This window comes from Psammomys obesus, unplaced genomic scaffold, assembly GCF_907164565.1.
Source record: "Psammomys obesus unplaced genomic scaffold, mPsaObe1.curated_primary_1811, whole genome shotgun sequence".
Taxonomy (NCBI): Eukaryota; Metazoa; Chordata; class Mammalia; order Rodentia; family Muridae; genus Psammomys; species Psammomys obesus.
Genome location: NW_026590859.1, coordinates 3040755 through 3110722, shown reverse-complemented (window position 1 = coordinate 3110722; position 69968 = coordinate 3040755). Strand labels below are relative to the sequence as shown.

Sequence of the window (69968 nt, the reverse complement as noted above, 5' to 3'; positions counted from 1 at the left end):
TAATGAAGCCAAAGATTTGAGATAAGTGAGTCATTTCAAGCAGGGTAGATCTTCATCCTCTAGTCTTCATCCTCTACTTACATGATATGCCAAATTTCTTCAACTGTAAAAAAATTTTACATTAAAGAAATGTTATGTTATTGTAGTGTGTTAAGAGTTCTCTAAGCCAGGGGTGACGCACGCCTTTAATCCCCGTTCTCAGGAAGCAGAGGTGGGTGGATCTTAGTTGGAGATCAGCCTGGTCTACAGAGAGAGTTCCAACAGAGCCGGAGAGCCAGGGCTACACAGAGAAACCCTGCCTTAAAAAGGAAAGGGAGGGAAAAAAACAGAAAAGAGTTGATCATGGATGCAAAAAAAGGCCCAAAGTCTTGTGGGATGCAATCTGAGACCCAGGAACGCTAGTAGAGTAGTTCCAGTCCAAGTCCAAAGGCTGACTGACCACAGGAGCCAGTGTTATAGGTCCTAATCCAAGCCTGAACCGCCACCCTACCCCCGCTACCAGGGGACAGATAGTGTAAGCAAGCCCTGGTACCAGTATGGAGGCCTGAGAACCAGCTGTGTAGTTGTGATCTGAGTCTGAAGCTTGAGAAGCCTCAGAAAAGTAACCACCTATAGTAGAGAAGCAGAGTCATAGCCAGTAAAGCTATGTCACTGCAGTACGTAAAGCTGTGTCACTGCCATGTGACGGCAGCTCTAGACATCACACACTTTGCAGGAGATGGTAATCTGTTTGGTGAGTGTGTGTGAAAACTGGAAATGAGCTGGGTCCTCCACTTGTCTCTCCTGGGGGCTACAGTATTTTCCACGTGAGATAGGGGTGAGATTTTAAGGTCTCGTTGTATGCCCTGAGTAGGCTAGGCTTTGCTTTGTAGACCTGGCTAGCCTTGAACTCACAGATGCCCTCCTGAGTGCCAAGCTTTTCCACTTTTTAGAGTTCCTTTAAGGTCTAACAGAGTGTCATTGCTATTCAGGTTTTTCTTTGTACTTTGAGGCATGGTCTCACTATGTAGCCCTTGCTGGCTGGTAGACCAGGCTGGCCTCTAACTCGGAGACCACCTGCCTCTGCCTCCCTTGTGCTGGATGTGCAGCACTATACCTGGCAGTACTCAATGTTTTTGTTGTTAACACATAATAATGGTTTTCACTGTGACATTTGAATGCATATATATAATAGATTTTGATCCTGTTCCCCTTATGATACCCTCTCTTTCTTGTTCCCACTGATTCTCCTTCCTCTCATATCTTCATTTTTATTTAATTTTGTGTGTGAGTGATCTAATTAGGGTTGGTTACAGAGCATGGTGTAAGGGCTTGTTTATAGGAACAGAGGAACCTCACCAGAGGCTACAGCACTGAAAACATGCCTCTCTCTTTCCTATCAGCCAGTGACTGTATATAAATCCTCAAAAAGAGTGCAGCCTCATGAGCTTAATTTGGATTTATTGAAAATATTATGCCTGAATTTTAAAAAGTTTAGGCTTCTGTTTTAGTTATTGACTGAGCTCTCATTGATGATCACTGTTTAATCTGAGCCAGCATGGACACAGGGCCTTTAATCCCAACATTGGGAGATAGAGGCAGGAGTTCAAGGCCAGTCTGAGCAAACAGCTATCAGGTAAGATACTCTCAAAAAATGAAGATTTACTTGTTTTATGCATACGAGTTTTTTGACTGCACATATATATTTGTACCTTGTGTGTGCCTGGTGCCTATGGAAGTCAGAAGAGACATTCTAGAACTAAAGTTATGGATGACTGAGCTACCAGGTCTTTTGTCAAAAATCCTTAACTTATCCTCAAAAATTGAGGAAAAACTATAAAGTATATATGTCAGAAAAGAATGTGTAAAATAAAATATCAGAAAAGACAGTTGTCTGCGTGTGACACTCAAAGTTTTTCCCTGATGTATTAATGTCAGTTCAATTCAACAGGTCTATATTTTGACACTGCACTGTATTTTATGTTGTGCACACAAAGGTGAGTTCAACATAATTGGAAAAAGGAAAGAGACACACAAGAAAATAAATAGGCTATGAACCAGTAAGCATAATCGCAGACTGTATAAAGGAAGTGGGAAGTGGTATAAGAGAGCCACATCCTTATTCTCTTTCTTTCTCTTCCCCACCACCCCCTGAAACAGGGGTTCTTTTGTAGCCTTGGCTATCCTCGCTCACTTTGTAGAGGCCTCAAACTCACAGAGATCTGCCTGCCTCTGCCTCCCTGAGTACTGGTATTAAAGGTGTGCACCACCATACCTGGCCAAATTCTTATTCTCAGTGGAAGCAGGGTAATCTGGGAATGAGTTTTCACACATTTAGAAATTATATGGAAGTGACAATGAAAGAAATGGTTGGAAGAGGTTGTTTCTAGGAGCAGGATCTAAGGAGGGAAGGTAGAGGGGTTTTTGTTGTTGTTATTGTCTAATTTACAGTTGCTTTAACTTTCTAAAACTAAGCCCACATTACAGATATTTTTAAGCTCTGGACCTTACCCTTCTAGACAGTACTCTAGTGGTAACTTTTCCATATCCTTTGCCATGAGCACACATTCATTCCCTCATTTACATTCAGCCGGTGGTTCTTCAAAGTCAAATGCTTACGTAGTTGTCTTGCTTGCTTTTCTCATCCCTCACCTATATAATTAGCTTCATAAAGTCAGGAGGGACTGTTTATCTCGGAATCTCTCTCCACAATTAGTTTCTTCCATGTAGTTGACATAACTGAATTGAGGGTGAGTCGTGTGGTTTGTTGGCTCATGTCTTGGAATCTTAATGGCTTAAAAATTCAAATTACGAACTCGGATGTAGAGAGTGCCATCTGCTAAGCTGAGCATTATTTTATATCTTTTTTAAAGTGTAATTTCATGTAGTGTTCTTAGATAGGATTTTGTGGATTTGTAGAAAATATTTTAAGTACATTCTAGATTACAGATAATAAGAATTTTTATTACTTAAAAAATGACCTTTCTCATTTGAATAGCCAGCTATTGGAATTGTAAAGGCTTGTATCTGGTAGGTCTGTTTATTTTCTTAAATCTCCCAAGAACTGCTCTTATTTTGCTTCAGAGAGACCTGGTTTTCAGTACGTTTGGCCCCTTACTGTATTAGAGAATTACTCGTGCAATATTTTCATCCCATGATAACCTTACAACCAGAGTGAAGTAGACTGCTCTTGAGAGTGAGCATTTGGTCTGCCCTCCTGGCTGTGTTCTAGTCAAGAGAATGTCCAAGAAACTCTGGGCAGATGGTAGGATAAAGTGTGGGTCCAAATACTGCCCTGCTCTCCATGCTAATCCCCATTTAAAGTGACAGAGATAATTCAACAACCACACTGTTCTTTCAAGAATTTATTAAATTTACACTGTCTAATTTAGTCTTATTTTTAATGTTAGCTTTCTTCCTCATAAGGATATAAAGACTACTTAAATTAATCTTCTATAATGCAGCACATACTGCAAATATTAGCTGGTGTGATTCAATAATTTTTTTCTCTTTCCCAAGAGGTACCTATTCTGTGATAATCATTTAACACATGGCGGTCATAGAACAGAGACCACTGTGATTTGTGCTTGGTCTGAAAGGACAATGGGTAAAGTCTAGACAGAGAGGTGAAAAGCTAATGATGGGCGTCTTGTGAAATAGTGACTGAACAAGCAGGACTGTGAAATAGAGCACACATACAGCAAGCATTAAGTAGTCTATAACACAAAGGGAAGTTGTAAGAAATAAAGTTGTAAAGTTGAAATAAGAAAGTGGTGCACCCAGAGCTGCTTGGACATTCTCATGGCTAAAACACAGCCAGGAGGGCAGACCAAAGCTCCTCTCAAGAGCATCTGCTTCTTTACTCTTGTTGTTATGTTACCATGGGACGAAAATACTAAGTTACTTTGTTGCTCTGATAAATAAAACATTCTGGCCAGAAGCATTTTGGGAGGAAAGGGTGTTTTCCACCTTTCACTTTCAGGTCATGTTCCATCATGGATGGAGGGCAGGGCAGGAACCTGACGCAGAACTGCTTGCTATTCCGTACAGCATTACCTCAACCAGGATCTGAACCCATAGCCATGGAAGCTGCTTGCTAGCTGGCTCACTCCCTGGATCAATACTCAGCTGGCTTTCTTAGATATGCCAGGCCCACCTGCCTTAGGGATGACACTGCCCTCCCTGGGCAACCTTCTCCCCATAGCATCAGTCATCAGTCAGACAATCCTTTACAGACATGCCTACAGGCCAGTCTGAGCTAGGCAGTTTCTGGTTGACTTTCCTTCTTCCCAGGTGACACTATGTTGTGTCAGGCTGACAATAAAAACTAAACTGCACATATACCTTAAAAGACAGGCCAAATATTTATATTTCTAAGTAATGAAAAGCCCAACAGAGTTGTCTTCTAGTAATCAGGAAAATGGCTCACATAACTGACATCCATCCATCATAGGACAAGTTCTGTGATGTAGTTAACCTACTGGCTCAGGCTTCCTATGTCAGTGCTACCCTCCTCCATGAAACCTCCTTGGTCTCATCCTTCCCAGCGGGTGGCCCAGAATTCCAAGAGCTCATACTTCGATGAAAGATAAAGACAAGTAAGAACGTAGCTTTTATTTTTCCAATAAGCTCTCTTACGCTTTCCTGAAGCCATAATAAATAATTCCCATTACCATCTCCTAGGTCCTGGCTTGAGCTCACCACACCTGAAAGAGTAATGTCTGAAAACAGACTTTCTAGGGCTACTTTTTAAACTCTTCTTTAAGTTTCTTACTGCCTCTTTCTCCGAGTTCCACCCTTATCCCTTCCAACACCCCAAAACCCAGTAGAAAGGAAAGGTTAGTGGAGAGAGGGGGCGCGGTTCTTTCTCAGCTGCTTCTTGCTGGTTAGGGTCATAAAGTTCCTTGGGACAAGTCCAATCTTCATTTCAGGAGCTCTCCAACTTCTTCTCATCCAGCTGTATCAGCACTAACCAGGAGCAGCAGGGGGAAGCACCAGCATTCTTCTTCCTTGGAGCCCCTCTTTACACTCACTGTGGAGCCCAGGCTGCCCTAGGAGCTGGTGTTTATTTCCTCTCCAGAGTCCTCAGAATTAAACTATCTGCAGCTGGCAAAGAGCCCCTCTCAGAGCCTGCACGAGGCAAATAGCCTGCTGCTGTGGACCCTCTGAATCAGTCCCATGTTCCACACGTGGGACCAAAACAAAAACATGTTTACGTATCATAAATCAAAACGTCCACAGCCAGACTCCTGTAGCTTCGTAATGGGAGGATACTAGGACTGTAATTGGATGAGTAGTAGCATATTTGCAACATTTGCTTTGAGTGGCTTTTTTTTTTTTTTTTAAGCTAGAAATCCTTTTCTATTATACTAAATTTTGAGGCTGAACAAGGTAGAAATAGTATATTTTAGAAGTCAGTTTTTAGAGGTGAAAAGGTGATGTAAATGTTTGGATGCTACTGTGTGGGAGAAGTGAACATTTTAAAAAGCACTGCTATTGCTGCAGAAGCATGTCAAAGAAATATTACGTTATTGAAAGCCTCCGACGTGTATAGCAGCTTTCACTTAAAAGTAAAACCCAATTCTTTAGTTTTAATTTTTTGTATTGAGGCATTTACAAAGACAAAGTTAATGGACATTTTAAGGGCATTTAAATTAGATGGAAGAAAAAGAAACATGACTGAATTACCTGTGCCCAGAACTGTGTTGGCTAAGAATTACAGAACTTTATTCGGCTTGGAATCTGCCACATTCACACAGATCTGCGGCTCCCCCGTTGCCGCTTCTCCCTTAGGGATTCCTCCCCATGCTGCGGCTAGTCATGTCTTCCTGGGTCTGCATAGGCTTGCCGCTCTGCATTTGTTCGCTGTGTTCAGCTAAAGGAGAGAGGCGTTCCCATGTTCTTGGAGGAGAGCACCTGCTTATTCTCACTCCTTAGCACCATCTGCTGATTACTTTTACATTCTGTCCAGAACTTACCACTGAACCATGCTGCCATCATAAAAATAAATATCAAAGCCAGAGGGAAGTTCACGGCTGCATGCTAGACTTTAAGCCTGCTTTTCTCTGAAGTGTTCTGTGTTCACGTCTCTGGCGTTTTACCTTTATTTCTTGGTGCCGCCATGGTTGCAGTGCAGAGACCACAGTCAGGATCATCTGTATTATTCTGAATGTTTTTAATTAACGTTAAAATGAAAGCACAAGATTGCTAAACACTCCAAAGACTCAGGATGGATCTCCAAGAACTGATACAGGCTCATTGGGAAGTACTGCTGACCACAGAGTATGACTGTGCAGGCTACGCTCAGCTGGGCCTCACTGTGTCGCCCAGGCTGCCGTGGAACTAGAGCTAACCCTCCTGCCTCAGTTTCTAGAGTGCTGGGATTACAGGCGTCAGTCGCCAAAATCTGCCGTGAGCCTTTTGGTGTCTATTTTCTACTTTAACAGTCTCTGTTTGGGGCTGAGGCTGTAACTCAGGAGTAGGAGTGATGATTCCCATAAAAACAGGAGGAGCCTGCAGAGATGGCTCATCAGCTAAGAACACTTGTTTTTGCAGAGGACCCAGGTTTGACACCCAGCATTCATATGGCAGCTTACAGCTATTTCCAGAGCTCCCAATGCCATCCTTTGATCTCTCTAGGCACACACATAGTACACAGACATAGTTTTATCAAAACTCTCATACACATAAAATAAATCTTTTAAAAAACAAAACAAACCTTCCCTGTTCACAAAGCCAGTATTCTAATATACTTAGTGAAAAGCCATCAGTTTGGGCAATTGTGTCTGGTTTTCATTTTCTTATAAAGCAGTCTTGCCAAGGAACATTCTTTGCCTAGCATTTAAGTCACTTTGTGTGTATGATTCATTAATAAAGCTAAGTTAGGTTCTGAGTGGTTTTGACTTCTGAATTAAAGCAGATCCTTTTATCTTTCTGACTCTTACTAGGATTTTCCCAATCGGAGACGTGCCCTTGGAGACAGAGGACCTCACCAGCTGGCTCTACCAGCGCTTTATTGAAAAGGAGGACCTCCTGTCCCATTTTTATAAGACAGGTACACAGCATCTCCCTTACACGCGCTTCTGAAGTCATCAGAGATTCTGAGCACATGCTTTAGAGGAGATAAACATTTTTCAATTATTTACCTTTATTTTTAAAAGATTTGATTTTATTATTTTTAATTATGTGTGGGTGGGTGTGTCTGTGCGTAGGTGTGCATACATGAGTTAAGGTCTCAGAGGAGGCCAGAGGCTTCGGAATCTGTGGAGCTAGAGTTAGAGATGGTTGTGAGCCACCTAATGTGGGTGCTGGGAACAGAGCTCGGGTCCTCTGAGGAACAGCAGGTGCTCTTTAGCCTCTGGACTACCTCTCCTCACCCTCTTTCAGTTATTTAGACTAGAAATCAAAGTCATTCTGTATTTAAGAACTTCAACTTATAATTTATGGAAAGAAGATTCAGGTTCTTCCTTCATCATCCCTGTACAAAATGGAGTGATGAGCATGTCACACAGTGATGTGGCTCAAGCACACCAGGCAGACAACCGCAGACCAATGTGTAGCCGTTGGAAGGGGATGGAATAATCGTCATCATTTGAGGTCATTTTAAACTGCATTTTTACATGCTTTTTCCTCCCTTTCATGGAGAGATTTATTCTGTTGCATGGTTTTAGTTCAGTTACGTGGCCCCATTGCTTTGGGCCTGTGTCAAAGCAGAAAGGGGTGTCAGCAAATGTCCTCTCAACAGGAAGCAGAAGAGTCAGGATTACTTCTGTTTACAAGAAAAGATCTAGTTTGCTATTTTCAATAGTTGAAAAATTATTTTCAATAATTGTCAAATAACTAACAAAGTTAGTTATTTCTCCTTGGGAAGGAAAGGAAATCTATCCTTAGTTCCTTTATAGTCTCAGTATTGTATACACTCTGTAAGAACTACAGGTCCTGGTACTACAGGTCTAGAGATTGAGGCAGGAGTATTCCAAGTTCTAAGCCTTCCTTGTTAACTTCCTGAGGCCTGTCTTACTAAGAATTACAACTCAGGCTGGAAGTGTGGCTCAGTGGTAGAGTGCTTGCCTCATCCATTAAGGCTCTGCATTGAGTCCTGAGCACCAAAATGCAAAAGCAATAATGTAAGGAGAAAAACATGAGAAGGAAGAAGAAAGGACGATGGAAAGAAGAAAACTAGCAACCAACATGCTTTAACACATTGCTTTTATAGGCCTTTTTTTTTTTTCAGTGCCTAAACAATGATCAGGAAATAGGAAGTCTTTTTTTTTGTTTGTTTGGTTTTTTGAGACAGGGTTTCTCTGTGTAGCCTTGCTGACTTAGCACTCGCTCTGTAGAGCAGGCTGGCCTCAAACTCACAGAGATCCATCTGCCTGTGCCTCCCAAGTGCTGGGATTAAAGGTGAGGGCCGCCACTGCCTGAAGTCTCAGCTCCCACCCTCATTGCCTTCTGATATTTGGCTTAAATTGCAGCAATAGTGCTGAGCCTCTTGACAAAGGCCCCTGCATACCAGACCTTGAGACTGGACAGTTCAATTTGGCCTGGGAATTGCTTGTGAGCAGCAAATCCCCTTATGAGCCAGCTTACCCTGGGGATTATCAGCCAGGACAAAGATGAGTGCTGAAAGTGGCAGGATGATCTTGGGAAACTGCACCAAAGCCGTGTAGGTTTTCTTTCCAGAAGGAAAAAAAAAAAAAAAAGACATGTTTACTCTGTATCCTCTTTCTTATTGTGAAGATAAATTTTGCAAAGCTTGCTGTATTTTGAGAATGTCAGTTGCAGAACCACTTTTCAGCAAAAAAGAAAAAGTGCTATTTGAGAAATGATCTGATGTCAGTTTCATAGACCCTGTGTGTGACCACTGTGGAGGTCTAGCTGTCCAGAGGGAAGCAAGGCAACCAAAATGTCTGTCCTCACAGATGGGCCCCAGTGGAGACGGGCAGCAAGCACACCTACAGAAAGAACGCAGATAGGACCGCTGACAATTGGAAGACAGAGAACAAAGCTAGAGCGTGCTGGGCCAGTGGAGACGGGCAGCAAGCACACCTACAGAAAGAACGCAGATAGGACCTCTGACAATTGGAAGACAGAGAACAAAGCTAGAGGGTGCTGGGCCTTGCTGCAGGTCAGGGATATAGGCTCATGACGAGTCATTCGCCCAGTGGGTACAAGAGTGTTTGGCAAAGGTTGGCTTGCTGCTCAGGCTTGGCAGCTTAACAGTTGTGTGTTAGAGGGGAGCTCCGCAAAGTAAGGCAATTTGCAGACACACCTAACTGGGTGGACTGACTCAGCTTTACTTCCGACCTGTACTGCGGGAGCACATTACTGTTTCTGTCTTGTCTTCCAGGAGCCTTTCCTCCTACCCAGGGCCAGAAGGAAGCTGTTTCCAGGGAAATGAACCTCAGCAACATGTGGATATTCCTCATTCAGTCCTTTGCATTTTTGTCAGGCTACCTGTGGTACAGCATCTTTCAGTATTTTTACAGTTGTCTGTTTTAGGAACTGACTTGGACTTGCTACATAGGAGTTCAGACTTCATACATGTGCATTATTTTACATGTACAAATCAAAATATACAAATCAAAATATATAAAAGGCAAAGGAAATTCAATGGATGGATTGATGTCTATCCCCCTTTGGGATATTTTAAAACCCTACTGCAATGAGGATCAGTAATACAATGATGTGCTAATATATTTTAAGAACTTTTCATGTTTTAAAGAGATACACTCTACCATACATTTAATGCAGGCATCACATTGGGAGAAGAGGAAATCATAAAATCATCCTAGAAGACTCGGAAAGAAATTGTCGCCACCGGATGCACTTGGTCATGCCCCTGTGACTAGCTTGTGAGCTTTAGTTAAGGTTCAGAAGCTATGCGCCTCTTTCCTAGGGCAGAGCTCTACAACATTACTGTGTCCACCCTTCATGCTGAGGTACTGGTAGCCTGGAGAGCGGGTGGGCACGTTCCTAAGGAGTGGCCTCCTTATCTAGTAACCCTGGCTAAGGTGAAGCGTTGTCGTTCTCTGTGGGGAGCGGTGTCCACTGTATCCCTGACATCCCGTGAAAGGCTAGCTCAGCCAGCCCAGCACCATGTTTACATGTGCTAGTGCTTTCCCTTCTGTCAGGAGAGGGGGCACCTACTTTCTCTTTCTGTACAGAAGGCATATCATAGAGTGATAAATGTATTTTACCAAATGCACTTTTATCAGATGCAAATATAGAAAGGATAGTAGCATAGCCTGAAACAAAGGGAAGCCTCGTCCGTGAGCAGGCTCCCGGGAGGCTTTCCTGTCTGCGTGCTTGCCCGTGATGCACTCTAGCACCACCTTCATTGGTCACCTTCCTGACCCCATTTCCCTATTGGTAGCTGGATCCCCCCCCCCCCAATTTTGACATTGCAGCACCACTGGGGGCGGTTTAAGCAAGTTAATGTAAAACTTCACATGACCAGTTTCAGGGAAATAGGAAATAAGAGGTAGAACCAGACCTTGGCTGGCAATATTGACAAGGCTCCTGTGTCCCCAAGAGTCTGTGCAGACATCAGTGTGTTCTGTTATTGTGTCAAGCAGCTACTCCTCTCAGGGTGGCAGGACCAGGAGGCAGCAGCTCAGAAACACTTCGCATTCTCTCCAGTTGTTTTCAAAGAGGGCAAAGTCAAGCAGATTTCTGTTCATTCTAGAAACCTTTTGTAAAACTTGTCATTCTGTTCTGTGATTTACCTCATAGGAGAACCAATGCTGGCAAAAAGTGCAGGCACACTGCATCAGTGCTGAGACGGGTTTGGCCAGGGGGTAGTAAACTCCTCAGCTTGAAGAATAGGAAGCCAGCAGTCGTCGTCTGTGGTGTGAACGTTGGAGAGCCCCTGTTGTTACTAGCAACAACTGACAGTTCTGAGAAATAGGCTGTAAAACAACAACAAAAAGACTCATGTTTTCTGCTTTCAAATAAACCAAAACAAGAAAGGAAAAGACATGAATTCTCCCCAGCTGTGCAGGAAGGTTGACCAACACCAAATAAAAGCCCATAGCAGCTTCACCTGTAGCAAACCAGAGCGTGTAGGAGAGAATGACACGCTACAAGATACCTCAGTGCCACCACAGCACTGCTGCCAGACTGCAGAAGACGTTTGGTTTGTTCTCAGGGTTATAAAGCCTAACTGGAAAAACAAACAGACAACAAACAAAACATAACTGTTTTGAAACCTAAGCATTTTACTCTGGTTTACACTGACCGTAAAACCAGTCTCAATGTAGAGATGAGAGAAGCTGTTCAGTGCCTCTTTTTGAGGCCCAGGAAAGACTATTAAGTTTAAGGAAGAACTGGATTGAGACATTAGTTGGTGGTCTGGGGAAGAAATTGCTCACTCTCAAGTATAGATAGCGTGCAGTCCGAGTCAGCAGGCCATTTTCTCACTGCACAGCAAGCCACAGACGACACTGGGCAGTCCTATACAGAAATGTGACTCTGGCCCACTTTCCCACTGCTGTGCTCCAAAGGAACATGACCTTTAAGTATACTATACATGTTAAGTTCACTCTCCTAAGATGTGTTTCTTCAACTGCAGTTCCATTTCCACAGTCTCTAGAGTGACAGTGACTATAGATTTGTGAGCTAACTTTTAGTAATAGAGATGAGCTGTAAATAGATGTGTCTTTGATCTGTCCTACACCTCTTCCGTTCTTTCAACACGTCTTGTGTGTGAAAAACATGTTTGGGTGATTTGATAGTGCTTCCTTGTCAGTCACTGGAGCCCACCTACTTGTACTGGGAAATGTGAAGAGAAAATAGGTGCTAGGTGCTCTTTATGGCGATCTGGGGAATCCACAGTATGCCACTCTATAGAGCTCAGTACAACTCCCGTTTGTACTTGGTGTGTAAAGTGGATGAGAGGTTAATGTGTTGAGTCGGGGAGGTAAGCAAAGCCATGTCAGTTTACCCTGGTGTTCTTGGCATTTGCCCTCGGCTAGATTGCCTGGTTTCCCACCACAGGCTGGGTGACTCACTGCTGGAGTCCTTGGCACAGGTGGGACCACGCAGCAGCTCACCTCACCCTTGGTCTCAGAAGTGGCTGATGATAGGACAGAGACGCCTGTAAGCAGAGGAGTGAAACTTGATGGATAAACAAGTTAGGTGAGAATTTTATAGGAAGTTTGAAAATATAGCTGTGGGTTCAGATCTGTCATGCTGTTAGTTTTGATATTACAACTCCTAATCTCCTCCAGCAAAAAGAAACCTAGGGAATGCTAACAAACTAGTCAATTACAGGGTAGTTAATCCAGTGTTAAGTCATAGGAAGCCAAAAGCTAAATTTTTTTGTAGGAATTTCTGATTTTTACTCTCATCAAACTTTTTTTTTTTTTTCCTTCTAGGGATACTTACTACTTTAAAAGTTGAGTTTAGTTTTTTCCGCTGACTAATTTTTGTCTGTATTTATGGCTGTGTTAATGAGTAGTGAAATAACAGGAAAGCAAGACAACTAGCAGGAAGAGAAAGCACCGAAGCTGGCATAACCTGTGGGCTGGGAAAGGCGGTCTTAAGTCACCCGCTGTGGCCCTCGGCTGTAATGCTGCTGTCTGGATCAGCACTGAGAGGCCATGTGGCTCCTCCTCATTCATTTGTCTTAGTGATGTGTCTTGACAATCGGTACCCTAAAGACTCAACCAACTAGTTATTCCTTCCTGGGTATAAGCTCAGAAAATAGTCTTTGATCATAGTCTTTTGTTTATGTTTAAAAACAAATATTTTGTTTGCACTACTGAATAGGAAGGTTTAACTGATCTTTTTTTGTGGTTTTTCATCTTCTTCTCTGAAGTCACTACATACTAGTGAACACAGGATTTCTCGCAAAGTCATCATTACAAGAAGTGTATTCAGCCAGGATGGTGATAATGGTGTCTTGTATGGGGTTTTGCCCTACAAGTGCTGTGAGCCTTCCGTCTATCAGCAGGCCGGAGAGAGTGCTGGGCCACAGGTGTGCCAGTGCATGTGACAGGGGCACAGACTAATGTGTTTGGGACCAAAGCCATCTAAGTTGGAAATGTGTGGATCACAAGAGAGCCTGGCATGCTGTGGAGCAGTCACTGGTGCGTGCTCTCTGGTGGTCACTTTCATCAGCGCTGGGTGACTGCAAGGTACTGAGGATATACTACAGGTTCCAAACTGTCAGGGACAATGTCATACTCACTCTGGGGTTTCCTGCAGAGTCTCCACCTGAGGGGTTTTACATTTAATATTTTTTTAAAACAGTGTAAAGAGAAAAAAAATGTATGTGTATTCTAGTTGCAAAGTATGCAGAAACTTTGAATGACTTTATTTTTGTGTAAAACTGTTGAACACAACTGTTGTGCACAAATTCTTTACATGTAAGGAGTCTATGCATTTTACAGTAACATATCTTATGATTGGGTAATAAGACAGTTACACATCCAACTGCCATTATTTTTATTAAGTGCTTTCACTTTCTTTACAGTTATTACAAAGTTATATTTATTTTCTACAGATGGGTTTTTGTTTTCATGATTCTGTAATGTTTACTTCAGCTGGTTGAGCTTTCTTTGTGATCTGCATGTCACAGTGTGTTTTAAGAATGACTCTAAAGGCCGTGGCAACTGTAACTCACTTTTGTAAAGGGCTGGTCATATGTGGATCTGGTGTCTGGATACATCGGGGATGAGCTTACCAGATCATCTTTTCAGAAATTTAGATGTTATGAACACCAAACAAAGCGTTTTCTCAGCAAAAATTAATAGCTGGTTCTATTTTTTTTTTAATGTAGAGAAAATAAAGTAAATTTTTTTTTTCAAAAATAATGCTTTTAATTCTTAGTGGGGGTGGGTGTCTGTGCTCTCCCAGCTCCCCAGCACTGAGTGCTGCAGCCTGTGCCTGGAGCTCACGCTCAGTGGCCGGTGAGAAAACTACCAGATTCCTCCTTGGACTTAACAAGGTCTGCACCTTCCGGTCCTCTCAGTGGGTGTGTGCTGGTGAATGGTTAGCAGTCCTCTCTCTCGGAAAAAAAAATTATGTATGTATGCGTATATACGTGTGTAATAAATTTTGTTGGTAACAGATTCTTAGTGCAATTAGCAAATAATAAAATATAAATATAATATAATTGTCATTGGTGAACCCACAGAGCCAACTTGTGACAATATCAACCATGATTTGATTGATGGCATTATGTCCTGCTACACTAACCATCTCCAGATAAACTCCTTCAGTCTAGTCTAGTATACGACTTATATTAAATTCTTACCCTTGTACAGAATGTCTTTTTAGTTTTAGAATTAATTAGAAGTTTAGATAATTTATTTTTAATTATATTAAACCCTAAATTTAGGGACTGAAGAGATGGCTTACCGGCTAAGAGCACTGAATACTCTTCCTGAGGAACTGAGTTCAATTCCAAGCACCCACTTAGCAGCTCACAACTGTCTGTAATTCTAAGATCTGACACAAATATATACATGTAGGCAAAACACCAGTGTACATAAATATGTTATTTAAAAAAAAAAAAAAACTAAATGATCAGCTCTTAGAGACAAGTTAGAGCTACCTTCATCACACCACTGTCCTGGTCTTTTTGTTTTTAATGTTTTAATTACTAGGGTTGAATAAAATTCACAGAATTTATTTACTCACTAATCCAAGAAAAATCCTATCATTGGCCCTTGCAGGTTTTAAAGTGTGTGAAAAGCACTGACATCAGTGGGAGCAAGGGAGCTTCCGGTTCTGGAGAGCCTGAGAAAGCAGGCTTCTCAAGGAGAACAGGGCTGGCACGCTGCGTTCTCAAAGCTGAGTAAATGTGCCCCTGTCACTAGGATGGCTGTTTTTACATTAAAAACATTGCTGGTTTAGTCACTTGTTTGTGGAATGTTTGACCCCATTGAAAATGTTTAATGTATTAAAATATCTTGCACAATCCTACCAAATAAGTTAAAGGGTTACAGTTGCGTCTACCTCTTCTTTTCCTGGCTGGATTTAAGACGCTGGTTGGCTGAGGCTGAAGTTTTATTTTCCCTCTGAAGTACTGTATGTGGAAGACAACAGACTGGGGACCGAGGCCTGAAAGCAGATTTGAGGCTCTTTGAGATCTGTTACTGACCAGCCCTATTGCCTGTGAACTGGGGGAAAGCCATTGTTTTTAATGCCCACTTAATATGAAAATGTTTGTTTAAAAAAAAAAATGTTTCTTGCTGGTGAAAAATGTATTTTTAAAAGGCAAAACCAAATCCTCTTTTGGTCTGAGAAGTCAGCTGTATGAGCAGGTGTGACCGTATCATAATATGCTGATGTCATAGAAATCAATAAATTTTTACCTCTCAGGGGTTGGGTGACCTTGTTCTTGACTCTGAGAAGCTAGAAACACAGACTAGATGTGCCTGCAGTTCAGGATGCACAGAAAAACGCAGGTGCAGCATGGGGTGCGGAGGGCTGACTGACCAGAGCCCAGTGCACCCCTTTCATGGTCAGAGAAAGACAATACAGTGGGTACATCTGAGCCAGGGCACAAGGAAGAGACTGAAACACTTGTTCTCTCTGAGGAATGAAGGTACAGGACTCCATCGCATGCACTGGAGACTCACTCTGGAGGCAGGGACAGGTGTTCTTTGTCCATGTGTGTGTCTGCATGTCGTCTTCATGGCCAGTGGCCCCTCAGGGCAGCAGGAGGCCATCGGGTCCTCAGGGACTGGAGTTACAAACAGTTGTAAGCTGCCATGTAGGTACTGGGAATTGAACCTGAGTCCTCTGGAAGAGAAGGCAGTACTTTTTGGTTTTCAACACAGGGTTTCCTTGTGTAGCCCTGGCTGTCCTGAAACTCACTCTGTAGACCAGGCTGGTCTTGAACTTGGAGATCCGCCCTCCCAAGTGCTACTCGAGAAGCCAGTACTCGTAGCTACTGAAGCCACCTCTCCAGCCCTGCTGCTGTTCCTGAGAAAAGTGAGAAACCATGAAGATACCAAATACCAATTACTGATGTGTGCTTCTCTGTTTCACTTTGGGTTAAAAAAAAAAAAAAAAAAAGTCTTAACTGCAGTTTTCTATCAGTTGATAATGTCTTCAGGACCAGATCAGGGTAAAGAAGACAGGAACCCAAAAAGGGAGTAGAACTGGGGTACTTAGAAGAGTAGCCCCAGTTATTTGGGGTAATATAGGGAAGGCACAGCAGGTGTGCATATTCCAGACACAGACTCTGCAATGAAAATAGGTACTAGAAAGTCAGCTTCTGTACTGCCTCTGTCCTGAAGGCTGCCATTCATGTCTGCTTACCTCCCCGTTCAGCTGACTGTCCCCTGAACAGGAGAAAGGCATACATAAGTCATCAAGAATAAGTGGACAGTGCACAGTGCTGATGACTGGAGCCCTTCCAACAACCAAAGCACCCACAATCCACAATCAAGCTTTTTGTCTACCGTGGTGTGTACTTATTCCATTAAGGACAAGGGACCAGTGTTTGGATTTGTCTTGGATACCTTAAATGCTGATGCGGTACAGTGGCAACTCAGGGCTTCCAAAAACACTAGTAGTAGCCAACAAGACCTTGTAGGATACAGCCAGGAGCAGCATCGCTTTCACCAGTGTATTCTTTGGTTAGTTAGTGTAGGGTCAGTGTGGGAAGGTTGGCTTTTAGACCCTCCCATGCTAAACCTGTGCCAGAAGGAGTCAAATCATCTTCGAAAATGAGCTCTACAGTACATCCCTCTGCTATTTGAATATGGAACTTTAGTTAGGTCTGTAAGAGTTATCATACTGGGCAAATTTTCCAGCAATATCAGTTGGAAATGCTTTGAGTTCCCAAGTGCTTAAAGGGTGGGTAAATCTGTTGTCACTCGTTCATGTAAGTCACATTAATCAACACCTAACTAAAAAGGTTTTGGCTCATGCCTGGTATGCACATGGTCCTGGGTCTAATCCTCAGGCCTGCAGAAACAAAAAGATTGCTTTGCCAAACATCATGGGGCATACTGTAATCCCTACACTCAGTGGCAGAAGCAGCAGGATAGATAGTGCCAGGCTTGTTTGGACTGCGTGGTGGCGAGCTGGTGACCAACCTAGGCCACAGAGGAAGAGTTAGTGAGCAGTCTGTGTGTACGTTGCGGCACTGATCAGCACGTGGCTCATTGGCCTTTGGGATTTCAGAGCTAGTGGGAACTTTGGCATTTCCTTTTCTGGGGTGGTCGATTTCCTTGTGCAGTTGGCCCAATCGCCAGTAGAGTCAGACAGCTGCTTAGAGAGTGGAGGACTTAACTGGCTTTCAGTCCCTAGATCAGCAGGTGGCTTCTGTGAGTATCTCTGTTTTCAGTAAACAGTTGGCAGAGCTGGAGAGATGGCTCAGCACTTAAGAGCACATACTGGTTTTGCAGAAGACCCAAGTTCGAGTCCCAGCACCCTTGTTGAGTGGCTCACAACCACCTGTATCTCCAGGGCAACAGGATCCTATACCCTCTTCTGACCTCAGTAGTAGCTACCCTCACACAGACACACACACACACACAAGTTTAAATAGTCTGTTTTATAAAGAATGCCAAGAATGAAGTATACATGGTTGTGTTTGTTTTACATTTTTAGTTTTTTGAGGCAGGATTTCTCTGTAGCCCTGGCTGTCCTGGAAGTAGCACTGTAGACCAGGCTGCCCTCAAACTCACAGAGATCCGCCTGCCTCTGCCTCCCGAGTGCTGGGATTAAAGCAGTGGTAGATTTTAAAGTTCTGCACTTTCATTCTTCTCGATTTGGAAGTAAATGTAATAGTCCTAAGCCCTGAAGGATGGTTTCTTAGAATGTCCCCCTGAGCTCTGGCAGAGACACCATTAACCAGTAAAAACCTTGAGTTCTGTGGTTGTTATCTTTTCTCATGTGATGGTGGGATGGGAGAGGGAAAGAGACTCCAATGCCATAATACTTTCTGTTCTTTCTGAATTGTAGGTCTGAGATTGGCAGAGGGCCCACAGATGAGAACCAGGATCTGGGACTCTACCCAGGAGTTGAACCCCAACTCTGCCCACTGAGAAATGGTTTTTTGTTTGTTTGTTTGTTTTTGTTTTTTGGTGTGTGTGTGTGTGTGTGTGTGTGTGTGTGTGTGTGTGTTTCATTCACTCCTTGTGTGTCAAATGAGAAACTGTCAAGGAGTGATCTTCGGCATTAAATGAGTGATCCTCAGTGTTAAAGAGATACCGCACATGGGGCACGGACGGTGGGTGTGCTCCTCGTTGAAGGCTGAAGAATGTCTCTCTGCCCGAGCCCAGCTCAACAGAGGAAGTCTTTCTGTCTTAGTGGATCTTCACTCCAGTTGTCACATCTTGTGCACAAAGACTGTCATTGCCCCAGGGGCTGTTGAGAGCCACTGCACCATCCAGAGCTTCGGGGTCTTTGAGTCTGACCAACCTAGAGTGCGGCTGTGCTGCTGACCCCACACACACTGTATCTTATGCTCCCAGACAGCAGGTGAGGTCACAGAAGCTGTTAGCAAGGCGAGGACACTAGAGCAGAAACACATTACATGCTCTAATAGAGACCTATCTTCGCTTCTCAGATGGGATGTCACCATGGTGTGGACCTTGAACTAATGGTCAGAAGGGAGAAGAGCATAGTTGGTGTTTGGGAGCCTTCCCCAGCTGAGGTCCTCTGTGTAGTTCTTGTGACGGTGAGCCTGGCACTGAAAAGCCCTAAACTTTAGGGAGGTTAGTGTAGTGCTGAAGAGCTTTCTCCTGGCCAGTTCCACCGGTCCCTGAGGCTGCCTGGAAATTAGATGCTTTCCATCATTGAGCGCTCTGCTGGGTGCTCAGTTCCAAAGACCTGGGGAACCGCAGGGTGTAGGTGGGGCTTGGTGGGAACTTGGTGATACTTTCTGGGGTATCAGTGTGGACTACAAAAGGAGCTGGAGGGAAGATGGGGGCCTGAAGAGCTGCCATTTCTTACTGCTCTCACAAGTTGGTGTAGAGTACCATGTTTGGCTGAGCCTGCTTCCTCCAGAGTGATTCTGGGGTAAACAGCACATGGTTCTTGAAGTTTCTGTGCCTGTTCCTTGCCTGGCACCTTTCACAGCCAGTTCGGCCCTCTTCCCGCCTGTGACAGATGCCGTCTGGCTGTTTGAGACAGTTGTCAGTGCCTGTGTTTGGTTTGCAGTTTCTTCGTGTCTTTCCTGGGGCAGTTGTGGAGAGAGGCTCTGGGGCCCACCTTGGTTCTTCCTTCATTAAATAGATGTCTACACACATGAAAAATCCACTTTGGCCGGGTATGGTGCACACCTGCCTTTAATCTCAGCACTCTGGCGGCAGAGGCAGGTCGATCTGTGTGAGTTTTGAGGCCAGGGTCTACAAAGCAAGTTCCCGGACAGCCAGGACAACATAGCCTTGAAGCTCTGCCTTGAAAAACAAAACAAAACAAATAATCGCTTTGGCTGCTGCTGGCTTAGGACTGTCACCAAAGTGGAGTACACGTGAGAGAGAGGCGCCCGCTGCCCATGGCTTGGTGGTGAGAAGACATGAATAAGGGAAGCTAAGCGAAGGCCAGTTGAGGAGAGCAGCCCGGGGCTGCCACGGAAGGCTGCTCTGGCAGGTGCTATGGTTTCCTCAGAGAATACCCACCATGCTGTGTAGAGGAGGGAGCACAGGGAGGTCACTTGAGCCTTGGAGGGACTTGGGGAGCCTCAGAACTCCTCACAAGAGTGGAGTCCACGAGGACAGGCACTCTCTTGTTACTGGAAGAGCTCACACAGAGGCTGGGCTGGTCGGTGCCAGGCTGAGCCTGGCTGGCAGGGTGAGCATGGCTGGGAGACTCCAGCCGGAGGCTGGGAAGAGCTGGTCCTGTTCCTATCCCTCCTCCAGCCCTGTGCACCCTCCTGACATCACCACATCACGGGGTGCCTGATCAAAGCCTCTACTGTCCGGCTTTTCTGCTGCTCGGGAAGGAGGAGCAGTGAGCTCAGCCTAACCCCAGCACAGCCCCGCCACTCCCTTCTCTTAGCGGCCTCTCCCAGCTTAACTCACCAGGAGCAACTGTCATCAGTGTGACCCAGCACAGAGTAAAATTGCCAAGCTCTTTCTTCAAAGCATGAAGAGTTATGACAATGTTCAGAACACAAAAATGGGGAGGCCACACTCTCAAAATGTCAGCCTTCGGGGCACCAGCACTGACACGTAAAGGGGACCCGGCGACCATCCCTAGCCCAGAAGCTGTTTGCAGTTGCCGCCTGCTAGCAAAGGGAAAGCTAGTCTTCTCCAGCGGCATGCCTTTGGGTATATCAGCCACACTCCAGGGCAGTCCCAAGAAACCAAAAAAAACCAAAAAACTCTGTGGGTTTTTTTTTTTTTCTTGGGGGGGAGGGTGACTTTTTGTTTCATTTTGGCTTTTTTCTTTTCTGTTACTGGGTTTTTGATTATTTGAGAATGAGAACATGAAGTTAGGTAGTAGGGAGATAGAAAGGATCTGGGAAAAGTCGAAGGTCAGGGAAGCATAATCAAAATATATTGTATAAAAATTTAATTGAGGGGAGATGGCTCAGCAGTTAAGAGCACTGACTACTCTTTCAGAGGAGGAAATGAAGCCAGAGAAGCCAGGTCTCTGGGGCAGGAATGAGGTCCCTGCCTCGGGAACCCAAGCTCCCAGGAGGCGCGAGGAGGGTGGGGATCAGCCGAGGGGGCCACAGTGCGTGCTTTCCGGTGCACCCCCCAGGCCCTGCACAAGGTGCCCCTGGCCAGCCGAGAGGAATGGAGTGGACGGCTGCAGCAGGAGCCGCCCCAGCCAACTTCTTACTGCCCCTCCGGCGGGCACAAAAGGTCCCGGCACCCACGTCTGAGGTGGGAAGCTGCCCTTGGGTGTGCCTTAGGACCACACCTGTTGTCACACCGGGAACTGAGAGTGAGGGAGTGTGGTGGCAGCAAGACACATGTGCCAGGGCCTCTGGGCAGCGGGCGTGTAGCCTCCCAACAATGTGGGCAGATACAGCAAGACCTGTGGCTCCTCTTTCCCCTCCCCTGCATGACGAGGACCCACACAGAAGCAGAGCTATGGAGCAGGGTGTGGGCCAGTGAGCTGTTTACTGGAGTGTGTGCTGAGAAGACACAGAAAAGGGGGCAGGCTGTGTCACCATTACAGCTGCTGTGGACAGCTCAGATGACATGGCTGCCATCCAGGGGTCTCCCAGGGCTCGTTTCCCCTGCCAATTAAAGAATCAAAGGCAGGAAAAGCCTCATACACCACAAGTAGCAGCACCAGATGACCACCGGTAAAGAAGCTTGCACACCACACAGACACACAGCAAAGCACACGCACACAAAGCAAAGCAAAGCACATATGCACAGAACATGCACATCCACACAGGGCAAAGGACACACACAGAGCACACACACAGAGCACACGCACAGCACACACACACACACACACACACACACACAGAGCAAAGCGCACACGCAGACACTCCCCAGAGCAGAGCGAGGATAAGACCCTCGTTAAGGACTGCAGGTGTTTGGAGTGGCTTGGGATGGTCCCCTTTTCCTAATTTGGGGTCAGTCAGCTTAAGCAGAGGAAGCGAAGCTGATGCACCTACAGCTCAATGTAAGCGTGTTGAGGACTAGCCTTGAACATACTTAGCCAGCCTGGTTCCATCAGCTGGAATGGGGCCTGCTGGTGGGAGAAAAAGCCTTCCAGGCCTTTGTCTCAGGTCAGGAAGAAAAGCAAAAGCCAGAAATTTGCCTTTTTTTATTTTTTTCCCTTGGATGTCCTGGAACTCGAACCACTACTGCCCAGCACCATCTTTTTTCCTATCTGCCTCCAGGAATCTGTGTAACCGGGTTGATGGGCTGGGGGAGGGCCACTTTCAGCGGCCTCCTAGAGGGGGAGAGGAACTGCCGGGAAGGATGGCCTCCTCGCAGAAGATGGCCTCCTCGCTGGCAGCAGATCCCCTCAGTCTCCTTCAGCTGCTGGCCTGAGGCAGCCTGCCTGCCCACACAGCAAGTGCCAGGCTCTTTTCTCCTTTGGCTACGTTTCCTAGAAAACACTTCCTACAGCCTGGTTGCCTCTGGCACTGTCCTGAGGAATGGCTGGCAGCTTGTGGCCAGAGCTGAGCAGCCAGCAGAGAGAGGAGCAGGCCTGCAAGCCTCCTTACCTGTGAGGGAGGGGCCAGGGCTAAGGAAGCAGGAACTCTTACATGAGGCCCCGAGCCTGCAGCTTCCACATCTGCGGGCAGGGTGAGTCTGCCAGGCTTACCTCTTAGCGAAGCCCGTCTTAGTGGTGCCCGTCTCACAGGCACCACAGCTAAGTGAGCATGCGTGCACACACACACACACACACACACACACACACAAGCTTTGCTGCCTTTGCTCTCCTGACACACCCACACTTCGTTTCTTGGAACTTGTCAGATTGGCAAATTGTCTGGAATCTGAACTGCTGGAACAGGCGAGTCAGAGTGGTGGGGACACATGATTTCAAGTCACAGCCAGAAATTCTTCTCCTCTTCCCCCCTCCCCCAGTCTAGGAGCTCTGGGTCTGGGGCAGAGGCTGAGATTTTCTGAACTTGTGACTTATCTGGCAGAAGGGGTTATTCTGGCTGCTGGGTTCCCAGGGAAATGAGCTTGTGTATACACGAGGTGGGTCTGGTGGTCACAGGCAACAGAACATCCCCAGTGGGAACATAAGCGTTCTCGCTGGCTGGGCTTGGCACCGGCTACCCAGCCACTGGGCCTGGTAGAGGTTGGATCAGTGAAATGTTCCTTAGGCTATCCCAGAGTCAGAATGCTTATCCAGGTGCCTCGGGAGGGAGGGACCCCAGAGTCTGCGGGCCAGAGTGCGTGGAGCAAGAGTGCAGACAGGAGCGCCTGTGGGCAATTAGGGAGGTGCTGCCCCTGAAAGCAGTAGTGCTGAGTCGGGACCAGTCACCGCAGGGGCAGGTTCTGAGCTGTGGAGGAGTCCCACACCCCCAGCTCTCTTCCAGGAATCTGATGGGAACCCGGCTCCTCTGACCAGTCTGCCACCTCCAAGACCAGCTCTCAGCCTCTCACTCCCGCTTCCAGGCACCTGGTCCCTGTCCCAGCTGGGTTACTTCTCTAAAAGAGTTTTGCTGTTGAGGAGACCAGAGCTGAGGCTGCTCCAGGAGACAGTAGACTTTCAGGGCTTGCTGTGACCTTCTTAGACAGACTGTGGAAGACGAGGCAGGAGCAAGTACGGTAACACTCGAGGTAGCCATGCCCAGGATGGTCAGTGTACTGACTGCAAACACTTGACCTTTGACCCAAGCTCAGCCACTAACAACTCTGCCTGCTCTGAAAGGGCAGAAGAGCACGGAGCACTCTGGCATGCTTGGATCGACACCAGAGAAGCGCCAACGGACACACATGCACACACACACACACACACACACACACACACACACACACACCACACGGTGGCTACAGCAGTGTGTTCAGGGAGTGCACAGAGGAGGGACACTGCCCGCTGAGCTCTCCCGCTGGGCTTTTGTGCCTAAAATGCCTCCCCAGAAATCCCATGTGGAGGGGTGGAGCCTTGAATTCCTGAGTTGAAGAACATAACCAGGACAAGTAGATCCCAGCGGCTTGCACAAGCGAGATTGCTATGCTTATAATGACAACCCCCGACCGACTCCGGGTGTTCTCCTATCTCCATCTTACCTAAAATATTCAGCTCCTGGGGCTACCCTAACCAGTTGATCCTACAGCACTGCTCCAAGCAACAGAACTGTGCTAACATAAACTGGGGGCCAGAGTCCTAACTCACGGTGTTAGCAAGGCCGGCTCCTCTGTCTGCTTCTGCCTCACGGAGGCCTGGGTATGTCACTCCATCTCGGCTAGGAGCCCAGGACTGCCAGCAGCCACACACCCACAACACTGAGGACGTTTTAGAAAACGTCCACACAGAGCAAGAGAGGAGAGTGAGGAGTCCAGGTGCTGGGTGGGTCTGAGGCAGCATCCCCATGTCAGCCAGACTTGTAGCTCTCTGGGTTAACCTGCTCCGAGCTGAGTGACCCTCACAAGAGGTCTAGGGCTGGGAATGTGACTTATTTATTTACTTGGCAGAGTGCTTGCTTGATGCATGAAACCCTGGATTTGATTTCCAGTGCCACATAAACCAGCCATGGTGACATGAGCCCACAATCCCAGCCCTTGGGAGGTGGAGGCAGAAGGACCAGAAGGCCAAAGTTGTCTTCAGCTAAATAATGAGTTCAAGGCCAGCCTGGGCTCTACTGAGAAACTACCTCAAAAAACAAAAGTTTGTCCTGGTTAGTTATCTTTAACTGTCAACTTGACACAACCTAGAATTATCTAGGAAGAGACTCTCAACCAAGGAATCACCTCTCAGAATGGCGTGTGGCATGTCTGGGTGCAGGGGTCGTCTTGATCTGTCCTGACTGTTGACTGAGGTGGAAGGGCCGAGTCTGCTGTGGGCAGCACCATTCCCCAGGCAGCGGGTCCCAGACTGTCAGGAAGCTGGCTGAGCAAGCCCAACTGCCAGCCAGCAGACCTCCACTGTTCCTGCTACGTCCCTTCGGAGTTTCCCTGGTGACCGGCAGCGCCGTGTGGAATAGCAAGCACCTGTCTTCAGGTTCCTCCCTTTAGTTCTGACTCGACTTTCCTCGGGAAAGGACTGTAGCCCTGATGTGGAACCCAAACAAACCTTTTCTTCCCCAAAGTTGCTGGGTCAGGATCTTTTACCCCAGCAACAGAAATGAAACTAAAGCATATCCTTTTACCCTAAACCCCATCTGCTTTCTTCCCTAAATCCTATTTTCCCTCTAAACAGCCCTGTGCCTCCATAAAGCCTGCACTCACTGGCGCATCCTCCTAGCCCAGTGTGATGTCTGGTTTCCCACACAGAGGGCACACCCCTGTTGCATCCTTTAGCACCTGCCAGAATCCATCAGTCTGTCCCCTCTGACCCAGAGGTGAGCTCCTGCCGCCGGGTCCCTCGCTGGACAGCAGCCCTCAGCACAGTGGTGTGCACCAGTGTTAATGAGCAAGGGGCCTGCCCTTTGCCTCTTCGGGGGCCTGTGTGTCACCAGTGGAGGCTGTGGGCGGCAGGGGGGCGGGAAGCAAGCTGTGCACCTGGTGCCTCTCCGGTGGCTTTTCCCAGGAGGGACGGGGGTGGGGTGGGGGGGTGGGCAGTGTGACTGGAGGGCAAGGAGGGACTTCAGAAGCCAAAGTCCAAGGTGCTGTGAGAAAACAGCTTGGAGAGAGAAGGGGTTAAAAGGGCAGGAGAACCACAACAGGCACTCCCACCGGTGGCCCTGGTGCAGACACCGTGGGGAGGGGCACTCCTCCTGCACCCCTTGAGCTAGTGGGCAGCCTCTTGAGCCACAGCTCCCAGACCTCTGGTTTCTCGGTTTCTCGCACTGGCGTATCCTCCCGTCTGCCCAGCAGCACTCACGGCTGGCCCCTGCGGCCGCCCGGGTCATGCGCCTCCAGTTAGGCCCGATCTCCCAGGGTTCTGGCCAGAGTCCGAGGTAACCCCTGCTCTGAGCGCTATTGGTAACCGAGCCAGGAGGATAGGTTACCTCAGGATAAGGTTCCCTGCCTTTGTTTAGGGCCACCTGATGCTGCAGAGCGAGAAGCTCGGGCATGAATTATTGAGGAAACCTCAGGTTCTCACCGATTCCCTAGTGATTCCAGTATGTCCGGAAACCAGAGAGGACTTGACCCTTGGCTGTGGCAGCTGGGATTGAGCAGGACGCAGAGCTGGCCAGGGATTGAGACCTACAGTCTAGTGCGCCTCGTCACAGCCCCATGTGGGAAGCTCTGTCCGGCTAGGAGTTCCCAAAAGATGTGCAGAGAGGAAGGAATGGCCCATGGCTAGAAATCCAGCTGGCCTGGCGTTTGCCCCCTCGCCCAGGCGGGCTGGCAGGGACTCACCTCTCCAGTGCTGGGGTGCAAGCGAGCACCACACCTCGCTCTCATCCCTTTCAGCTTTTGCGTGATGTGCCGCGTCTTTCCCAGCTGAGTGAAGGTGCCTTCTCTTCTGCACTTTCTCTCCTCACCGCCTGTCTCAGGCACCAGGGGTTAAGAAGTGGCGACATGCCTTCTGTCCTCATGAAGTGCACACTTATGTTGAGAAAGGTCTCGCTCTGCCCAGCAGGTCACAGCAGAGACCCAGGATCAGGAGAGCCTTCTTGCAGGTCACACTTGTGGCTCCGAAACTAGTCTCTCCTGAGAAACTAGGCCTGTTCCTTAGGCCACCACGTTTGCGGAAATTTGTCACAGTGGCTGCAAGAGATGAATGTGACAATGTGCACGTGTGTTTACGAAGGTTCAGGTGTGACCCAGCGCAGGCGGTGGGCAAATAGGGAGGCACAGCTGGACACGCATGTGCACATAAACGCTCTCTTTCACAGCTTTTGATGTCCACAAAACAAACTCAAGGTGGGTCACAACCTAAACGTATCAGAGTAGAGGCTCATGTCTGTAACCCCGACACTTACGAGGCAGAGACAGGAGAACCATGAGTTCAGGGCCAGCCTGGGCTACATAGCTAACTATGTCTCACACAGTAAACAGTCAAACACCAAAGAAGGGAAAACACTGAGCGCAAAGCCAAAGCCATGCCTGGGCACGGCTGTGCACACCCGTAACCCAGGCACTGAGGAGGTTATGGCAGAAGGATTTCAGAGAGTTCAAGGTCAGCCTGGGCTACAGAGTGAATAGCATGCCAGCCATGGCTCAAGCAAATAAACAAGCAAGAAGCAAACCGAAATACTAAGTATAAAAACAAAGCCATGGAGAACCTCACAGAACCATGCAAGAGAACACGGTGCCTCCTGGTAAGCCAGGGTTCCTTAGCTATGATGCCAAAGCATGAGCCACGCAATTTAAATCTAATAACCTGATGACTTAAAAATGTCTCTTTTTTATGAGTCACTGCTGAGAGAATGAAAATACAATTCACAGATCAAGATGTGGGTAGCAAATGAAGAGGTTATATGTCAAAAAAAACTCTCAGGCTCAATAATAAACAATTAACCCTTTAAAATCAGCAAAAGGTTTTATCTTAAAATTTGATTATTATTTGTGTATTTATGTACATAGGACAGGGGCTAACCTTGTAGCCCAAGCTGACCTCAATCTCACAGAGATCTGCCTGCCTCCACCTCCCAAGTGGTGAAGTTAAGGGCAGGAGCCATCTTGTCTAGCTATACTTTCAATCTGGATAGGTGTATACACATGAGTGCAGTGTCCAAGGAGGCCAGAAAAGGCTGTCAGGTCCCCCAAAGCTGGGGACATGGGTGCTGGGGCTCAAACTTAGGTGCTGTGCAAGAGCGTCAGGAACTTTTAACAGCTGAGCCATCGCATTAGCCCCAGGCGAAAAGATTCTAGTAAGATTTTGTCTTCATGGAGTAAGACAAGCCACAGAACGATGTGGAGAATCTCAAACAGTCAAGGAAATGCAAAGCAAAACCACAGGGTGCTAAGACACCGCCATGTCGAGGCTGTGAGGGCACAGAGCACCCTGAAGGCCAGAAATTCCGACTTCATTCCCCACTCCTCCCGCCCACCCCCACCCCCCTCAAGGCAAGGTTTCACACACAGCACAGGGGAATAACATCTCCTTCTCAAGAAAGACATTTGCAGAGTTGGGGATTTAGTGAGCTCCGTGGTGGAGTGCTTGCCTAGGAAGCACAAGGCCCGGGGTTTGGTTCTCAGCGCTGGGAAAAAAAAAAAAAAAAAAAACTAAAAGAAAAAGAAAGACATTTTCTCTCAGCGGTGGTACGGGAAACTTGCTTAGGGAGCATTTTAACAGAGGAGGCTTTAGACCCTGAGCAATCTACCCTGCGGCTGAGGGCAGCTGCATTGCGGAAGGAGAGGCTGAGGATACATGCTTGTGAGGCATTGTGTCAGAAAGCTGGGCGCCTCAGCAGGGTGAGGGCAGACAGGTACTAGGAAGATTCTGATGACCCAGTCTGCTGTAGCTGTCTGTGTGATCAGGAGGACTCAGCTCGGTTGTCAGTTGAAGACATCTGGAGTCAGCTAAAACCCAGGCCCCTGAGCATGCCTTTTTCATAATCAGATTATCTGAAACAGGAAAACCCACCCTAACCCTGGCCCACAGCTTTTGGTGTAGCCCAGATAAGGCTGTGGAAGAAGGAAGCTTTGCTTTTTGCCTACTTGCCCTCAGTCTTGCTGGCATGTTCCTCTATCCTGTGACATGGCCGTGTTCACCCCGGTTTCTTCAGGATTCCAGGGCAAACCAGCAGCTCTTCAGGAATCCTACGGGACTCCGGCTCAAGCTGGAACATACCACATCTCAGCCTTCCTGTCACATCGCAGCCATCGATGGACTACCAGACTCTTCCCTCCAAGCCAGGCTTGTAAATCCCTTGTATCTATAAAATCTACCGATGCTCACAGAGCCAGTAACTCCACCCCGATAAGGGAGGCAGACAGAGAGGGGAAAAGGTCAGCTGGCCTGTCTTCAGTAGTTAGGGACCCAAACAAGCACACACAGATGGGCCAGCTACCGCACAGCACAGCGAGGGTTTACTCAAGAGAAATGAGCATATGGCCATTCAAAGGCCCAAACACGAACAGCAGCCTGGCCACATTTGTGAAGAGCAGACAATGGCCTGTTGACACAGTGTGATAATACCCACATGAGCGTTGCCTGCTGAATCTCAGAAGAACCATGTCAGCCAAAGCGGGCTGTCCTGTGCCCCTGCTCACGTGCAGAATTCTACAGAATATAGGCTCCACCATCAAAAGGTGGATCGGTGGCCGAGGGGAGGACTCGGACTGGTCCTGGAGGGAGGAAAGGATCACAGAGCCGCCTGGAGAGGGAGGGGCGCAGATTTTTGTCAAGTGCCACATTCAGGGGTGTGTCGGGGGTCATGACTTCTCAAAGCATGCATTTTAAATATGTGCTGCTTATCTGCATCAGCCACACCTCAACAAAGCCATAAAACCAAAAGCAGAAGGAGAAGGGACAGCCCCTGTGTTCCCAGAGTTGGTGTGGTGGCTCCGCAGACTGGTGGAGGCAGCCATGGTCTGGGACCCACCCACTTCTGATCCTCAGTCCCAGTCGGCTCTGGACTGCCACCTCTGCACACCCCCGAGGCCTGGATGGACACAGCAGGCTCCTTCCCGTCCCACCTGCTCTCTGTTCCTCTGAGTGTCTGGAGGAGGTTCTGTGCTTGCCTTGCAGGCATCTGTGAAGGAACTGTGGGGGGCATGGCTACAGTCTCCCGAGAACCCCCCTGGTTCTCAGCATTAGTGGCAGAGAGCAACAGGCCCAGGGGGTCATGGCCTTCTAGAAGCAGTCTTCTCCCCTGGAGTTTTAGGCTTTTTAAGGGGCCGGAGAGATGGCTCAGCAGTTAAGAGCGCCATCTGCTCTTCCGGCAACCACATGGTGGCTCACAACCACCTACAATGACTTCTGGTGCGCAGGTGTACATGAGGACAGAGCACTGCATACATAATAAATAAATAAAATAGACACTAAAAAAGAAAAAAACTCCATGACCAAAAGCAGTTTGGGGAGGAAAGGCTCAATTAAAAAAAAGAAAACTTAGTACCTTTAAAACACCTAAGGTCTCTCTAAAATTCCAAAGTCTCTTAATTATGGGCTCCTTAAACTAAAAACTGAGCTACATACTTTCTTACTCCAAAAGGGAAAAACCAGGACCCAGTTACTTTCAAAGCAAAGCAAAACCAAAGTCCAAGAGTGCAAAGCTGAGTGTCAGACCCACGATCTTCTGGGCTCCCAAGAGCTTGCCACAGACAGCGTGTCTCCTCAGCTTGGGCCGCTCCACTCCACAGCTGCTGCTGTCCTTGACAACCATCCCACAGTACTTCCAATCGCTGGGTCTGCACTGCCCTTGGTTGCCTCTTCAACAACGGCCAGTCCTGGGTTCTCTTCAGGAACACTAGTCCTCCCACAGGGAGCCACGCCCAGCTGCTCTCCAGGGCCCCTTCACTCCTGGGTCTCTGCGTCCACTGAGGCTCATATTCACCAGTGACCTCTCCTGGACCCTCACCGTGCCACATAAAGGGCGCATTTTTGCATCCTCTGACCCAGCGAGCCCTAACTGTGTTCCTGTGGGGAGACTTTGATCATTTCCATTTTATAGATGAGGAGTAAAAAGAGAGTGTTGTGAAATGGGGTTTCTGGTCTCACATCTCACACATACCAAGCAAGTGCTCCACCACGAAGCTACACTCAGTCCTTAAAAAAGTGCTTGTGGGAAAATAAACATAATAGACAATTTGTTGACCTAACAACTCTAAGTGCCAAGTGTGTCCATTCTGTTGTGGGTCTGATATGCCGTTGCTTTTCACCTTCCAGTATGAACATCTACCCAGTGACTCTCTATCTTTCACCTCTCTGCTCTGGCAATCACTCTTCTAGTCGATTTGCACGAATTTGGCAAATCTAGATACTTCCTGTGAGTGAAAAAATGTCTCTCTCTCTCTCTCTGTCTCTTTGCCAGGATTTTGTGCATCCCAAGCTGGCCCTGAACTTGCTCTGTAGCCAAGGATGGCCTTGAACTTGTGCTCCTCTGTCTCTCGAGTGTTGTTGGCATTATAGGCTGGCGCCACCACGCGGTTTATGGAGTGCTGGGGGCTGAACGCCCGCCAGACACACTCCGACACGCTAGCGGCGTCCCTCATCTGCCCTTCTGTGACTGGCTAGTTTAGAGAATTCCTTGAGGTCCGTGCCTGTTGGAGTATGTAACAGCCTTTCCCAAGGTTTCCCTTTCGCAAGACGGCTACAGACGGGTGGCGGCGGTTCATACCAGCATCCTGGTCTTCCTCTGGGCCTCAAAACGCACCACCCTTCAAAGGGGTGAAGCCGGAGGATTGTGAATTCAACTCCAGCTTTGAATTGTTGTAGCGTTTCTTGAAAAACACTCTACAAGATCTCCCAGAACCAAGCCACATAAAAGAGACCCCCCCCAATCCTAAGCACCCAGAATAAGTGAGTGTACCCTCAAGCGTGCAGGCCGTGGACACCTGGGCTGCTGTCAACACTGTTCTGACGTGATGGGCCCCCACACTCAAAGATTCACCTCAATGCATGACTCACAAAAGGCAGAAAGTCTTTTTGTGAGTCCTGCATTGAGGTGTACCGAGTCTTGACTCCTAAACCATCTTTCTCACGCTCGCTCCCTGGACTAGTGACGTAGGTCTCGCTGCACAGGCACTGTAAGTAGTCTAGAGAAGGTTAATGTCCGAGGGAGAGAGCATCTGGGTAACATGCAAATACGATGCCATTTTATGTGAGGGGCTCGGGGCTCGGCATGGCAGCCCCGGAGCCGGTCCCTGAGGGGAGGAAGGGACTGTTTCGTGGCTTTGCTAAGCAGATGTTATGGGTGTAGTTGCACAGACCGACCACTGGTCCTTCATGACCTCCCACGGGGGTCAGCGTGGCTGCGGCTTGTGTCTGCAGCCCACATACACCTAGCTTTCTGTGGGAGGAAGGGATCCATGCTGGGAGAGGCTTATGGGAAGGAGGAAGAGAATGGACGCCACAGTGAGTGCCCAGAAGCCTGGGGACAACTATGGGGCAGGAGACGGGGCATGTCAATGGGGTCAGAAGCGTGTGTAAGCGTGTGTAAGGTGAGGAGCGGGGCCACTGAGAAAAGGCACACCTATCCTTTCCCTCTGTGGGGCCTCTCTCAGGATCGATGGGGCAGGGAGGAAGAGCTGTCCTCAAGTGGCTCTGACCCTCTTCTGAGCAGGGATGCAGGTACTTCTAGAGCTGACTGCACACAGGGGTCCTGGCTTCCCGTGAGTCTTGGTTGTGACTTGTCCCTGGCAGGAAGGTCATTTCCTCCCCACAATCAGTTTCCACCATACTATCGTTCCCGAAGTCTGCCTGCTCCATAAGAACTGTAGGTGGCCTCTGGAATCCAGGTAAGGAGGTCGGAATAACCGGGGAACATGTGTAGCTAAAGGAAAGCCCCACAGGGTGTAAGCTTTCCTTCCCCTCTGCTTGGCACATCTCTCCTTGGGGTGCTGGATTTTCACCCATGCGGGGCGCCCTCGTGGGGAGGTCCAAGGAGCACTCTAGAGAACATGTTAGTTTTCTGGGCAGAGACAGAGGAAGAGCCCCGTGCACAGGGGAGCCTGTCTAAACCCAGCCAGGCGAGGGCTCTGTGGGACCCGGGGAAGAACACTCATCCCTTCCTGCCGGGGCCTCATCCTAGGATGCAAGGCCCCACGCTGGCCTGGGCCACTCCCTTTGGGAGAGCGTGGGTCTGACGCCAGCCAGCCACTCAGCCACCCCTGGCCTCACCCTGAAGGGAGGTGAGGAAAGCCTGCTTGCTATCCTCTGTGAGGGTTGTGCCTGGCCCAGCAGGGGCTGCCAGTGCCCGTGCAGCCACCCCTGGAAGCAAAGTTCCCCGAAGCATCAGCTCCCGGGAGGTAGGGCAGGGGAGTGGTAGGACACACGGGGCCTGGAAATGAGCTCATGGTTTTGCAAATCTTCTTGGTCTGTCTGACCTGCTCAGGCAGCTGTCCCAGCAGTGGCAGAGCACACGAGGCCCAGAGGCTTCATTCCGCTTTAAACAATCACTTATTCAGATAGACGAGTTGGGACGCTTAAAGGGACAGTCGGTAAGGCATCAGGAAGCACTCGGGTGACATTCACGCTGTTCCTGGCCCAGGAAGGCCGGGTGAGGCGAGCAGCTTTGGAAAATCACGGGCCCTCCCTTCCCAGACACCTGCTTACCACCTCAGCCTCAGAGGCCCTCTGCTGACCTTGCCCACACACACCCTTCCTTGCTCACATCACTGCCTGGCAGCTGGTGGTTGACTGTCCGGGCAACTTGACTTACGCGCTGCCGATCCCAGACCGAGCTGAGGTCCAGATTCCTGACCTTTGTCCCAGAAGCCCTCGCAGCCAGGAGGCCAGAGCCAGGTGGCGGTGCGCCTCACAGGTTCCGCTCCGTGTGCAGGCGCCTTCCCCAGAGACTCACTCTCCGAGGAGCCCTCGCCGTAGATAGGCTCCCTCCTATGATGAAAGCGTGACAGCCATGTTTTCAGGCCTTGCTCCGGCATCCCAGCACCTGGCGCGTGTTACAAATGTCATCTCCACAGTTTTTAGAAGCCAGTACTGAGGCTGGGGCTGTGCTTACCCCTTCAGTAAGGAGAATGAGGCCTCAGTAAGCCGGAGGTTAATTCTCAGGCACGGCTCCGGACCCCAGCCTGTGCTGTTCTGTTTCTGACCACTAGCATCCTCACCTCCAGGGCCTTCCTCCTCCCCAGCAGGATATGTGGAAACTGCACGCTGGGCCAGGCCGTGGAGTTCCCCACTCGACAGGGTCTGCGGGCAGAGCCCGAAATTCTTAAAAGCTCCCTTGCGTGACTGCTACCCCAGGCCGGTACACGTGTGAGGAGTCCATGGGCCCCGAGCCCCATGTGTGTGTCTCTCACATTCCTCTGCCATGCTACTTTCTTGGTCTTGATCCAGGAAACCAAGCCAGGAGCCATCCAGAGGAGGCAGACACCAAGACCATAGCCACACTGAGTAACAACTTCAAGGACAACACAAACCTAACAGCATGTAAGGCCGCCCCAGGCTTAGCTTGAGCCAAGCTGGCCCCACTGGAACTGAGGCAGTGCTCACTGGCAGGGCTGGGCAGGAGTGCCACCCCGCTGGTGGCCTTACACCTTCTCCAGCAGCTCTTACCACCTCGTGGCTTTCACTCCGATTTCAGATTCACTCAATAACTAGTTGACCTCTGTCCCTGAAGGCCAGACTCTTTCTTGTCTGCCTCAGCCTCTCGCTGTGAGCCCAACATCTAGAACAGTGGCGGGCACATAGGATGGGAACAGGAAAGAAAATGGACAGAGGGATGCACAGATATGGAAGGAATGAGCAGCCGGGCATGGTGTCAGGTCCTTTAATCCCAGCACTTAGGAGGCAGAGGCAGGTGGAGTTCGAGGCCAGCCTGGTCTACAGATGCCAGGACAGCCAGGGCTACACAGAGAAACCCTGTCTTGGAAAACTAAAAAGAAAGAGGAGGAAAAGGAGGAGAAAGAGGAGGAGGGAGGAGAAGGGGGAGAGGAGGAGGACAGGATGCAGGAGGCTTGCCCAGAGCTGGCTAACCTGGAGGTGGTTCCTGGGAAAGCCTGCCTCCTTTCCCGGCATCCTCAGCCGCAGCTAAGGGTGGACTGTGCGGCCTTCGGGTTCCAACCCTGAGCTCGCCTTCAGGGAGGTGCATGTCACTGTCTGTTAGGGCTACTCTAACAGCGCTGCAGATGCGCTGGTGTGGCTCACATGACAGAAGCCTGTGCTTCAAAGGCAGAGGCGCAGGCAGGGCCTGCAGTGTGGACAGGGCAGCGAAGGAGAATCTTACATCTCTCCCTAGCCTGCAGTCCTCAGCTGGGCAGAACTTGCATGACTCAGGAGACAAACCTCCAGGTGTGTGTGAGAGCCTTCCTATCCCTGGCTGGCTGAGGTTGGGAGGCTCAGCTGAGCGCGGCCTCCGCGGGCAGAGGCCCTGGGCTGAAGGAAGGAAGACAAGCTGAGCGCCAGCGTTGGCCTCTCTGGCTTCACTGCAGATGTGATGCGGCAGCTGCCTCAGGCTCCCGCTTCCACCGAGGTGGACTGCACTCTCAAACTGTGAGCCAAGCAAGCCCTTCCATTCTCAGAGTCGCTTTTGTCAGGCGTTTTTTGACAGCACAGACATAAGTAATATACCTGGCCTGTGGCCACATCACGGCCTGTCTCCCTGTGTGTTCCTTCTCTCTGTGTGACTGTTTCCGGAAGCCAGCAGCCATTGCATGGGAGCTCACCAGTGGCCTTACCTGACTAAATACACTGAATGAGACTGTCCTGCTCTGCGTCCGGTCCTGTGCTGAGGTTCTGGGGTCAGGACTCCAGGACAGCTTTTTTTGTTAAGAAGACTTACATCTAGGAGGAAGATGGAAGCCGGTGAGGAGATCCCCAGGTGAGCTCCTGAGGAGGTGGTCGGTCAGGAGGGAGAAGGAAGGAGCCAGCAGCCTGGGGCAGTGGGTTTCCGCTCCCTCAGATCCCCGAGGCTGGGAGGGAGAAGCTGAGGACCGAGGGAGGGGCAGGGGTGACACAGGTGAGGGACCTGCTCTCCCTGGAGGGCTGCGAAGATGGATGCTGAGCCCCTGACAAGAGCAGAGGCTGCCAGGGAAGGGAGCCATGCTCGATTTCAAACTTCCCTTTCAGGAACTTTTTATCGCGGGTGAGACTACAAAACACTTGTCACGTCCTTCCTAAGGCACAAGAAGGAAAGGAGGTCATTCTGGGGCACGGGTTCACTGGGCCATCACCCAGGGGCACGTCTTCCCTTTGTTTTCTTCCACCTTTATTTCTTTTCATCTAGCTGAAGAATGTATTTACTCATTTTGTATATCTGAGTGTCGTATGTAAACACGTGTGTGTGTGTGTGTGTGTGTGTGTGTGTGTGCGCGCGCGCGCGCCGTGTGCCTGCACTGCCCGAAGAGGCCAGAAAGTTAGGAATGTTTGTGGGTGTCTGTGTCTGTTTTTGCTTTGAGACAAGGCCCGTGTCTCTGCCTCCCGCTCGCTGTAAGGGCTTGCATCCCTCATCCTCCCTCTGCCTCCAAGTGCTGGGATTACAGTCTGAGTCACCACGTCTGCCGTGTGACCTGGAGACTGAACACGGGGCTTCTGTGCGCGGCAAGCACTCTGCCAGCCAGGCAGGTATTCAAGCTCTTTCTCAGCCATCCTTCCTTCCCAGGCCGTCGGAGGTGGGTGGCTCATAACCTCCTCCTGCATCCTTCAGCCTCACTCGGAGACTTCCTGGAAGGGACCTGGAAGCTCTGTAAACAGGAAGAAACACTCCAACCTGAAGCCTGGGCACCTGAGCCCTCAGCCTGCCTCACTTCCGGGTCTGGGGGTGGAGAGGGGTGAGCAGAGGGGACAAGGAGGTTCTGTCTCCCACCCTCCCCTGCCCACGCGCTCTTCCATCTGCCTCCCCTGATCATGCCCCTGGGAGCGAGCCATGAGCCCGGGCCAGTCCCCTGAGACCCGGGAGCTGGCCCAGCAGTCCATGGAGGCCTCGGTGCCAGCTGGCTGCCCAGGACACGGCGCCTAGACTTCTCACGGCATCAAAATGGCACCTTGGCCACAAGGCTGCAAGAAACCTGTCACCCCAGGGTTTCGGAGAATTTCCAACTCCTGAACCCATCCCTGAGGTCACACAGGCAAGTGACCCGTCTCCCACCCTGCGGTTTATCAAAAGAAAAGAAAAGTGATTCCACAGTCTGGTGAAGGCGGCGGGCCCTCCCCACACCGAACTCTCGGCTACAGAAACTGACTCTCAGACCCAGCGTTCATTTCCGTCTGCGCCACCGAGTTTGGGAACCAGCCTCTCAGACCGACGACAACCACCCTCCCCATTCTGAGATCAAAGTGGGTCTATTCCTTCATCTTCCTCCCCTGACAAATCTCTCACAACTCCTACCTGACCTTCAGAACCCAACTGCAGGCTCCCCTCCCAGGATGCCTCCCTGCCGCAGGCAGGTGCTGCTTACGACCCACCAGCACGAGTCCTTGGCTCTGCCCAGGCTCTTAAGCTGTTCAGCTGGGGCTCACTCGGTAGGCCAGACTGGCCTGCCATTCATGGTGATCCCCCTGCCTCGTGAGTGCTGGGACTGCCTGGCTGAGATGAGTTAATGCTCAATGAACAAGCAGTTGGTGTTTTGCGAGCTGCGTGGTGACAGGACGGCGTTGCTGCGGTGATGAACCAGACACGTCGGGTCAAATGGGTCATCCCGCCGTCAGACATCGTCCTGAAGGGAGCTCATGTCCTCCCTGACCCAGCTGGCCCGCTGCCATAGTGGCAACAGCGGAAGTCCGGGTCACATGTTCCCCTGGCCTTGGAGCTCCCGTCTCCAGGCTGTGGCTCTGTTACAGCTTCAGAAAGTGGTTTGTTGAAGGCACACCATTAAACAGGAGCTCCGGCAGGCTTAATTAAATAAAATGTTGGTGTGTAAATGTCGGAGGCGGAAGGAACCTCCACCTCGCAGTACGCGTGTAGCAGTGCGTGTGTGGAGGTTGGAGGAGACTGGCTGAAGTCAGCTCTCTCCTTTCTCCCTGGTCCTGGGGGCTGAACTCAGGCCATCACGCATGGCCACAGGCGCCTTTACCCCCTGAACTGGCTCACAGGCACAGACCTGGCCCTTGTGACTCCTGATGACAGCGTTAACATTCACACCTGCTGGGCACCCTGCTGCCTCTTCACAGGATGAGACAGTGGACAGGCCTATGGGACCCGGCAGGCAACAGGCTCATTCCCTACGGCTGCACCCATTCTTTTGGGGGGCACCTGGCCCTTCCTCAGACAAGGCAAAGGACCTTTCCCAGCTTTGCCCTGGCTCAGGCCCTTGATAAGAGCGGCTTGTGTAATTCTGTCAGTGCGTGTGCTGGGAGTGACCTCAGACACACCTGTCGTAAAACTCTGGCTTTGTGAAGCTGGGGGCACAGGCCTGCCAGGCCACTCACAGAATGTAAAGGAGCAGAGCTCAGAGAGGGACAGGGATGCCGGGGCTAGGAGAGGGAAGAAAGCCTGGGATAGCAGAGGGAAAGCCTGGGCTAAGAGAGCTTCCTGACTTGTCCCTTCTCTCAGTCTGTGGCCTTCCTGAGCTGTCTGCCTTCTTTGGGTGTACCTCCTTCAGTCTGAGTGAAATGGGGTCACTGCTAGCCCCTCTCTGCACCCTGGTGAAGCCCTGAAGAGCACACTGAGAAAGTTCTGCCTGCATCGAGTCTGGGAGGAATCTTCAAGCTTGAGCATGGCACAGCTCGGGGCTCTGCTTTGCCCTTAAGTCTCATCTCAAAGTCACAGGGTGAAGAGAAAGAGAGGGCAAGCGCTCAGAACAAACCACCCAGGTGATACAACCATCCGGCCCAGGGATCTCGGAACCCCTTCTGGAATAGCTCTGTCCACGAAGCTGCGTTCACTGACTGTCCCAGAAATGAGGTCATCCTTTCTATATTCAGACACCAGCCAGCCTCAAGCCTCCTGAGGGCAGATACCCACGCATGCGTGTGCTCGCGCACATACACACAGAGTCTGACTAGCCCACTGAAAGAACTCTGATCCATTCTGGTCTCCTCCTTCAGGGCCTGGAAGATGCAAGTGCTCCCATGTGATCACAGGAAGCCAGCTGGGCCGAGCCACACAGTCCTCTGCTCTCTGATGGTCTCACCCCTGGGTGTTCAGACCCACCCAGGGGGCCGCCCCAAATTACAGAAGCTCCAGCAGCAGTACTGGCTCCAAATGAGGCGTGGCTGGCATAGCCTAGGCTTTCTTTTCCCTTCTTTCTTGGCCCCCAATCTAAGCTTCAGAAAATAACAACCCCCACCCCTCTCTCTCTCAGTTTTTCTCTGTGTGGCCCTGGCCCTTCCTGCATCTCACTCTGTAGACCAGGCTGGCTCAGAGATCTGTCTTCCTCAGCCTTCCAAGTGCTGCGATCAGGGCTCCGGGCTGAATAACTTCTCGATGACAGTGCCCCAGATGTCAGCACCTGCCAGCATTTGTCTCCGATAAGCGATCAGATCGGCTTTGGCTTATCTGCTTCCCTTTCCTGGTGCTGGCAGGAGGCAGGGCTGTGTGGCAGCTTTGCCTGCTGCTCTTCAAATCTGCCACCCCTGGAGCCTTCCCCACAGCCAGGGCTGGAGTCCCCTCACAGCCGGGAGCGCTTCCAGCTGGCCTCCCCAAACACCGAGTGTTAAAGAGGGGTGAGTTTTAAAGAAAAGAGGTTTGTTTTGGCTCAGAGTCCTGGGCCAAGTTGAAGGAGCTGCCTCTGGTGGCTGCCTTCTCACTGGCGCTGCTCCAAGGCAGGCAGGGCATTGCGAGGCCAAGCTCAAGGGGCGGGGGGGGGGGGGGGGGGGGGGGGGAGGCTCAGAAGTGTGTCTCAAGATGGAGTCCACACTGACCTTGGCAGGAAGCCACCTCTTCTGAGTGACAGGCTGGCAGCAGAATCCCTGGGACCACGCTTCCGACCAGACCTTGGTGGAGGACGGCCAGAGCAGGCCTGAGCTGCATCTCTGAAAGGGGCCCGGGAACGCAGGCGCTGCCGAAGGAGAGAAAGACAAACATGCCAGCCTGGGGTGCTGGGCATCGCAGACTGGAGCGCTTGGGCAACTCCACTCACAGAAAGACCTAGCCGGTCTGTTTCCTCCTACATGTAGCAGGCCATGATGATCCCTGTGGGAAACTCACTGCCCGAGACGGCTGCCTCCACCTCCTCCTCCTCCTCCTCCTCTTCCTCCTCCTCCTCCTCCTCCTCCTCCTCCTCCTCCTCCTCTTCCTCCTCCTCCTCCTCCTCCTTTCTTAAGATTTATTTTCATTTCTGTGTGTGTGCGTGTATAAATACATGCCACCTGTGTGAGTACCTGTAGAGAAGACGGAGTGGAGTGGAGTGGGGTTGAGGCCCATCCAAACCCCGGAAATCTTGTCCTGAAATCAACAGGAGTGAGACTGCCCCCCACCCTGCCCCTGGCCTGCGTGTCTCTGTGCTTGTAGCCCTGTGCCCCACCCTTGCCCACCAGAGGAGGTCACGTAGCCTGGTAGCCAGGCCAAACTTCCTTTGCCCTTATAAGTCATATCCAGCAGCACCTAGAGTTCCTCCTCACACAAATGAGGCATCCCCAGCACCCTGGCCCCGGCCAATGAGGTACACTCACCCTGAAAGCCCCTATGTCCCCCAATCAAGCGGCTTTTGCTCCTCCCAATTGAATGAGCTGTCTCACTGAAGCTGCCTCCCAAGAGTCTGTTCGAACTGCCCTCACAGCCGCCTGGGCGGGGAAGGAAGCCTGGATGGCAAAAGAGGATGCCGATCCCTCGTGGACTGCCTGATGCGTCTGCTGGAAAGAGTGTGTGCGAGATTTTTCCGTTTGTTTGTTTGCTTGTTTGTTTTTCAAGGAAGGGTTTCTCTGTGTAGCCCTGGCTATTCTGGACTGGATTTGTAGACCAGGCTGGCCTGGAACTCGTGGCGATCCACCTGCCTCTGCCCCCTTGCATGCTGGGATTACAGGCATGCCCCACCCTGCCCTGCTTTGTATCACTTCTTAATACAGTTTTCCATCTCTGACAGACCCAATAAAAGCCTTCTGCTTGCCCATTTCTTCTGTCTTTCACTCACTTTCAAGGATCTCCATGCATTAAAAAAATCAGATTATTTTATTTTATGTATATAAATGTTTTGCCTGTATCCAAACTGGAGCTTTGGGTGGTTGTAAGGCACCATGCAAGTTCTGGGAACCAAATCCAGGTTCTCTGCAACGAGAGCTCGTAACTGCTGAGCCATCTCTTCGTTCCCCTCACATGTATTCATACATATATTTTTTCCTGCTAATCTGTTTTCTACCAATTTGGCTCCATGGTCCTGCCCAAGATCCTAAGAGCAGCAGTGCTGGCGTGTTGCGTGTTCCTGTCAGCTCAGCTACTGGAGGTCAAGACAGGAGGGTTCTGAGTTCAAGGCCAGCCTGGCCAGCAGAGCAAGACTGTATCTGGAAACCAAAGCCATATTGTTGTTTTCTGTGGACAAAGCACATTGCTACCACTAGGCAAGTTTTATTTTTTATTTTTACATATTTATTTATTTGTTTGCTTATTTATTTATTTTTTATTATAGTTTATTCACTTTGTATCCCAGCTGTAGCCCCCATGTCTCCTCCCAGTCTCACCCTCTCTCCCTCTTCTTCTCCTATGCCTCCTAGTCCACTGATAGGGAGGTCCTCCTCCCCTTCCCTCTGACCCTAGCCTATCAGGTCTCATCAGGACTGGCTGCATTATCTTCCTCTGTGACTTGGCAAGGCTGCTCCCCCCTCAGGGGCAGGTGATCAAAGAGCCAGCTATTGAGTTCATGTCAGAGACAGCCCCTGTTCCCATTACTGGGAAACCTACATGGAGACTGAGCTGCCAAGGGCTACAGCTGAGCAGGGGTCTAGGTCCTCTCCATGCATGGTCCTGGGTTGGAGTGTCAGTCTTTACAAGGAGACTAACAGAGCCAAAAATGGGCCCGGGGCGGGAGGGGTGTCTGCAGAGACTAGGTGAATTTTAAAGAACAGTTTTATTTTGCTTCACAGTTATGATCCAAGGTTAACGATCATCAGCAGTGATGGATGTCATGTGGGGGAAAGAGGAGTGTGTGTGTGTGTGTGTGTGTGTGTGTGTGTGTGTGCGTGTGTGTGTGTGCGTGTGTGTGTGTGTGTGTGTGTGTGTGCGTGTGTGTGCTCCCACTCAAGCCTGCACATGAACATGTGTCCTCTGGTCTGTCTGTCCACCTTGGTGACCTCACTAATCTTGGTTGTCACAAACCACCACCGCTTCCAGCAAACGCCAGATTAAATTTCCACCCTCTGAATGTACTTTGAACCTAGAGTTCACCTCAGCTTTTGAGAGGGGGACAAAGCATCTCTGAGTCCCAGAAAGGGCAGAGGTGGGTGGTGGCATGGCTGGCCTCCTCCTTCTGCTCTCCCACAAGTGAAGGAAGGCACCGGTCACTCAACAGCACTGCTGTGACGGGGTTGGGAGCTTACACAGAGAGCCTCTCTTTGACTGGACCTCAGGGGTTCCCTGGAGTGCAAACTGAGGTGTGGCAATGTGGGGCGGTCCCAGGGAAGGCAGGGCTCTCGATCCCTGGGCATAGCTGTGTCCCAGAGAGGCGGGCTCTTGAAACAGACGTTTGGAAAGCTTCAAGGGTGCTTACCAAGGAAGAACATGTGTTCAAGCCCTGTTAGCCTGGAGAAAGCACTTTCAAAGCGCCCAGGGCAGCTAGGATGAGATCATGACACACACTCGTGGCACTCAGGGCAACCACACTAAGATCATGGACACACTTGTGGTACTCAGAGCAACTACACTAAGATCATGGACACACTCGTGGCACTCAGGGCAACTACACTTAGATGATGGACACACTCGTGGTGCCCAGGGCTCTCAGTGAGTTCACAGGAATGGGCTTTCAAAGCACTCGTGGACTAAGTCACGGTTGACTGAGGTGGGGTTTAATTCGTGAGTTGTGAGCTGGATGGGCAGAAAGGGGATCAGAGAGTGGTCCGAAGTGTGGGTGTGGGGAAGGCTTCCCGGGGGACCCAAGTAGTGAGACCATTATAGTCATACTCGTGTGTCCAGTGTGCTCACGTGCTTACATGGCACACCCACATCTGTTTGTCGTAGGTCTCTTCTCCTTTTCCTCCGCCTCAGTGTTTTCTCTTGCCAAGCTGGTGATGGAAGCCAGGCAGGTGCTCCGCCACTGAGCCCCCGCACAGCGCTTTGCAGACACTTTATCTCCCTGGCAGTTGTTTTGGCCAGCACTTAGCTTGCCTGGCCTTCCTGTCCAGGTGGCCTGCAGAGAATGCGGTGCCACGGGGAAGCGCCTCGATAAGCGATCTAAGCGATCGTGGCCTCCACCCTGCACAGGCTGTGGGTGCGAGTTCAGCAGGTTGGGCGAGCTTCCCAGCTGCACATCTGAAATGGCACACATTCTCTCTGGGTGCAGCCACACTCTGGCCAGCCCTGGTTTGATTCTGAGAACTTGCAGAATCAAGTTTGCCATGTAGGTAGGGTCCCAAGATGCTGTGACAAACTATATCCGAGGGCGGGGCCCAGGGAAGCTTTTGACCTATAGAATCAGATGGAACACATGCTCCTCCATTTCTGGAGCAGAGATTTGAGCAGGTGGTCTGGCCAAGCTGAGTGCCAGCCCAGCTTTTCCATTTCCTGGTGCTCCGGTCCCGCCCATTCAGTATGGCAGATGCTGAGCCTGGGCCAGCCCAGGGGTCACCTCAGCATTTCCTTTCTAGCTCTGCCTGGAGGAGGCAGGTGGCCCACAGGAGGACTGCAGGCCTTCCTGCCTGGGAACTAGCTGTCACAAACACGTTGCCAGCCCTTGGAGGCTCCCAGGATGACAAGAAGTGTCAGAGAGCCTCATGATCTTTGGGTCACAAAGTCTACATTGAGGTGGGTGGACGCCCTCCACTTCCTTTTTTATTTGTCTGTTGTTTAATTTAGGAGCTCAGCCCTGAAGTCAGGGCCCTGGGCATGCTGAGTTAGCTGAGTTAGCCAGGTCCTATAGGCTTTGTTTAAATGCCCTCCCTCTGTGTGTGTGTGTGTGTGTGTGTGTGTGTGTGTGTGTGTGTGTGTGTGTGTTGTGTAGGGGTGAGTGCCGCTGGACACTCCTGTGATGTCCGGTTCTCTCCCCACACCTTTCCATGTGTTCCAGGGCTCAAACTCAGGTTGCCAGGCTTGCGAGGCATCTGCCAGGCACCTTCATGCTGGTTTTGAGGAGTTTGGCATTTATAGGAAAGCTGTGAAGAGAGCGTTGAGAGCATAGTTTCTGGAGCTGAGTCCTGCCTGGCTTCATGATGGGCAGAGGTTCCCTGCTATGGTCGTCAGGTTGGTGTTTGTGTGGCTTCCCCTTTGCAGAGGTCAACAGTCAGGCTGAAAGCGGGCTTTTGAGGTTACAGCTTTTGTCCAGCTGACGCTGGCTCCCACCTGCATCCCCTCCCCCGAGCCAGCCCCACTGCAGCCTCCGTGAGCACACCCCCCAAGCCAGGCTCACGCCCTTGGTTTGTGTCCTTGAAGGCTGGGTGGCTTGGGTGTGGGTGTGGGGACAGGGTTAGGGAGACGGGGCAAACCTTGGGCAAGTGTGGTGTTCCTGTCATCTGTGCTTCCTGCTTCATCTGAGAGGTGGTTTGGGACCTGACGGGTGACAGTTAACCGCTTGCAGCCTTGGTTTTCTTTCCTGGCAAAAGGGAACAGGCACTAGCCAGCCATGGCCGTGTAAGTGGTGAGGAGTGTGAGCTAACGCATCTGTGGCTCTCACACTCAGCTCCACAGGCCACACCAGCCACGTCACATAGCTCAGTTGACCGCCCAGGAGAAAAGACCAAAATCCCAAGGCTGAAGCCTTGCTAGCTCAAAGCTCCAAACCCCACAAAGCCAGAGAGCTAAAACTCCTTCTTCTTCTCCCCGTGCTGTCTTAAATACCCCTCAACTGGAAGTCCCTCCTACTCTTTAATCCTTGTCAGCTGGTTTCTCCCTCCGCCTCTTGACCTAGGGCTAACTTTACTAAATCCTGTGTGCAGAAAGCTCTTGGATTAAAGGTGTGTGTTAGGGCTCAGCCACACCAATCAAGAAACAGGGTTTTACAGCTTACAATCTCGGGGTTCACAATGAGATCAAATATTCTGCAACACTGAGCAATCTCTCCAGCCTTTAAAAACATGATTCTAGCTGCTGTGCTGTTACACGTCTGTAATCCCAAACCTTGAAGGCTGGAGCAGAAGGAACAGGAAGGCAGCTTGTGAGTTCAAAGCCAGCCTGGGCCCCATGAAAAGGGTGGACTTGAGCGGTTCATGCCCCAGATAGCCCCTTCCCCAGGTCCTCTGTGTGCTCCATTCCGGCTTCTTTGTGCTTTGGGTTTGAGCTGTGATTTTAAGAGAGATATCTAGCCACGCTCTCTTAACCCATGAACCAACAAAGAAGTGGAGGCTTGAGCCCAAATTCACAATTCACTGGAGGCTTCGAGGCAGGTCCTCTCCAAGGACTTTCTAGACCTTTCCTGGAAAAGAGACAAGAGGACGTGCTTCCTCTGCTGTCTGAGGCCAGCACTGAGTCCCGGGGACAGCGACGGGAAGGACAGGGTCTTCAGGCCGCTGGAGAAGTCTCCTTCCTCCCAGGTGCCCCTCCAGAGCCTCAGAGCCTCGGGCCCACACAAGCAGCTGAGGGGTAGACTGGAAAGACAGAGAGGAAGTAGGCTGGAGGAGAGGAGAGAGTGGCACTGTGGACGCACTGACACCTGCTCCTTGGTGGGAAAGGGACCCTGCCTGGCCTGGCTCTTCTGGTGAGGCCAGAGCTGAGGCTGACACAATGGCTCCAGAGCCCAGGGTGAGGCGGCACCAAGTGCGGCCCTCTCCAGCCCCAGTGGCTAAGAGTGCTTCTAGGGGACCAGCACCCACACGCTGGCTCACAACCATCCAACACTCCAGTTCCAGAGAGCTGAAGTGAACACCACACGTGCACACATTCACCCACAGGGACTGAAAACAAAAAGCTCCACCCGGAGAAGGAGCAAGGCAGTGCGCAACTCCTGAAGTGCTCTCCATGCAGCACCTACCCTGGGAACTTTGGTTCCGCCCACTGAAGTCAGAACAAGTTCCCTGTTGGAGAGAATGCAGGCGGTGCTCCCTAACCAGCCTCCCCACTCACTTGGCCCTGTTCAGATCAGTGGAGATGGCAGCCGGTTGGGCAGAGACAAGCGTGTAACCTGAAATTGCTTTTATGGAGGACGCCAGCCCTGGCATAAGTCTCGAGGACCCCAAAGACCGCCAAGGAGCCGATTCTGATGCAAACGCAGTAAGGTCTTTATCTCTGCCCACACCGTCACCGGACACATCGGTTCTGGAGTGTAGAGGCCTGAGCTCAGGGAGAGAGGGGTTTTTACTCAGGGTTACTGCAAGGTTTGGGCAAGTCCAGCTTAGCAGTTACACAATTGGGTGACATTCAGCAAGGGCAAGCCTGTTACAGAGTGGTTGGCTAACTAGCATGACTAACATCGAGGGAGCTATCTATAGACCTCTGGAATGTTAGGTGGGTGGGCTGCCCAGCATAGACGCCCCACCCTGAGATAAGATGCCTTCCCATTCTGTGGTTACCTCCGGGCTGTTCCTTGGGTTGGGAATTTTATGGCCTAGTTCCTGGGACTGGTGACTTTTGGGGTAGGGGACGGGCCTGGTTCTCCCAGTGCAAAGGTGGCCAAGTAGGTCCTGGAAGGCAGCCAGGGTGTCTGCACATCCCAACAGCCTCCTCACCACCTGACCTTGCTGTGATCCCGCCTCCAGCTGCTGCCCCATCCCTCTTGAAACAGCTCTGGGAGAGACCTGTGTGCTCTCGGAGTGAGAGCCGTGTTTGTGTTTGTGTGTCCACACATCTGGTGTGCTCTGGCTTCCACATCTGGCCCCTCCTATGCCATTAACCTTCTCCACTGAGGGAGCCTGGCTATGCATTACTACACACACACACACACACACACACACACACACACACACACACCCTTTGGCCTTCCTCGCTGACTTTTCTTCCTCCTAGTCACAGCAGCCTCCAGCAGGCTCCCTCCCCACCTCTCCTCACTGTGCCATGGCCTGCCTCCTGCACACCCTCAGGCACAGCCGTGCTCTCCAATCTCTTCCCGTGCCAGCACAACCTGTTCACTCACCTAAGCCAGCGCTGGTCTTGCTCACGTACCCACCACACAGCTTCTCACACGTCACATCCGACCCAGGCTTTGTGAGGGCTGTCCCTTCCCGTATATGGCGTCACATCTCTCTGCAGCTGCTGGGCTGTATCACCGCACGGGCACACTCCTCTCCAGAACACACTTGCGGTCGGGCTCGCTGCTCACGGCTGCCCCTGGGCTCGGCAGAGGGCCTCCCTGTGTACGGCGCCACGCCCGGCTCACTGAGGGCAGGCCCCGTGCAGCCAACTGCCCACCCACCCACAGGCCCTGCACACCTCCATGCTTCCACCCCAGACCTCCTCGTTCCCGTGACTCCTCCCCAGGGCCACCTGCCGCACCGAGCACCAAGCTCGGCTGGGTGTCTGGGCAGAGCCACCACACACTGAGAGGAGGAAGCGGCCCAGCTGAATCTCACCCCCCTTTCTGGTCAGCGCTGCTGTCTCCCTGTCCTTCCTCCTGTGGCCCATAGCACTGTGCTAACAGTCACAAACCAAGAAGGTATGGCTGCTCTTCAGACTGCCCAGGTTCAGTTCCCAGCACCCACTCGGTGGCTCACAACTCTAGTCACAAAGGAACCAAGCAAACACTGTGCACACACACATGGACAAAACACCTATAACACATAAAACAAATCAACAAAGACACTGTTTCTTCCTTCATTTTTGAGACAGGATCTCTATGCAGCTCTGGCTGCTCTGGGACTATGTAGACCAGACTGGCCTCAAACCTTCAGGAACCCAACTACCTGTGCTGGGATTAAAGGTTCATGCCACCATACCAGCTGAACAAAACTGAAAAAGAGGAGGATGGAGGTGAGGAAGCTTCTCCAGACTCCACAGCTGCCTGCGGCAGGGCACAGGGCAGCTGTGGAGAGTTCCCACGTGAGCACAGAAGCACAAAGCATTTAAAGCTACGAGGGTCATTTGAGGTCTCCAGCTTAAAGCCTTTATTTTTGCAGAGCTCAGAGACGAGTCTCCAGGGCCACACAGCTCCTGATTCCCGGCCGCAGTCCCTGCTCACAGCCGCTCACAAGGCCTCCTCCCGAAACCTCTGCACACTTGTTAGCAGGCTCCTACAGTCTGGGCTGCTACAGAGGGACGCTGGGGCCTGGGTGATCCGAAATGCAGTCCTCACTGTTGCACAGCCAAGACGTCTGGTGCTGGCTGGTCATGCCGACGACCTGCCCTCCAGGATGATGCTAATGTGTACTCGGGTGCAGGAGGCCTTCACGCTCTAGACCACCCAGCCACAGGGCCCAGCCCAGCTCTCCCACAGGCCTCTGCGCCTTCACCCTGGGGCCGGGGTCAGCATGTGAATCTGGGGTGGGAAGACCCAGTACTCAGACTCTAGCTCCAGCGGACCTGCTGTCCTCTTCTAGTCTCCAAGGGCATGCATACACGCACACACACATGCACACACAATTTAAAAATATTTTAAAAAGCTATAGTATTATAAATAACACACACACACACACAAAACAGGTGTGTTGTTTATCTCTGTTTGTGTTAAACAAAAACCTTTTTCCTTGATTTGTATTCTGGTGTGCAAAGCTGAAACTGCCCCTGTTTAAAACACTGTGGGGCCCTAACCACACAAAGGGCCCCCAGCCAGGTTCTCCTCATCGTCTTCTTACAGCTGCCTGTCACTCTGCCCAGTCGGCATTCTGTCCTGCCCACAGCACCTGCCACTGTCGGCTTACCTGCCAGTGTCCCCTTCTGCAAGTTACTCAACTCGCACTGTGCTTTACAGTTACAATCCCTCTGCCCCTCCCATGCCCCGCCCCCTGGGTCGACCCCCTTTCTTTGATTTTGCTGCACACACATCTAACTATGCGCAAACACAAAAGCATATGAGTTCAGCCTGCCGGGTCTGTCTTCCTTGTTTGTGTGTACGGTTCCCAGGCTGACCACTCTGCCCTGGACAGCCGGCCCAGCGCTCATTTCCCAGCTAGGGTAACTCTCTCCCGGCCTGTAGCACTTTGTTTAGAGGGCGGAGAAAACTTCCCCTTCCGTGTGAACACACTCGGGCTTCGGGGTGGACTGTTCTTCCTCGTCCTAGGAGAGACTGACTCACAGCCCGGCACCTTAGTGCTCTGGCCCTCACCTGTGTCCAGTTGTGGCTTTCCTGTGTCGCGCTGCACTTGCTGTGAAGAGGAGCCTCTTTGATGGAGAGAAGTTACTAATAACGTTAGCAGAGTTAAACCTGCCCCAAGACCAGACCCACCCAGACAGGCTCCGGGGCGGCCTCGGAGTCCGCGCGTGTGCTCACTACGCAGCGGTGTGCCGCCCCCCAGTGGGCGTTCCGTGTCAGTGCTCCGAGGACAGCCTGGCGTGTCCTGGTCCTGGGAGCAGAGGCAGGCGCCGCCCAGCCTAGCGCAGGAGGAAGGAGAAAGCTGGGGCAACATCGGAAGCCGACCCGGGCCGGGGCCGGGGGCTGCGGGGGCTCTGTGTCCCCCGGGCCCCGCTCCCCCACCTCTCCCCGACGCCGGCGCGGAATGCGGGGTGCCTGCGGGGGAGCCGAGGTGAGGCTCCACCCGGGAGGGCACCGCTCCACGGGCGGGCGCCAGGCTGACCTGCACCACCCTAGTACTGTTGTCACTGCGGCCGAACGCACCTCTTCGTACTTCCAGGCCGAGCGGCCACAACACGTGCACACACGCACACCCCACCCTTCGCAAACACCACACACCACACAGGTAACACACATTACACACATGTATGCTTGTTCACACCACACATCACAACCACACTGTACACACATCACATGCGTGTACACACGACACACGTTACAAACAATACACACATCACAAACACCACACATAAACACTACACACACCACACACGTACCCCGTACACACCACACGCACACCGGGAACAGCACGTACAGCACAGGGGACACAAACAGCACACGCCGCGTAAATGGCCTCAGGCTCTTACTCCTTACGTAACCTCAGGGGTCTGAATTCACCCTGCTTCTGTGAGGCGAGCCAGTGTCCTTGAGTGTTAATTTAAGCGCTCTCCTGGCCGCAGTGCCAATCAGCTGCCACTAAACCAGGGCACGAGGCGCGCTCTTTATTTTTACCGTAAGGAGGCTTGGGTCCTCATTAGCGGGACAGCGGGCTCTCTCCGGCCTCGTCTGGTCAGCTATTTCAGGACGGTGGCCTGCTTACGCTCCGGATTATCGCTGTCCTCCGGCTGGCCTGCAGGAGCCGAGCCTGAGCCCCTTCCAGGGCGTGGGCTGCCTCAGCAGCTGGCTGGGCCCAGTCGGTGGCTGAGTGAGTGAGGGCAGCACCAACAGGCCAGTCAGGAACGCTCTTTCCTGACATACTTTCTGGCACACGTCTTAGAAGTAAAAGCTGATCCTAAGCGGATGAGCTGAACAAGGCTCTCGCTTTACTGTACAGAGACACAGGCTACGGTAGCTGTGCCCAGAACTGACATGTCAGCTCACGTTATTACCATGAATATCCATTTCTTAAAATGTTTTAGCCGGGCGCGGCGGCACATGCCTGTAATCCCAGCACGCTGGGAGGCAGAGGCAGGTGGATCACAGAAATACCTAAATAAACAAATAATGAAAAATAAAAATTAAAAAGTGTTTTCATCAGTTCTCTTTTGAGCGTAGCAAGTGATTTGAGCCAAGTTCCGTTTCTTCATAGGAAGAACAGGAACTCTGCCGGGCTCATTCCCCTCTTGCTGTCCTTGAACTTACTATGTAGAGCAGGCTGGCCTCGAACCCACAGAGATAGGCCTGCATGAGCCACCAGGCCCGGCTGGAACAGGGATTCTTGCGCTCCAGCTTTATATTGAGAAGAAGAAAGTGCTCAGCGCGTCCCCCAGCGTCCTCAACTCTCACCGGCTCAGCTTCAGGAGCTGTGTGCCGAGGGTCAAAGTGCAAAGGTCACAAGGCGAGCGCCGAGGGCTGGAGGTCAGCGAGCGCCGTTACCTTGGCGACGAGGGCGGAGGGGTGGCGTTACGGAGGCCCAACGGGCTCGGCGATCCGCAGCGGGCGCGGGTTCGCGGCGCGCGTGCTCCGTGCCTCAGCGGGGCGCCCGCAGCCTCGCCGACGCGGTCGCCTAGCGACACAGCCTTTCCCGAGAGGCTCAGCGGCGCTGTGTTTCCTCGGCCAATCGGGGCGCGGATGCGCCTTCGCTGTGGACCAATAGACGGCGAGGCTCGGCCCGCGGCGGTTGAGCGGCGCTGGGTGCGTCGGCTGCGGGCCGAGCCGCGGCTCCGGGCGGCGCGGGCAGCCGGTGGCGCGGCGGGGGTCCGGCGGGGTCCGCTCGCCATGCCGTCCCGGGTGGAGGACTACGAGGTGCTGCACGGCATCGGCACCGGCTCCTACGGCCGCTGCCAGAAGATTCGGAGGAAGAGCGACGGCAAGGTGAGGCTGGCCGGCGGGGAGGGCCGCGCCGCCTGAGCCCCGCCAGGGCCCGGCGGAGGCCGGCGCGGCGGGACCGTGGTCGCTCGGTCTCCCGGAGCGGAGGGACGAGCTCGTGCGCTCCGCTGACCTGCCCAGGGCTCCCGCCCAGGGAACGGTGCCTCCCACCCTTAGGGTGGGCCTCCCCGCTTGAGTTGACCCTCCCTGACTTGTCTTCCTGGGAGACGTCAGATCCTGTCAAGTTGACAGAATTAACCACCGTAGCTGACCCTGAGTCGCAGGATGTATGTTGGACCCGAGGCAGTGTTTTTCCTTTCCGAGTTTGGAAATTTCATTCTTTGCCTCCGCCGATAACAAACGCTCACACGTGGACATGCTGTCTTCCAGATACTGGTGTGGAAAGAGCTTGACTATGGCTCCATGACGGAGGTGGAGAAGCAGATGCTTGTGTCTGAAGTGAACCTGCTTCGGGAGCTGAAACACCCCAACATTGTCCGTTACTATGATCGGATTATCGACCGAACCAACACGACCCTGTACATCGTGATGGAATACTGTGAAGGAGGGGACCTGGCTAGCATCATTACAAAGGGGACCAAGGACAGGTCAGTGGTAGCTCCCCGTAAGCTGTATGGGTCTGGTTTTGTTGTTAGCACAGTCTGTTGGGAACAGGGAGGTAATAAGGTAGGTCGGATGTTCTTGTATTTGGTGACTGCACGCTGTGTTGGCAAGCCCTTAGCCAATCAATATCCACGTTTTATATCTAATGAGAACTTGCTTCCAGGTTTGTACACTTTGAAAGAGTAAGTGATTTGTCCTGGATTCAGGATCATAAACTGTGTGCTTGCTCCAGGCAATACTTAGAGGAAGAGTTTGTCCTTCGAGTGATGACACAGCTGACGCTGGCCCTGAAAGAGTGTCACAGAAGGAGCGATGGCGGCCACACGGTGCTCCATCGGGACCTGAAGCCGGCCAACGTCTTCCTGGATGGCAAGAACAACGTCAAGCTCGGGGACTTTGGGCTGGCTAGAATACTAAACCACGACACGAGCTTCGCAAAGACGTTTGTCGGCACCCCTTATTACATGTCTCCTGTGAGTATTTCAGGACGTAGCTTCTGTTGTTTTGCCTTGTGCAAAACAGGGTTTCTTTGTATAACAGCCCTGGCTGTCCTGGGCTTGCTTTGTAGACCAGGCTGGACTCACAGAGATCCTCCTGCTCACCATGACTGGCCCAGAATTTAACTTTTTAATATCTTAGGCAAATCATTCAGATGCAAGGAAACCGAGGCCTGGGTTGCTGATAAATCCATTAGCTTAGAATTCACAGTACAGTTTTACCGTTTTTATTTTTTGCTTTTTTCCCTTAGTTTTGGGGATTGATCCTAGGCCCTCAGGCATTTGAGGCAAGTACCTATACCACCGAGCTACAACCCAAATTCTTTTATACATAATATATATTTAAAAGTTTTATTGTTCATCTATTCGTAATGTGTGTGTCTTGTGAGTGTGCTGTGCGTGTGTGCTAGTGTGATGGTGGAGGCTGGAAGAGGCCTTGGACTCAGCCATCCCACACACTCACGCTGGAGTTTCAGGCAATTGTGAGCTACCTGACATGGATGCTGGGCATTGACCTCGGGTCCTCTGGAAGAGCACCAGGAGCTTGACACCTCTGACCTCTGTCTGCACCTCTCTCTAGCTGTAGATGTGTTTTCTTCAAAAGGACCTCCTAGCCATTCAGTTTCTCTGATTTCAACCAGAGCTTTAAAAAGAAAAAAGCTGAAGACTTATTTATGTGTGTGTGCGTTTTGTCTGCATGTGTCTGAGCGTAGCACGTGTGTGCCTCATGCCTACGGGGTCAGAGGGCAGCACTGGAGTCTTTGGAGCTGGAGTTGTGGTTGGGTGTGAGCTTTGTCGTGTGGGACTCTTGGCCGCCGAGAGTGCCCCACCTCCCAGGGTTTCACGGCGTAGTTCTGGCTGGCCTGGAGCTCGCAGAGCTCTGCCTCTGCTGGATTAAAGGCGTACACCGGCCGCCACACCCTGCTTCTGTGTTGCTCTGAAATGAGCATGGTGCCAGCTTCAGGGTCACGGAGCTGAAACTGTTTAAGGCAGCAGTGCTTCCCAAGGCGGCCGTCCTGAGCACTTTAAGCCAGACCCTCCCTCCCCTGGGAGTTTTTTGTTTTTTTTTTTAAATTCAGAGTCCTGGGCCCTAGGTGAAAGTGCAGGACCTGGAGGCCACTGGTCACATATGTGCAGAAAGCAGAGGAGAATGCACGCGGCCTTACTGCTGCGTGTGCTGCTTAGGACCCAAGCCCAGGGAGGAGCGCTGCTCTCACTTAGCAGTGAGGCTCTTCCTGGCTAAGTCTACACGTGATGACGGACGTGGGGATTTGTGTCTGGGTGATTTTAGATACTGTCGGATATTCACTGTCACAGTAAGCTTGTTCGGTGAGGCTCAGGCCTCCTCACGCAGGCCTCCTGTTCTTACAGTGTTAATTTTTGTGCATGTTCTGTTCTTGCTGCAGCTCTGCCTGCATTCAGAGTTTCCTCAATGTCCCCATCCCTAGGCACCCTCTGTGCACATCCTTGTATGGCTTATTCCTCATCTCTGATAATTGGGTTGTAGAAAAGTTACTGGGGCAAGGGCATGACAGTTTTTATCTGGCGTTAGATGTCAAGGTCAGGGCATGGGTTTAATCCCAGCCTGGTCTATGTGGTGAGATCCTGTCTCCAAAAACAAGAGCAAAACAAACAAGTACATAAAGAAAACATCAACCAACCTTGAGTCTATAATGGGCAGCTGTGTGAGTGTGTAACAAGCAGGAGCTTCGTTGGTACACAGAGATTCCCAGAGTTTTTAGATATATAATTACACTAATTATATATCTATTTTGGCTCTATTTTCAGAGCAGGGTGGCTTTCCCATGGTGTCGTGTTCCACACAGAAAACTTGATTACAAAGGGAAATCTCCCAGACGTTCACACCTGCACGGTCCCTTTGGGCCTCCTTTTCCCACCTGCCCTTGTGACTGGAATTGAGTTTCCCTGAGGCGTAAGCTGGGGAAGTGAAGTGAGGAGTGTTAGTTACTGCTGTGGTTTATAACAGTGGGCTGAGTGTGTAATACACACACACACACACACAGGTTTTTGTACATGTGCCTGCTGAGACGTGAGTTAGATGCATGTTTTACTTAACTCCATAACTCATTTGATTTAGAAAATGTGTGTGTTGCTCTTGGAGGCCAGAAGGGGCCCTGGCTTCCCCTGGAGTTACAGGAGGTTGTAACTGCCGGGCCCTCAGCCACTAAACCAGCTCTCCAGCCCCTGCTTTGATTTCTTTTGTTTGTTTTTATTTTTTATTTTATGTGCATTGGTGTTTTGCCTGAGTGTATGTCAGTGTGAGGGTGTCATAGTCCCTCTGTAACTGGAGTTACAGACGGTTGTGAGGCGCTGTGTGGGTGCAGGGAATTGAACCTGTGTCCTCTGGAAGAGCAGCCAGTATTTTTAACCATTGAGCCATCTCTCCAGCTCCTGTTTATTTGAGACAGTGTCTTAGGTAGCCCAGGCTGGCCATGAACTTGCTGTTTAATGGAGGGTGACTTGAACACCTGACCCCCTGGCTTCCCCCTTTCAGGTGCTGGATTACAGGTGTGTCTGATCTTTAGGATGGAGTCTCCAGCGGGTGCCTGCAACTGTTTGTAGTCTGAGCTAGGTGGAGGCCGCAGGTGCCTGAGCTCGGGACTCTGAGACCCCTGTCCTAGACAAAACAGTGAAGTGGTGTTGATCCCTGCTGAACATCAGAGAGATGTTCTCTCTCGCGCTCAGCTGTGAACTGTCCCTGTTGAGCACAGAACAAACATTTGTGGACGTGAGAAGAGTGAATGAATTGTGTGTGATAAAGTTGCCAGGACAAGAGCATTGCTCTTCCTGTTATAAACGTGAGGACAAAGCAGAAGATGCCATCTTCTACTGTAGTCTAAGCTACATTAGTCTTCTGATATGAAATTTTGAAAATTTTTGCTACAGATGAAAAAATTTAACTTTTTTATGTTGTTTTTTGAGACAGGGTTTCTCTGTGTAGCCCTGGCTGTCCCAGACTCACTGTAGACCAGGCTGGCCTCGAACTCACAGCAATCCTCCTGCCTCCTGAGGGCTGAGCGTACAGGCGTGTGCCACCATGCCCAGCTACACGTTTATTTTGTGCTTAGATCCAGCCCAGGGCTTGTGCGTGCTCAGCAAGAACTCTGCCAGCTGAGCTGCGTACCGGCCTCGGGTAGAAAGTGTGAGAGCGAGCTCTCAGTCCTGGCACTTTCTTCCCTCCAGGAGCAAATGAGCCGCTTGAGCTACAACGAGAAGTCGGACATCTGGTCACTGGGCTGCCTGCTGTACGAGCTGTGCGCACTAATGTGAGTGTAAAGAGCTAACCTGTGCTAACCTGAGTGTAGAGAGCCCTGCTCTATGAACTGTGTGCACTAACGTGAGTGTGTAGAGTTCAGGCCCTGTTAAAATTGAGTTAGAGACAAGTTGAAAACAAAGCACGCCAGCGCCTACACACTGAGACTGGGCCATGGGTCCATCCTGCTTATTCAAGGATCAGCGTTTCCAGGGAAACTGACACGTGGCTCCAGGCAGAGGTTACAGACAGGCTGACAGCGCAGGGCTGGGGAAGGTTGGGCTCTGGAGGACAGGGGAGGCTTCAAGCCCTGACCCTTTCCTCTGCTCCTGAGCTGTGCTCCAGGGATGGAGGGCAGACTCGCCATCACATGGAGACAGTGTGAGCATCCTTTCGGACCTGGGAGCAGGAGCCAGGGCGCTGCGGAACCCTAAGTTTAGGCAGGACCCTGACACTGCTGGCAGGCTGAGGGAGGTCACAGGACTGCGACCACAGAAGAGCGTCCCAGATGAGGACAGAATTCCAGGCGAAGCCCAGCCACTGGTTTATCCATGTTTTTGAGTTCAGTTAACATTTAAAACTTCCCTCTTGCCCCCTCTTACCTCCATTCTCTCTCTTTCCTCTTTTTTCTTTCTTAAATCCCAGGCCTCCCTTTACAGCCTTCAACCAGACAGAGTTAGCTGGGAAAATCAGAGAAGGGAGATTCAGGCGGATCCCGTACCGCTACTCGGATGGGTTGAATGACCTCATCACGCGGATGCTCAGCCTGAAGGTAACGGCTGCAAGGCCCTTGTGCACTTCTGGCTCTTGGGGAGCTGCGGAGTGCCTAGTCTGCACTGACGGGTAAATGCTGTGTTGGCAGGGGTGGAAGCACCTTAACACCTGTGTGCCTCACTTGCTGTTTTCCGTGCACCTGCCACACTAACCGATGTTTAGCTCGTGGAAGGGTTGATAGAAGGCCTGTCAGAAATGGGGCCTTCCTATTCTTCACCCCAAGGGGTTAGAGACCGGGGAAGGGGAAGGGAACAGAGTTGGGGTACCCGCGAAAGGGGTTCCTGGTGTAGACGAGGGAAGAGTGCAAGTGGGTGCTGTGGGGTTGGGGAGGGTACGGGGGAGTGATTAGGTTGATGGTCAGTGAGGGTGTCCTTAATGGGTTTTAGGGAGCTAGGTCCACGTCCCCAGGGCTGCCAAGTGTGTGCAGGTGTGCGGACAGGTGTAAGGAGCGGGCCGGAGCCCGCTCCTTAGAAGGAATGAGAAAGGGGAAGGGGGAGCTAAAACCTGCATCCTCTTGCAGAGCTGGGACCTTGTAACAGTCAGCTTGTCTTTCCAGATGTTTAACCACGTGTTTCTAGAAGCAGGAGCTGACTCTTGTCTCATTTACCCTCCTGACTTAAGATGCTTGACCTGCCCGCCACACTGTTTCTCCAGGATTACCACCGACCTTCAGTGGAGGAGATCCTGGAGAGCCCGCTGATAGCAGACTTGGTTGCAGAAGAGCAGAGGAGAAATGTGGAGAGGAGAGGCCGGCCCTGGAAGCTGCAGGACTCCAGCCCAGTGCTGAGTGAGCTCAGGCTGAAGGAAAAGCAGCTGCAGGATCGAGAGCGCGCCCTCAGAGCTCGGGAGGACAGCCTAGAGCGTGAGTGCCCGGGGCAGAGGGGACCCCAGCTGCAGTGGGAGGTGGCCAGGGTCTGAGCAGGAGAGCTGGTGTGTTCAGGCCCCGTGAGACCCATGTTTCTTTTTATTGGTGAGTACTGGGGATTGAACCCAGAGCTTTGCAAATACCAGTGAGCTCCATCTGTTGATGATTATTAATATTTATTATTGATTTATCTTTTAAACAGCAGTTATTCCTAAACCAGCTGTATATCCAAATCATCACACAGAGACTAGGATGTATTTAGTTAACCTAGAGCACAATGCTGGGCAACAATTACTCCATTCTAAACCTCCAAGCCTGCATAGCTTCCTCCCATTGAGACTTCCCACATTATACTTGCTTTTAGTCATATCTTAGGTCTGGTTCGTCTCCCCTCCTGGTTACAAGTCCTGGCCTGCTGATCGCTGCTCTCCTCCTTCCACTCGCTTCTTTTTCCTCCCCTCCGGACCAGGATGTCCCACTCATTCTCTCCATTGCACAGCACTGGCTGGTTGTTTTATTGGCAAAACAGAGAGCAAACTTGAGACAGGTGATGCTTAGAATAAGCCTCACAATACTTATCGAAATCAGAGAGTGGGGTCAAGAAGTCAGCACGTGAATGAACAAGGGTAATTGTGCACATTCCACAAGACATTATACCCACATACATCCCAGCCTTTTCTTTTCAGACGGGATCTGTCTGAGTTGCCCAGGCTGACCGTCCATCATTAGCCTTCTGTGTAGCTTGGTTACAGGCCTGTGTCACCAAGCCTGTCAGAACCACCTTAGATACCAGTGCTTCTCAACCTGTGGGTCATGACCCCTTTGGAGGTCAAACAACCTTTTTACAGGGGTTACCTAAGACCATCAAAGAACACATATTTCCCATGGTCTTAGGAACTCAGACTCAATTCTTCTGTCTGTCTCCAGGCGGGTCTGCCCACAAACAGGCCCATGTACCATGCCACCAGGCATGATGGCATGATTGTGCCAACCCCATCACGTACTTAGAACGGAATGTGTAACAGTGTGGGCGCCATCATGTATTTATGGGAATAGTTGTGTAAGGAGAGCACCTGCTTTGTTGGAAGCAGCAGTATTGGAGGTGATCCTGCATGAGTTGTAACTACTGGGTAAATGTGAAATCAACCCCTGTAAAAAGATATCTGTGCCATGGGACCTGAGTCTGGAGGCTGGTCAGGCTTTATAATCAGCTGGTGTGAACATGGACCCCGGTGACAGCGACAGGGATGGAAGAAATCAGAGTGGCAAATCATAGGGAGCTTTTTAAATTAATAATTCACTTTACATCTCAGCTGTAGGCCCTTCTCTCCTCCTGGTCCCCCTCTTCCCCTCTCCCATCTCTTGTTCCTTAGAAAAGGGGAGCCCCCCTCTACCAAGCCACCCCAGGTAATCAAGTGGCATCAGAATTGACCTCATCCTCTTCCCCTGTGGCCTGGTGAGGCAGCCCCACCAGAGGGAAGTGGTCAAAAAGCAGGCCACAGAGTCCACTTCAGAGTCAGCCCCATTACCCTTACTAGGGCACCCACATGAAGCCCGAGCTGTCCATTGGCCATATCTGTGTAGGAGCCCAGGTCCAGTCCATGTATGGTCCTTGGTTGATGCTTCAGTCTCTGCAAGCCCCTCTAAGCCCTGGTTAGTTGGCTGTGTGGTCTTGTGGAGCTCCTGGCACCTCCAGGCCCTTCTGTCCTTGCCTTCATTCTTCCACAAGGCTCCCTGCGCTCTGCCCAATGTTTGGCTGTGAGTCTCAGCATCTGGTTTGATTCACATCTGGGTGGAGCCTCTTAGGACAGCCACGCTAGTCGCCTGTCTGTGCACACGGCAGAGTATCGTTAACAGTGTCAAGGTTGGCTCTTTGCTGTGGGGTGGGTCTCCGGTTGAGCTAGCATTGGTTGGACATTCCCTCAATCTCTGCTCTACCTTTTGGGCTGAAGTTTTTGTGGGTGGGTTGGTGTTCCCCTCCCTCCACTAAGAGTCCTGTCTTTTTAGTAGATGTCCTCTTCAGTCTCCATGACACCTGCTGCCAGGAGTGTCAGGTAGAGCCACCCCATGTCAGTTGTAGGAAACGGTAATGAACTGTATTGACTGAACTATTCCATGTATCAAATTTTATTTTGTTTTTTTTTGGGGGGGGGGGAGGGGTTAAGTTTTTTGTTTGTTTTTGTTTTGTCAAGACAGGGTTTCTCTGTGTAGCCTTGGCTGTCCTGACTCTCTCTGTAGACCAGGCTGGCCTTGAACTCACAGAGATCAACCTGCCTCTGCCTCCCTGAGTACAGGGGTTACAGGCATGTGCCACAACAACTGGCTGCATGTATCTTTAGTAATTTTATTTTCATTGAATTCATTGAATTCATTGAATTCACGTGACAACGGTCGTGTGAGGTGGAATGTTGAGAAAACGTAGTGAGGATTCTCTGCGGTCTCCCCTCAGTGATTACAGCAGGAGGAAAAAGCGCAGCTGTTATTTGGGGGGTGAAGTTCTAGCAGCCGAAACCACAAAGCCAAACAACTAAAACTATTTTGATAGCAAGCATCCAAGCATTGCTGGCAAGGACACCAACTGTTTTAGAAACAAAGCTGATGGACTCAAGAAGGCCAGACCTGACAGCCTGCCAGAGACACACCTGCCAGAGCCACTGCGGGGGGGGGGGGGGGGGGGGGGGGGGGGGGGGAGGGAAACAGAACAGGGTATTATGAGGAGAGGAGAGGGGGTGAAAACTGCCTGGGGCCATGGTGCGATCCTGGCCCCTTCTGGGTCCGTGGTCCTGAAATAGCGGGGTCTGCGTTGACGTCCACAGCCCATGTTACCTCCAAAAGCTAAGTGTATATCTGCGGCGTGACCCTGCCTCCTGGGGCCATATTGATCTAGTGCCTCACAGAGCTGGCCCCGCCTCTCATTGGGGCAGTGCCAGCAGCTGGCCCTGGTGCTGCTGGTGAAGGAGAGCTGGCTGTCAGAACAAGTCAGCTACCACCCAGGCCCAGAGCCAGGGCTTTGAGCTGGCCCACCCCAACATCTACCCCATCTCTGAAGTGCTGGAGCAAATGAAGGGGCTGGTCCTGCAGGACCAAAGCTGTAGGGTCTTCATGGCCCAGGGCAACAACAGGGGTTCCCGGAGGCATGCCAGTGAGGGTGCAGTGTTGACAGTGGACCAGAAACCAGAGGCCGGGAACCAGACCAGCGACTCACTGCAATGAACATTTGCAAGTACCTTAGCTGTTTGGGCAAAAGGCTGTACTGTGTGGCACACAGTGACACGCTACAGCTTCGGTGGAGAGATGTTTTGTTTTGGGCAGGACGTTGCAGTGTGGGAGGGCGGATGTTGTGAGATTAGGGTACATAATGTGAAAGTCACAAAGAATCCGTAAAAAGAAGAAGAAAGCAAGGCAGACTTAACGGTGGCTGCAAGTATCAAACAAAACGCGGCAGCTGTTGAAGCTTCATGTTTGGTGACACTCGGAACCACTGAAGCTGTGACAGCTCACACCGTTGCTGAGGATTTACTGTTGCCAGTGGCCAAAGGCGTTTTCATGTTATGATCTGGACAGCTTTGTTATGCAGGTGCAAGCTCCTTATCTGTTGACACTGCTGAAGAGTGATGCCTGTCTGCTGAGAGCTTTGATCAGCTAATCCAGGAAATGAAATCTCCACTTCTAATATTTAGTGTCGGCCTGACGGATCTACAGTCGTTGCTAACTGTTTCTGGTTACATGAAGTATATTCACATGGTGACTGGAAAGATGAGTTTCTTTTCTGCAAACCTCTTGAAACCACAACTAACAAATACCATCTATTTGACGCAGTTGACTCATTTCTGAAAAAACAAAGGTTGGTGGTGTCTGTACAGACAATGCTCCAGGTACGATGGGATGTCCACCTGGAGTTTAGTATCGGGGGCTGAATTAGCGAAAGCCGTCAGAACTCGCTGGATCATCCAGGAGCAAGCATTAGCAATGAGGACACTGCCCCAAGAGTTCTAAGAGGAAATGAAAAGCATCACAGCACCTGTCAATTCTGGAAAGGCGAGCTCTGCTATTTCATGCTGAAGATGGTTGTCAAGAGGAAAAGTTTTCAAATGAGGGTCTGAGTTTCGTGATGAACTCAGAATGATCTTAATCAGAAAGCAAGACTGCAGCTCTTAAGCACTTCTCAGTGACTTGCTGACACGTTTGCCATCTTGAATGAGTTAAATTATCACGGCAGGGACCAAATATAACATGCCTCGACTTGCCTGAAAAGGTCTGATCATTCCAAATGAAACTTCAGCTTTGGTAACAACAACAGCAAAATTGGATGAAAAGAAAATTTGCATGTTGCCTACCTTCTCTTTCGACTTTGAGGAACATGATATTGACCCAGGCAAAAGGATTAGGATGAAGGTTCCTGTGAAAGATGGTTGCAGACAACAGATTTCATCCAGTTCTCCAGGTCTACCTGCTGCCCCGTGTGCACACTTGTGAGACACTTGCATCAGAGCTGAGTGTGTTCCTGAGAGCACAGAGGGCTTTGCTGAACCTCCTGACAGCGCTGCCAGGTCAGAATTCTGGATCAGGCGCTTCTGCCGGAGGCTGTGCTGTGCCTTTCTCCATTTCCAGCGTATCTCTGAAACGGTTGCTAGCGTGTTGGTTTTCAAGTCTACACACAGATGTAGACTTGCAGGTGGTCTTTGTGGTGGCCTTGCAAAGACTGCCCTGAGAATTTCTCATCTGGTGAGAAAGAAGCCGTCTCGATGTTCGCATTGACCTTGGCTTTTACACATACTATGGTAAAATATAGCGATTTAATTTACTATTATATTAAGACTGTTAGCCATGCTACACCATGCTTCAATCAAAATTTCATTTATTTGTAATTAGTGAATTCACAGTGAGTAATTACATACTGTTTTGTGATTAATCACTATTCTTTCATTATGTTCAATTTGTAACAATGAAAATATATCCTGTGTATCAGATATTTCCATTAATGATTCATTAGAAAATTACAGTTATGAAGTAACAACAAAACTAACTTTATGGTTTATGGTCACAGCAACATGCGGAACCGTATGAAAGAGTTGCAGCATTACAGGAGCCTTCCCTGAGCTCAGCCTGCAAGGGCGGTGATGAGAGGGAAAGTGAGGTGCCGGACGGACCTGGCTGGCGTCACAGCCAGGGCTCCTCAGTCATTGCTTTTCCTCTTTCCGTCCCTTTTTAAAGAGAAGGAACGTGAGCTTTGCCTTCGAGAGAGGCTCGCAGAGGACAAGCTGGCCAGAGCCGAGAGCCTGCTGAGGAACTACAGCTTGCTGAAGGAGCAGCGGTTCCTGTGTCCGGCTGCTGGCCCAGGTATGTCCATCAGCTCCTCACACCCTATGCCTCACGTGAAAGTGTGCGCGCCAGTATGGCCCCTAGGTTTGTAGGGCTTTGATTTTACAGATCTCAAGGAGACTCTACCGAGGGCACGTAAGTGGTGGAAATGAGATTCTGCTGGGTGGTGGCTGATTTTTCTGGGTGAGGACCTGAGACAGGTCATAGCTTAAGCCCCACCCACCTTATCAAATGGCATGCTTCATGCTCAGATATTTAATTTTTGAAAGGGAAATATTTTCATGATTATATATTTCAAGTTTTTCTAAGGTATTACATTCTTTGGTTATGTCACAAAAACTATTTCTCTACATTTTCAAGCAGAAAATGATGTTCTTTTAAAACTGCCACATCTCAGTCATAATAGAAAGTGTGGCTTAACAGGTATGGGGCTATAAGTCTTTGATCCCAGCACTTGAAAGACTGAGACAGGAGAATTGCTGTGAGTTTGAGACCAGCCTGTGTGTAGAGAGAGCATTTCTATGTAGTGAATTCAAGCCAGTCCAAATGAAAGGGGTGGGGTTGACTGGAGAGATGGCTCCTTTGTAGGTTTTCAGATGCTACTCTATTTGGGGCTTCCTAAAAGCCTATACCTCCCTTCCAACCTTCTTTTTTCCCCGACCTGGGGTTTGGAGGAGTTGGGAGGGAAAGGGGCTGTAGACCTCTTTACTTCTTCTGGCTGGCTAGGGTCATAGGATTCTTTTTGGGGCAATACCAATCTCAGTTGTCAGGAAATCCACAAGTCTGGCAAGCCAGCAAGCAGCCCCTTCAAAGTCTTCAGAATTCGACTAACTCCAGCTGGCAAAGACCACCCCTCTGTGTGAGGCAGTTATCAGCTGTGAACAAACCAAAATCCCACACTTGGGATTAAAATAAGACCATGTTCACATAACATAACTGGGTTTTAAGGAAACCAAAGCCTCCACTACACGCAGTGGTTAGAGCCCTTGCTGCTTGTCCCAGTCGCTGCTCTCTGGCTCTGAAGACACGCTGACTGAGGCAAGGCTTCTGAGGAAAGCCTTTAACTGGGAGCCTACTACACTTAGGCTCAGTCTGTCATCGTGGTGGAGGGCAGGGCAGCAGGTGTGTCATCGTGAGGCAACTTAGAACTTCCATCTTCATCTGGGGCTGGCTTCAAAGCCCACTCCCAGTGACAGCTGGATTTCTTCCAACAAGGCCACACCTCCAGTTCTCTTCAAATAGTGCCATTCCTGATGTGTAAGCATTCATATGATCCTGTGAGGGCCACAGTTCAAACCACCACATTCTTCCTGAGGCTTGAGTTAGTTCCTAGCACCTATGTCCAGCCCACCTGCCTGGAATCCCGGCTCCAAGGACCTGAAATCCTTTTCTGGCCTCCTCGGACAATGCATAGATGCCCATAACCCTTCCCCTTCCCCACCCCCACATGAACACACATAAACACACATAATTTACAAAATAAATTTAACAAAAAGCCCAGATATGATTGGGCTTCCAAGATAGCTCTGTGGGTGAGGTGCTTGCCAACAAGCCTGACAAGGCTGATTTAATCACTAGGACCCACATGGCGGGAAGAGAGAGCCAGCTCCCAAAGCTTGTCCTCCGATTTTGCACACCTGTAATCCCAGCGCTCAGAAGGCACAGGCAAGCATATCACTTGAGTTAGAGACCAGCCAAGTTCCAGGCTCGCCATAGCTACAGGGTGAAACTGTGTCAAAAACAAAACAAAAAGATAGGCGGGCCACAGAGTGAACATCACTTTGGGGTCTTTCTTAAAACCTTTTGAGTTCTTTTTTTTTGTTTTGTTTTGTAGGCACAGGGTCTTTCTGTATAGAAGTGGCTAGTAGACTTAGAACATGCCATGGAGACTAGGCTGGCCTCTAACTCACAGATACCCGCCTGTCCGCAAGCCGGAATGAAAAGTGTGCACCACTGCTGGGTGCGGTGGCGCACGTCTGCAATCCCAGCACCCGAGAGGCAGAGGCAGGTGGATCTCTTGAGTTTGAGGCCAGCCTGGTCTATAAAGTGAGTCCAGGGCAGCCTGGGCTCTGTTACAGAGAGAAACCCTGTCTCGTAAAAAAGAGAAAACAAAAGTGTGTACCACCACACCTGACATAATTGCAGGCTGCTGCTCATAAAGACAGAAGAGAGTTAAATCATGATTACGCCGGTAGACGAGAAAACACCACGTGTGTGTGCTTTACATCGAAGAGTGATGGAAGATGCTGTTGGGCGTGGCTCGCTAAGGGTGTGCTAACATCTCACGCTGTTTTTGAGCAGAGGTTAGGAGCAGCCAGGCGAGGTGCTGTGGAAGGACGCTTGTGTGAGCCACATGAGTAAAGCAGCCCAGAGCTCACTGCAGCTCAGACTTGAGTCCTGAGCGATGCACCACTGTGTCAGAGCCACAGCGAGCTGCAGAGCGGAGGGGAGCAGGTGCCAGCCAGGCCAGGACATTGGAGAGATGGAGATGCCCTGCACAGTGGGCTGTGCCATTACAGTTAGTCTCTTTGGTTAGCGAAGTAGTCCTGCTGTTGGCCGGGTGTTAGAAAGGTGCGGCGTTTGTAGTGCGGGAGACAGCTATGCCTCAGTGGTGCTGAGGGCGGCTGCCGTGTCATGCGCTGTGCGGCACAGCAGTGATGGAGGAGGAAGCCAGCCTCCTGCCTCTTCCTCTGGGGGCCTCTCACCTTCCTCACCTCCCCCCACAAGCACCACACAGGCCTGTTCATGGCCTGTCACTAGAGAAGCCTTTGTTTGCCCACGGTGGCCCACCATGTAAACTCAGTAGGTGGTTAAGTGTGTGTCCTTTAGACGCACACACCGGGACACTAAGAAGGTTCTGGACATCCAGCCTAGTGCGCCAGCAGTAAGCGTGGTCACCAGCGTGTATGGGGCAGCTCTCCCGCGCTGCAGCTCATCTGCTCACTCCGCCGTCTCTCAGGGTGGCTTTGTCACGCTTTGCTTCGGCTGTTTGAGCAGGTGGGCGTTCTCTCTAAGAGCCTCTGCCCTCTCCGGGAGGTGATGGGTCCTGTCACAGGGACAGAGAGGAGTAAATTCTGATTTCCCACAACCCCCTGCTCTGAATAAAGAGCTGGTTGTTAGGAACTCGAAGCATCTGTTCCTTGGTTTATACTTTGGGGCATGGTATCAACTCATAGCTGTGTGTCCTATAAACCTGGCTATGAAGGAGGCTGAGGCAGGAGCATCAGGAGGTCAAGGACAGCTGAGGCTGCACAGTGAGATCACAGATCGAAGAAACAAACAGTAACAACAAAATAAATAGAAATAAAAACTGGAGCCGGAGAGATGACTGGTGATTAAGAGCATGTTCTCGTAGGGACCGGAGTTCAATTCCCAGCACCCACCTCAGCTGGCTCACACCACCTGTAACCCAGCTGCAGGGGTCCAGTGCTCTCTTCTGGACTTGAATTCACACATAGATCCACACAGGGATATACATGTGTGTGGGTGTGGGTGTGCACGCAATTTAAAAATAATAAAGCTAAACATTTAAAAGAAAAGGCCTGGTGGATTCCTGCCACCCCACAATCTTGACCGTTGTCCAGGGAACAGCACTCGGGTGTCAGCTCACAGGTCAGTACTCTCTGCTAACTCAGACCCTTTTCTTTTTCTAAGAACCTGGTCTTCCATCCTCAGTGATGAAGAAAAAGGTGCATTTCCATGGGGAGAGCAAAGAGAATGCCACACGAAGCGAGAGCTCCGAGAGCCAGCGTTCCGAGAGCCAGCTCGCCAAGTCCAAGTGCAAGGACCTGAAGAAGAGGCTCCATGCTGCCCAGCTGCGGGCTCAGGCCCTGTCAGATATTGAAAAGAACTACCAGCTGAAGAGCAGGCAGATCCTGGGCATGCGCTAGGCCTGCGGGAGTGGAGCTGGGCAAGTACTGGACACTGGGACTCGGCTGCCACAGTCTCTGTCTGCTTCTCTGAGCTGCACCTCTGTGCGATGAGCAGGACACTGGGCTGTTTGTGGACTTTCAGCAGCAGGCCTACAAGAACATGCCCCTCACCTGATGGCCCTGTCCAGAAAGCAGTTTCCAGTGTGGCCTCACTGGCGTGACCTCACTTTAACAGGGCCGTACAGAGGCACAGTGAGAGCTTTGTTTCTGGGCTCACCCCGGCCACTGGCTGATGAGAAGCTGTCACTAGCATCCAGTCCCAAGATGCCCGTAGTGCTAGTTAAACCAGGGGGGGGGGGGGGGGGGGGAGGCTTTTGCTTAGGGAACTCCTGCTGGGACACCACCAGGGACTGCAGAGCAGCCTTTTGTGAGCACAGCGCAGAAATTGAGAAGAAATGCAAGGATGAGGCTGGCTGATCAGGAGACAAATGTCTTTAGAATTGTCCCTCAGCCCCTGGGGACAGGAGACCGCTCTTGAGCCCCGAGAGCTGCTCACTCTCCCAGTTTGTGTATGGCCTTGAGTAGTCACTGCACTGCAGGTCTGTGACCCTCTGTCGGCATCTGACTTCTGGGACACTGATGAGATTAGTGAGGTCTTGTCTGTGCCCTCAAGTATGAGCTGAGCGGTCTGAAATGCCACGTAGTCTTCATATTTCAGATCACACGTGTGATTCCCAAACACCTTTAATGTTGGAGAACTAGCTTCAGAAAGGTGGTCTGTTTAAGGCTACTGGAAAACAAAACAAAAAACAGGCCTCCTGTGCCGTCTGTCCGCAGTTCCTTGAGGCAGCTTCAGAAGAGAACAGTGCGCGTTATTGGGGACGATGCTGCCCCCACCTGTGTTAGGGCCGGAAGGTTGCTGTTTGTCTGCAGTTTCAAGACCTCCTCGGAAAGGGGCTCATTTGCCTTAATGAGTTCTGCTGGCTAACATGGTCAGTAGCCTTTTAATGCCATTTGTCTCCCAACTCCCTGCATTTTAAAATTCTGTGTCCTTGACTTTCTGGAGCTGTGTTGACTCACTTGGACATGTAACTTGCCAACTTTGACTTCCTAACACTGTTAAATCCTCTAGTGTTGGCACTAGCAGAAGCAGAACCCCAGGGGTCCTTTACTGCTGCAGCCCCTGGGGTCTCCTGCAGCTGTGTCTTTCGGTGGCAGCTTGGAAGGTGTAAATGTAGCGAGCTTCTTGTCTGCCGTGAAGGGACTGACAGCTGCTGGACGAGGAATCCTGCTGAAAGCTAGAAACTCTGGTGGTTTTCCTACTTTTTCTTTTTCTCCTTTGTTCTATAATGATATTGGCAGAGCAATACAGAATAAAATCCTGTGTATATAAAAAGATTTTAAATGTTCTTGAACTTTAGAAAATTGGATACAATTGCTTATGAGTAACAAGTCATCTTATTTATAAAATTTTCAATACAGTGTAACTTTTGTGGAAACTTATCGTTGTGGCTTTTTTGTCTGTGTGTGTGTTCATGTGTGTGCAGGCATGTAGAGCCTGGAGGGCACCCTGAGGTCCACTGCTCCCTGGGTTTTGACAAGGGTCGGCCTGGCCTGGCGCAGTTTTCTCAGGCTTGCTGCCTCCCAGGTTCCAGGTCCCCCTTGCCTCCACCTCACAGAGATTATGAGCACATTTACTGCGTCTAATCTGTGGCTCTGGCTGAGCTCAGCGCCCGAGCACAGCCAGAGCCTTCTGAGCTAGCGCTGGCCCCACGGTGTCTGCTCTGCAGGGCGTTAACCTCCTCTCTCCCCGCGACGTGGAACTTTCCGTTTCCTACAGTTGGGGAAGAACAGTGGCTCCAATGCTCAGGGAGCTCTGCTCAGCTGCCAGGCTGCAGTAGCTCGCCCTCACTGCTCGCGGAGGACATGCTCTCCTGCAGCAGCGCCATCTGCAGGGCTCAGCTAGAGGCAGCATGCTGGACTCTCAAGGCAGCTGCTGTCTCCACAGCTCCTGAGTACTGTGTCACTGGCTGTTAATGTTCTAAGAAACACTGGGGACTTGCCAGCATGGGTTTTACCGCTTGTCTTCGCCCTGCAGGGCCAGTTTTCAGTGGAAATGTTCGCGCTCTGAGCCCGTGTGTGGGAGAGTGCCTCAGCCAGGCAGAGGAGCACCTGTGACGTGCTGTGCCCCTTCACCGGCCGTGCAGTGCAATGCCAGGTCTCGGGTCTAGCCGGGCAGCCTGTTTCCACATAGGCCTGCTGCCTCTCCCAGGAGCCTGAGTTCCTCTGGGCTGAATGCCCCTTGCTCTCACCTGGCATGGGCCGGAGAGCAGAGGTAGTGAGACAGGGACTGTGGCTCGCCCTGCTCTGACATTCCTAACGCCACCCCTTCTCCCCGTGCGCAGGCAGGGCAGAGCTTGGGGGCCTCTGAGGGCAGCGGGACGAGGGGCTGTGTGTGAGTCAGTCTGGGGCTCTTCCACCCCACATGCCCCCATGCCCATTTGGTCTCCTAACAACAGGGAGCTCCCGAGGACCGGCACCTCGCGGCGATGGCAGCGGGCGGCCGCGCGGTGGCGCCCGGGCGCCGCGAGCCCCGGCAGCCGGGAGGCGGGCCCGGCTCGGCATCCGCCCGGCTTCTTTCTGTCTCCCAGCACCTTGCGAGGAGGTGTCAGCGAAACTGAGGCACGCAGGTCCCGGGTGAGCGGCGCCGCCCAGGTCACCCTCGGCTTCGGCCCTGCTCCCCCCGAGTCCCGCAGGGGTGCTGAAGCTGACACCGCTCCCTCCGATGTGTTATTCTGCAGCCACATATTGGTGACCGTGGCCCGGGAACAGACTCCGGTTACTCCTAGGTTACCCCTAATGCCATGTGCCAGCGTGGTCACAATTTCATGGGGGTTTTATGGCCCAGAACACAGAAAGGCATGAATGAACACCTGTTTCTAAGAAGCAGGAAGGTCAAATGGGCGGGTCACCGTGGGTCATGGCAGGGTGCATGCAGCCTAGCTGCAGCCCTAGGAGCCTCTGCGGGTCTGTCTCTGCTGGGCTGGGCGTGGAGGGAGCCAGAGCTGTTCACACCAACAGGCCCCACACAGAGGTGAGCAACACGTGGCTGGTGGCTGTTAACCGGGCTAAAGTGGCCCAGGAGCCTTTTGATCTGGACCTGCAACATTCCAACTCTCCACAATCCCCGGCATTCTGATCATATCAGCCTGGTAGCAGGTTATCACAGGTGTGACTTTGTTCCAGAACTTAAGGTGAGTGCCCACCCTCGCTGTTCTAGCACTGTGGAGGCTGAGGCAAGATAATTACAATTTAAGTTTCTCCGCAGCCACAGAGCCAGTTTGGAGCCAGCCTGGGCTACATGAGACCCAATGTCTAAATAATAAATAAACAAGCAACAACAACAAACCCTCAACCCAAGACAACTGTGGCTAAGGAAGATGGGCCAGGGCGGTGTGACTGGGCCTGGTGGTGGTGGGCAGGTTCTGGCAGGGTAGAGCCTTAAAGCAGGACCCTGCGAGAACGAGTCTAGAATCAGTGTGCCTGCCCCCTCAGCACCGCCTCCGATGGGAGTTCCTCTCCTCAAAGCCCAGGCCAGGACACCAGGTCCCCAGCATCCTCCCCTCACCGAGCCACAGCTGCTTCAGTGTTTGTGGGGCGGAGGGAAGGCTGCCGGATGGACCAGGAGTGGCCAGTGTGACCTGGAAACCCAGGGTGGATTCCCCAGAGGAAGCAGCTGGCCCCAGCGTCACCCAGGGGCTCTTGTGGCGCACAGAGACCTGGGCCACTGCTTTTCTTCCTTGCTTTCTCCTTTTCCTCCCTGCTGGGCCTGGGGCTCCACCACACTGAAGCAGCTGGCAGGGCCACAGGCAACTGTGGGAAACCTCAGGCCAGCACAGGCCTGCGCCCTGCCAGCCTCTACTCCTCTCAGCACGACTGTCCTGTTTGATCACAATGTCCAGGTGGCTCAGCAAGCGGACATCCCCGGTCACGCCGCCCCCTCTCCAGCTCGCCCACTGTTTAGCACCTCGGAGCATGGGCTCCTCACCTGCAAACAGTGCTAGGGCTGGAAACGGCTCTGGGGGAGCTGTGTTCAAGCGCCTGGGCCATCCTGACCAAACTGTGTCACTTGGCCTTGGGAAGGCTCCGGAAGGGCTCCGGTTATAATAGCTGCATTAGAGTAAAATGCAAATACTTAAA

General features: G+C 51.0%; 2 protein-coding genes and 1 long non-coding RNA gene across 7 annotated transcripts in view; 2 read left to right on the top strand and 1 right to left on the bottom strand.

Annotated features, from left to right (window-relative positions):
- Window positions 1-19199, top strand: part of Lpgat1 (lysophosphatidylglycerol acyltransferase 1) — a 117180-nt gene extending 97981 nt beyond the window's left edge. For 4 of the 5 annotated variants that reach the window (XM_055609146.1, XM_055609145.1, XM_055609143.1 and 1 more), the window contains exons 7-8: window positions 6927-7033; window positions 9329-15311. In XM_055609146.1, coding sequence (XP_055465121.1) covers window positions 6927-7033; window positions 9329-9480 — 259 coding nt within the window. In that variant the 3' untranslated portion in view covers window positions 9481-15311. Of the gene's footprint in view, window positions 1-6926; window positions 7034-9328; window positions 15312-17907 lie in introns of those variants that run through there. The other variant, XM_055609144.1, reaches the window with a different exon arrangement.
- A 27895-nt stretch (window positions 19200-47094) lies between these two features.
- Window positions 47095-50057, bottom strand: LOC129678447 (uncharacterized). Its single transcript, XR_008720377.1, has 3 exons — window positions 49875-50057; window positions 48267-49721; window positions 47095-47343 (listed from the first exon to the last, which is right to left on the bottom strand). It is a non-coding gene; the product is annotated as an uncharacterized LOC129678447 (long non-coding RNA).
- Window positions 50058-50430: 373 nt separating this feature from the next.
- Window positions 50431-66111, top strand: Nek2 (NIMA related kinase 2). Its single transcript, XM_055609138.1, has 8 exons — window positions 50431-50546; window positions 50931-51148; window positions 51397-51637; window positions 54866-54948; window positions 55581-55707; window positions 56364-56571; window positions 61789-61914; window positions 65551-66111. The coding sequence occupies exons 1-8, from the start codon at window positions 50451-50453 to the stop codon at window positions 65784-65786; spliced, it is 1335 nt and encodes a 444-aa protein (XP_055465113.1). The 5' UTR covers window positions 50431-50450; the 3' UTR covers window positions 65787-66111.
- The last annotated feature ends 3857 nt before the right edge of the window (window positions 66112-69968 follow it).

What these genes read in the sequence shown, in the direction of transcription:
- Nek2 (XM_055609138.1), top strand. Translation starts at nt 50,451, where the DNA reads ATGCCGTCCCGGGTGGAGGACTACGAGGTGCTGCACGGCATCGGCACC. An exon ending in CCCCTTATTACATGTCTCCT is followed by an intron (nt 51,638 to 54,865) that starts GTGAGTATTTCA and finishes TCTTCCCTCCAG; the next exon opens with GAGCAAATGAGCCGCTTGAG. An exon ending in TACGAGCTGTGCGCACTAAT is followed by an intron (nt 54,949 to 55,580) that starts GTGAGTGTAAAG and finishes CTTAAATCCCAG; the next exon opens with GCCTCCCTTTACAGCCTTCA.